The sequence below is a fragment of the Capricornis sumatraensis genome, chromosome 16 (genome assembly GCF_032405125.1).
Source record: "Capricornis sumatraensis isolate serow.1 chromosome 16, serow.2, whole genome shotgun sequence".
Classification (NCBI taxonomy): domain Eukaryota; kingdom Metazoa; phylum Chordata; class Mammalia; order Artiodactyla; family Bovidae; genus Capricornis; species Capricornis sumatraensis.
In genome coordinates this window covers 79,686,474-79,758,562 of record NC_091084.1, presented here as the reverse complement: position 1 = coordinate 79,758,562, position 72,089 = coordinate 79,686,474, and the positions used below count along the sequence as shown (strand labels likewise).

General features: G+C 38.2%; 6 protein-coding genes across 6 annotated transcripts; all 6 read right to left on the bottom strand.

The window, feature by feature from the left end:
• Window positions 1-16,624: 16,624 nt before the first annotated feature.
• On the bottom strand, window positions 16,625-17,599 carry LOC138092272 (olfactory receptor 8U1-like). Its single transcript, XM_068988077.1, has one exon. It carries the CDS (start codon window positions 17,597-17,599, stop codon window positions 16,625-16,627), a length of 975 nt encoding a protein of 324 aa, XP_068844178.1.
• A 13,479-nt stretch (window positions 17,600-31,078) lies between these two features.
• Window positions 31,079-32,027, bottom strand: LOC138092888 (olfactory receptor 8J3-like). Its single transcript, XM_068988947.1, is given in 2 exon segments — window positions 31,079-31,753; window positions 31,755-32,027. Coding segments are annotated over 2 exon segments (948 nt in total).
• Window positions 32,028-40,763: 8,736 nt separating this feature from the next.
• Window positions 40,764-41,708, bottom strand: LOC138092271 (olfactory receptor 8J3-like). Its single transcript, XM_068988076.1, has one exon. The coding sequence runs from the start codon at window positions 41,706-41,708 to the stop codon at window positions 40,764-40,766; it is 945 nt and encodes a 314-aa protein (XP_068844177.1).
• A 15,164-nt stretch (window positions 41,709-56,872) lies between these two features.
• On the bottom strand, window positions 56,873-57,820 carry LOC138092932 (olfactory receptor 8J3-like). The gene has a single exon (XM_068989005.1). It carries the CDS (start codon window positions 57,818-57,820, stop codon window positions 56,873-56,875), a length of 948 nt encoding a protein of 315 aa, XP_068845106.1.
• A 5,279-nt stretch (window positions 57,821-63,099) lies between these two features.
• LOC138092964 (olfactory receptor 8J1-like) lies at window positions 63,100-64,032 on the bottom strand. The gene has a single exon (XM_068989039.1). It carries the CDS (start codon window positions 64,030-64,032, stop codon window positions 63,100-63,102), a length of 933 nt encoding a protein of 310 aa, XP_068845140.1.
• Window positions 64,033-69,591: 5,559 nt separating this feature from the next.
• Window positions 69,592-70,515, bottom strand: LOC138092633 (olfactory receptor 8J3-like). The gene has a single exon (XM_068988694.1). The coding sequence runs from the start codon at window positions 70,513-70,515 to the stop codon at window positions 69,592-69,594; it is 924 nt and encodes a 307-aa protein (XP_068844795.1).
• Between the last annotated feature and the right edge of the window lie 1,574 nt (window positions 70,516-72,089).

The window sequence follows — 72,089 nt, the reverse complement described above, 5'->3', positions numbered from 1 at the left end:
CAATGATGATTTAATTTAACGTGCTTATCTCTCATTCTGGGTAAAATGACTAGATTTGCTAAAATAGAAAGGAGTCTTGACATAGTTTACAATCTAATCAGTTAAGTGCCTAACTTGTCTAAATGTTTGAATAGATTCTATCTCTATTCAATTTTTTTTGAATATTTCAATCACAAAATATTTGAGATTTCAAATATTATTTTATCCCAAACTATTAAATATGCATTTTATATAATACAACATGCATAACTGAAATAAGATTAGAGGAGATATTCTTTCCCTTGTTTCCAAAATGTTATCCAAAATATTTTATTCTAAAATTTATTCTATTCTAATTCATTTTAACACTGTCATTTGTATCCCAATTTTTAAATATACTCTTCTAAACTATACCTGGGCAGACTGTGTTCCTATTTCTTCTCCAAATAGGTCTAAGCAGCAGGAAACTGCAAGGTTTTGTCACTGACATATCCCAAGGGTCTTTCTTACTTAGAGTAGGAGGCAAGTAAAATAATCAGCAAGCTTAGAGCCCACACCCCAAAGGGATTCCAAGGCAGGCTGGAGATCAATTAGCATTACTATGCTGTTTTGAAGAACTTCAAGTGTACAGTTCTGCATTTGATGTCATTCCCTAAGATTTTCTAGTTTTTGAATTATTCTTATTTATTTGTTGCTTTAATTGTTATGTGGTTGTTGTTGTTCAACAGAAAAATTTAAATCTATCCTTGGAAGAAAGATAAAAATTACCTTGTGAATTTACTAACTACATCTCTTTCAAAGAAATAAATATATAACTCCTTCAAGAATCTATTTCTGAACATCATTGTCCTATTCTTTGAAATGTTCATGAAGTGCTCATTTTCTCTTTAGGTTGTCTCTCTCCATCATTACGTGATTTCCTTGGTGACCTAGTCTAAAGAACACTCTCCCAGAGAGCTTTCTTAGCTCTTCTGTGTCTACAATAAGGGTGTACAGATAGAAGATGGTTTTAAAATTCACTTGGAAACAATGTGTCTGCTGTAAACTGAATTGTATCCTCCCCAAACTCATAGATCAAGGGCCCAAACCCAATGTGATGATATTTGCAGATGGTCCTTAGGTAGTTAGGTTTAGAAGCGATAATGAGAATGGGATCCTCATGATAAATCAGTGCCTTATAAGGAGAGACACTAGTTTGTTCCCTCTCTCTTTACACATAAACACACACAAACATCACACTCTCTGATACACACACACACACACACACACACCCAGAAGAGGCCATGTGAGGTGAGCACAGTTAGATAGCAGCCACATACAATGCAGCAAGAAGGTTCATACAAAGAACCAAACTGATCAGGACCTTGACTTGGATTACCAGCCCCCCAAATTATGAGAAAATAACTTTCTATTGTTAGAAACCACTCATTTTTATAGTATTTTGTTATGATAGCTTGAATGGACAAAGACAGCATGTATATGGAAACAATAATTCTCTACATTGAAACAGTTTTTGTTGGTTCTGGGGGAGGGGGTGATGAGGGAGAAAGGAACTGTGGAATTATGTTTATTTTTCCAATATAGAGCAATTTCTGTTGCCTTCTCAATAATTTTTTTAGTATAAATTTATTTATTTTAAATGGAGGCTATTACTTTATAATACTGCATTGATTTTGCCATACATAGACATGAATCCGCCTCAGGTGTACATGTGTTCCCAATCCTGAACCCCCCCTCCCTCCTCCCACCCCGTACCATCACTCTGGGTCATCCCAGTGCACCATCCCCAAGCATCCTGTATCATGCATCGAACTTGGACTGGCAGTTTGTTTCACATATGAAAATATAAATGTTTTAATGGCATTCTCCCATATCATCCCACCCTTGCCCTCTCCAACAGAGTCCAAAAGACATTTCTATACATCTGTGTCTCTTTTGCTGTCTCGCATACAGGGTTATTGTTACCATCTTTCTAAATTCCATATATATGCATTCAGTTCAGTTCAGTTGCTCAGTCATGTCCGACTCTTTGTGGCCCCATGAATCACAACACGCCAGGCCTCCCTGTCCATCACCAACTCCCGGAGTTCACTCAGATTCATGTGCTTCGAGTCAGTGATGCCATACAGCCATCTCATCCTCTGTCGTCCCCTTCTCCTCCTGACCCCAATCCCTCCCAGCATCAGAGTCTCTTCCAATGAGTCAACTCTTCGCATGAGGTGGCCAAAGTACTAGAGTTTCAACTTTAGTATCATTCCTTCCAAAGAAATCCCGGGCTCTTCTCCTTCAGAATGGACTGGTTGGATCTCCGTACAGGCCAAGGAACTGTCAAGAGTCTTCTCCAACACCACAGTTCAAAAGCATCAATTCTTCTGTGCTCAGACTTCTTCACAGTCCAACTCTCACATCCATACATGACCACAGGAAAAACGATAGCCTTGACTAGACAGATGTTAGTCGGCAAAGTAATCTCTCTGCTTTCGAATATGCTATGTAGGTTAGTCATAATTTTTCTTCCAAGGAGTAAGCATCTTTTAATTTCATGGCTGCAGTCACCATCTGCAGTGATTTTGGAGCCCCAAAAAATAAAGTTTGACACTGTTTCCACTGTTTCCCCATCTATTTGCCATGAAGTGATGGGACCGGATGCCGTGATCTTTGTTTTCTGAATGTTGAGCTTTAAGTCAACTTTTTCACTCTCTTCTTTCACTTTCATCAAGAGGCTTTTTAGTTCCTCTTCACTTTCTGCCATAAGGGTGGTGTCGTCTGCATATCTGAGGTCATTGATGTTTCTCCCACCAATCTTGATTCCAGCTTGTGTTTCTTCCAGTCCAGCGTTTCTCATGATATACTCTGCATAAGTTAAATAAGCAGGGTGACAACATACAGCCTTGATGTACTCCTTTTCCTATTTGGAACCAGCCTATTGATTCATGTCCAGTTCTAATTGTTGCTTTCTGACCTGCATACAGATTTCTCAAGAGGCAGGTCAGGTGGTCTGGTATTCCCATATCTTTCAGAATTTTCCACAGTTTATTGTGATCCACAGAGTCAAAGGCTTTAAAATAGTTAATCAAGCAGAAATAGATGTTTTTCTGGAACTCTCTTGCTTTTTCCATGATTCAGCGGATGTTGGCAATTTGATCTCTGGTTCCTCTGCCTTTTCTAAAACCAGCTTGAACATCTGGAAGTTCACGGTTCACATATTGCTGAAGGCTGGCTTGGAGAATTTTGAGCATTATTTTACTAGCATGTGAGATGAGTGCAATTGTGTGGTAGTTTGAGCATTCTTTGGCATTGCCTTTCTTTGGGATTGGAATGAAAACTAAGATTTTCCAGTCCTGTGGCCACTGCTGAGTTTTCCAAATTTGCTGGCATATAGAGTGCAGCACTTTCACAGCATCATCTTTCAGGATTTGAAATAGCTCAACTGGAATTCCATCACCTCCACTAGCTTTGTTCATAGTGATGCTTTCTAAGGTCCTCTTGACTTCACATTCCAGGATGTCTGGCTCTAGACTAGTGATCATATCATCATGATTATCTGGGTCATGAAGATCTTTTTTGTACAGTTCTTCTGTGTATTCTTGCCACCTCTTCTTAATATCTTCTTCTTCTGTTAGGTCCATATCATTTCTGTCCTTTATCAAGACCATCTTTGCATGAAATGTTCCCTTGGTATCTCTAATTTTTTTGAAGAGATCTCTAGTCTTTCCTATTCTGTTGTTTTCCTCTATTTCTTTGCATTGATCACAGAAGAAGGCTTTCTTATCTCTTCTTGCTATTCTTTGGAACTCTGCATTCGGATGCTTATATCTTTCCTTTTCTTCTTTTCTTTTTACTTCTCTTCTTTTCACAGCTATTTGTAAGGCCTTCCTAGAAAGCCATTTTGCTTTTTTGGATTTCTTTTCCATGGGGATGGTCTTGATTTCTGTCTCCTGCACAATGTCATGAACCTCATTCCAAGTTCATCAGGCACTCTATCTCTCAGATCTAGGCCCTTAAATCTATTTCATTTCCATTGTATAGTCATAAGGGATTTGATTTAGGTCATACCTGAATGGTCTAGCAGTTTTCCCTACTTTCTTCAGTTTAAGTCTGAATTTGGCAATAAGGAGTTCATGATCTGAGCCACAGTCAGCTCCTGGTCTTGTTTTTGTTGACTGTATAGAGCTTCTCCATCTTTGGCTGCAAAGAATATAATCAATCTGATTTTACTGTTGAGCATCTGGTGATGTCCATGTGTAGAGTCTTCTCTTGTGTTGTTGGAAGAGGGTGTTTGCTATGACCAGTGCATTTTCTTGGCAAAACTCTATTAGTCTTTGCCCTGCTTCATTCCACATTCCAAGGCCAAATTCGCCTGCTACTCCAGGTGTTTCTTGACTTCCTACTTTTGCATTCCAGTCCCCTATAATGAAAAGGACATCCTTTCCAGGTGTTAGTTCTAAAAGGTCTTGTAGGTCTTCATAGAACCATTCAACTTCAGCTTCTTCAGCGTTGCTGGTTGGGGCATAGACTTAGATTACCGTGATATTGAATGGTTTGCCTTGGAGATGAACAGAGATCATTCCCACCCTAGTCAAGGAGGCCAGCATTTGGCATCCTCAGTTTTCCATGGCCGTTGGGGGGCCTGAGGATCCACTGAGTACTTGGAATACTATTTAAGTGGTCTACAGACATCAATTCCTTGCTGGAAAACACATACACATTTTCTTTAAAATAAGCAAACATTTATATAAATGAAACCTCAGAAAAAAATAAAATTTGTCATGGCTATAAGTTTTATTCTCTGGATGCTATGTTTGACTAACTGGGACAAGCAGGAATCACTCTCAAGATATAATCACTAAATACCTACATAAGAGAGGAATGATAGATGCTCTGGCCTGGTTTCCAAACCTTGGGCTGCAGAGTCTCTGTAGATGAAGAGGGACATTGTTTCCAATAAGTGTTACTGATTGAACCATTTGGGACAATATAAAATGTTGTTCCGTGATGGTCTTTCTGTTGTCTTTTTGCTTTTTGCTTTCCTTTTTGCAATGCCAATTCAGGGGAGAGTGTGTTGTTTGCAGTGGGTGTGTAAGATGAAACCATTATGAACTGAAAGTTCAATTCAAACTGACTGCTATGTTGCAATAAGTTAAGAGTGTCACAAACAAGTTGATGCTTGTAAGTGGATATACCAAAGTGTGGGAATGAATTCCTCTACAAATTAGAGTCTACTCAACACTCTCCATGAGATCACAATGAGTCAGACGTGACTGAGCAACTGACATTTTCACTTTCTTTTTCCAATGCTCTCACCCTTTCAGGGTCACTTGTTAAGCCCGTGTAGTCCAAAATGCTTTTCTAAATGGCAGAGAGAATTATAGCTAGTGAAAGAAATAACACATCCTTAATATCCAACCATGAGCCAATTCCTATCAATTAAGACAGCTACTATTAAAAATAAATAAAAACAAAGAATTAAAGAAATAAGTGTTGGCAAGGATGTGGAGAAGTTGGAATTCTTTGCGCTGTTGGAGGAAGTGTAAATGGTACAACTGCTATGGAAAATAGTATGGAAATGCCTCAAAAGTTGAATATGAAATTACCAGATGATGCAATAATTCCACTCTTTGGTATATTCAAAAGAATAGAGCACACTTTGTTAGTAGCAGCATTATTTACCATAGTTCAAGGGTAGAAGGTTACCCCTACTGTCCATTAGTCGACAGATGAATGGATAAAGAAAACATCCAATAGAATGCTATATTCAGCCTTACAAAGGAAGGGAATTCTGACACCTACTACATGAATGAACCTTGGGGACATTACGCTAAGTGAAATAAGCTAAGTGAAATAAGCCAATCACAAATACAAATAGTATATGAGAATAATTAAACTCAGAGAGATGGAAAGTAGAAGAGTGGTTGACAGGAGCTGGTGAGAGAGACGGGGAGTTGTTTAATGGGTTTCAGATTTGCAAGATGAGAATTCTGGAGATTACTTGCACACCAATGTGAATGTACTCAACACTACTGAACTGTACACTCAAGAGATAGTTAAGATGGTAAGTTTTATGTTATGAGCATTTCACCACAATTTTTTAAATTAAAAAAATTTTTATGAGATCATGGAGTATGTCGCCCATGAAACATCACCCAGCACTTGTGAAGGTGGAAAACCATTTTTCAGTATTGCAAAGCTGAGGGGTCCTCCTCAAACCATCACCCTCTCTCCTCCTCCTCCTCCATTTTCATCTTCGGTCTTGGCCCATTCACCACCAAGCCTATTACCAGCAAAATCTTGCTGATTTGCCCGTTCTTTTCTGTCTCTGCTGTTTCTGTCCTCTCATACCATCTGCATCCTAACTCATCTGCCTGACTCTAGTTTTCTCTTCCCTCCAATTCTTTCAGTGTGCCACTTCCATTCAAGTATTTCTACAAGACACCTTTGTGCATGTCACTAGTCTGCCCAACAAAAATAATTTTGCTGTTTTTGAGTTGCTTAGTTGTAACTTACTCTTTTGGAACTCCTCTGTCCATGGGATTTCCCAGGCAAGAATACTGGAGTGGGTTGCCATTTCTTTCTCCAGGGGATCTTCCTGACCCGGGAATTGAACCTGTGTTTCCTGCATTGAGGGAAGACTCTTTGTCACTGAGCCACCTGGGAAGTCCTAACAATTACTCCTGAATTTTTGCATTGTGCCTGACTTCAATGCTGTTTAGTATTAAACTACCACCCTTCTGGCAAACCAGGTTCTCTGTAGCTTTTTTACACAAGCTTTCACCTTTAGTCCAGCCAGACTCTCCATCAATCACCCCTCTGTGCCTCACACTAAATCTCCTCATCTTTAAATGCAGTAGAATCCTGATTCTATCTGAGAGCAGCCTGGAAGTTCCATGGCCTGTGCTTTTCTGTCATCCATCTGAGCCCTGCACCCCGGGGAAGACACAAGAGCCACTCAGTTAGAAGCGAGCCTGCTTTCATCTGCATCTCAACATGACCCCATATTTCTCCGCTTGTCACTGCAGAGGCAAAAAATCCTTGTGTTTGGCTGTAGCTTATGAAAGAAATGAAACATGATCATGGAACTGGTGAAACTTGGGGCTTACAGAAACCAAGGCTCTATTAGGCCTTCCTCCTCTTCTCCGCAGGTTCACTCTGAGGCTTGGGGTTCCCTGCCTTTTCTCTGTTCCGGTGACAAGAGAAGAAACTCTTTATCCCTAGACATTTGGCACAGGTTTATATTCTATCTGATATTGTTCCTTAATTTACCGATTTGTATGATCCTTTCTTGTCCATCCTTTCTTGGGGGCTTCCCTGGTGGCTCAGAGGTTAAAGGGTCTGCCTGCAATGCTGGAGACGTAGGTTCGATTCCTGGGTTGGGAAGATACTCTGGAGAAGGAAATGGCAACCCACTCCAGTATTCTTGCCTGGAGAACCCCATGGACGGAGGAGCCTGGTGGGATACAGTCCACGGGGTCACAAAGAGTCAGACACGACTGAGCTACTTAGCTTTCGCTTTCACGTCCAACAAGGTGGATGGAAAGATTAGGCACCATGACTTCTATGTCTCTCGATTTCATAACATCAGTTCAGTTCAGTCGCTCACTCGTGTCCAACTCTTTGTGACCCCATGAATCACAGCATGCCAGGCCTCACTGTCCATCACCATCTCCCAGAGTTCACTCAGACTCACGTTCATTGAGTCAGTGATGCCATCCAGCCATCTCATCCTCTGTCGTCCCCTTCTCCTCCTGCCCCCAATCCCTCCCAGCATCAGAGTCTTTTCCAGTGAGTCAACTCTTTGCATGAGGTGGCCAAAGTACTGGAGTTTCAGCTTTAGCATCATTCCTTCCAAAGAAATCCCAGGGCTGATCTCCTTCAGAATGGACTGGTTGGATCTCCTTGCAGTCCAAGGGACTCTCAAGAGTCTTCTACAACACCACAGTTTAAATGCATCAATTCTTCAGTGCTCAGCCTTCTTCACAGTCCAATTCTCACATCCATACATGACTACTGGAAAAACCATAGCCTTGACTAGACGGACCTTAGTCGACAAAGTAATGTCTCTGCTTTTGAATACGCTATCTAGGTTGCTCATAACTTTTCTTCCAAGGATTGGTGTTTTTCTTTCTGGCCTTCTCCATAATCTAGGGCATCCAGCAATTAACGGAGAATTCACCAGACACTTTAATTATATCTTGCAGAGGTTTCGGATAGGAGGTGAAAAACACAACTTCAGTTACACATAGTGAACCTAAAGACATAAATGAGAGGATCAGTAAAACTTTTGATGTAAACCGTGAGGCCCAAAGCAGGGAGGAGTTTGCATCCCTACGGATTCTGGATTATTATGGATAATCAGACTATCCTGCATATGCTTTGTGAGGATACACTGAGGGATTTGTCTGCTTTGTATAGTGATTTTGAATATAAATTTTACCATGTAGTTTTCTATGAAATAACTATGGGCTTTAATATAATGGCTGCAGGGGAGTGGCAGTGTTAGTATCTAGCACTGTTTGTACACAATGCATTAACATACGTGGTTCAGTGAACAGGAAAAGTAGCAAATCCTTGCATTTCACAGCTTGACATGATCATGATTTGTCAGCATCTATCAGGATTATATGAATTAACATGAATTATGCTTAGTAAATTACATAATTATTCTGTATTTTATTTTAAATGACAAACATGGTTAATGCAGTTGGAAAAATGTTCTGATCTCATTTATGTTTAACTGTAAAATGGCTTGACTTCTACTTGGTATAGGAATGTTGGAAAATTAACTAAGTAGAAATCTTTTGTATAAATCCCTGCATGAAATACATTGGTTGAATTCAAGTGACCATAAAGAGAAGTTATTAACCACAACTTGTTAGGATTGAGTTTTTATAAAGCTATTTCAGCATTGGTTTTATATATATATATATATATGTCATCAAGGGCTCGTCCCAGGGAAAGGTTTATCTTTCCATTTCTTAAACTTTAGGAGAAACAGTTCAGTTGAGTTGATCAAGGTTTTAGGGAGGGGAGAGTATTTGACTAGGAGATACATTAAGGGAACTTTTAAGGTGAAGGAACTGTTCTGCATGTTACCAAGGGGGTTGTTATTTAAGTCTCTGCAATTATCATAAATTCATAGAACTGCATATTGCAAAGACTAAATTATACATATATATATATATATACACACACACATATAAATAGAAAAGTTAGTGAGATTGTCAGACAATGCCAGGAAAAAATTGAATACAAATGTATTTAACTGTATTATGAATGTATGACATAATCACACTTAAGATGGGAGATTTATTGTCATGAGTAACTTTGGAAAATGGTTCTTTGATTAGTCATTGTAAAATTACAGACAAAAGGAACTGAATATAAACTCTGCATTCTGGTTTATAAATCTGTTTCTCACGGTGGCCCATGTTAGTTCTGAAAGGCTGTACATGTATATTGGTGTTGAACAAGTAATTAAATGGCTTTTAAGTAGTGGGGCCAGGTTTTTCACTGCTGAAGAAAAACTTGACAAATAAGCTTGCAAATGAGATAAGCATGCTGTTGAGGCAGGAGCTTTACAAAAAAACATGCAGTTTAGACCGTGCTCCTGGTAGCTGTTCCCTGGAAAATAGTCCTCAACAGTGGGATTTTCCCTTGTAGAGAGAGAGTTTGGGAGATTTGTGAGTTTTTTTTTTTTTTTTTTCCCCTCTCCCAAGATCTTTATTTGAAAGCCTGGGAGAACCTGAAGAAAGATTTCATGCCATCTCCATGAGAAAGTACCATTGGGACTCATTTATCTCAAATTCCTTTCTGAGTTGTCACAAGAGACGGATCTGTGAGCACTTGGGGATTGAACCTCTGTAAATAAAGCAAATGTAGTACTACAGTTATTTAAAAACTTGTGGAATAGATTATGACAAAAATTATGACAAATGATGATCATTGAAACCTTGAATCCCCAAATACATCAATAAAATTAACTTCATTTCAATAACACATTTTAAATCAGACCCACACAGCAATTTCATGTTTTCCTTAACAGCATTACTAAAGAAAAGTTATACTTAACAGTTTGAAAATCACAACTGTTTTCCAAGCAATGCTAGTTACCTAGAGCTCAAAATTTTCAAGAGATAAGCTTTCTTAGATATTCCCTGGTGATCCAGTGGTTAGGGCTCTGGCTTCTCACTGCTGAGCACCTGAGTTCAATCCTTGTTCAGGGAACTAAAATCTCACAAGCCATGTGGCCAAAAACCAACAAACAAGAGAAAAAAAAATTAAAGCTTCTTTTTCAAATTCAGGTTTTGCCATTTTCAGACAGGTCAGAAGTCCTGGTAGAATTTACACCCTCATGAATGAGACTACATTGAAAAAAATGTATAATTGGAAGAACAGCTAGACATTAATATTGTGAAGTGAAGTGAAGTCACTCAGTCGTGTCCAACTCTTTGTGACCCCATGGACTGTAGCCTACCAGGCTCCTCTCTCCATGGGATTTTCCAGGCAATAGTCCTGGAGTGGATTGCCATTTCCTTCTCCAGGGGATCTTCCCAACCCAGGGATCGAACTCGGGTGTCCTGCACTGTAGACAGATGTTTTACTTTCTGAGCCACCACTGGGGGAAATTTAGGACAGCTCAGAAATAGCACTTGTGAGAGATTTCCCTTGTCAAAATAGAATTCCTATGATGCTTATGAAAAAATTGGAACTCAAAGAACTACCAAGCAGCATGGGACCATAGACCATTTTTAGCCTCACAGCTTTCAGAGAGTGCTATGAAAGCAACTTGGTCTTGTGGCACTGACTCAAGTTGTTTCTAAGTGGCCAGAAGGAAGATAGCTGGAAAATGTGTTAAGAGGAACAATTGGTCAGAGCTTTGGTTCTACCACCCCACACCACCGGACTAATTTTAGTTATTATTGTTTATTGGAGCTTCCCAGGTGGTGCTACTGGTAGAGAACCCACCTGCCAATGCAGGAGATGTAGAGATGCAGGTTTGATCTCTGTGTGGGGAGGATCCCCTGGAGGAGGGCATGACAACCCACTCCAGTATTCTTGGCTTGAGAATCCCAAGGACAGAGGAACCTGGTGGGTTACAGTCCACAGGGTCGCAAAGGGTCAGACATGATTTAGCACCCATGCACACATTGATATTATTAATAATAACATTAATTATTATTGTTATTTATTAATATTATTATTAATGACATTAAAAAAAACTCTAACCAAAATAATTCTACAAAAAATAAAATCATGTATCTAACACAACCTAATCATCTACCAATGAGAAAGCTCACATCTTAAACAGGAAATAAAGTTAGTGGTTCTATCAGTAGTCAAATTCATGCCTCCTGATATCCACATCCATTCAATTAACTTTCTTTTTCCAGAAGAAAATAAAGAAAATGAAGGCACTCAGTCATGTCTGACTCTTTGAGAACCCATTGACTATAGCCTGTCAAGCTCCTCTATCCATGGGATTCTCCAGACAAGAATACTAAAGTGGGTTGCCATTCCCTTCTCCAGGGCATCTTCCTGACCCAGGGATTGAACCTGTGTCTCCTGTATTCCACACAAATTCTTTACCATCTGAGCTACCAGGGAAGGCCCCAGAAGAAAAAGGACCCAGAATTTCATGGCTAAGAGCAAACTAGATTTGACAACATAGCCTAAATAATTCTTCAGACTTTTACTTTTTCAAAGTTTTGTTTTTAAACTTCTGAGCCCTTTTTGTGATAAGAAGAGGGGCTAGAAGCACTTCCTATTAAGTAGGCTGAGAAAAGTTGATGAATGTTAAACAGTTTTAATGTTTCAATATGGCATCTGGTCCCATCACTTCATGGGAAATAGATGGGGAAACAGTGGAAACAGTGTCAGACTTCATTTATTGGGGGCTCCAAAATCACTGCAGATAGTGACTGCAGCCATGAAATTAAAAGACGCTTACTCCTTGGAAGAAAAGTTATGACCAACCTAGATAGCATATTCAAAAGCAGAGACGTTACTTTGCCACCAACGGTCCATCTAGTCAAGGCTATGGTTTTCCCTGTGGCCATGTATGGATGTGAGAGTTGGACTGTGAAGAAGGCTGAATGCCGAAAAATTGATGCTTTTGAACTGTGGTGTTGGAGAAGCCTCTGGAGAGTCCCTTGGACTGGAAGGAGATCCAACCAGTCCATTCTGAAGGAGATCAGTCCTGGGTGTTCTTTGGAAGGAATGATGCTAAAGCTGAAACTCCAGTACTTTGGCCACCTTATGGGAAGAGTTGACTCATTGGAAAAGACTCTGATGCTGGGAGGGATTTGGGGCAGGAGGAGAAGGGGACGACAGAGGATGAGATGGCTGGATGGCATCACTGACTCAATGAACGTGAGTCTGAGTGAACTCCGGGAGTTGGTGATGGACAGGGAGGCCTGGCGTGCTGCAATTCATGGGGTCGCAAAGAGTCGGACACGACTGAGTGACTGAATTGAACTGATATACGACTATCAAGAGGACTTTTCTTTCTGGAAAATTACACAAAAAATATATTGCAAAAAATTATAATACCATCTTAATTTGGGTTCCCCCAAAATGAGACACTGAATCAATGATTGGTGTAAATGTGATTTGTTAAGAATTTTTCCCACGAATAGCTATTGGATTGAATGGGAAGTGGCACCTAGTAAAGAAGTAAGCCAAGCAAGGATATAGTATCAAAGTCCCCATGATAGGAATTTTGGTTAGATTCCATGGAAGAGTTCTGGAGAGAGGTAGCTCAAGTTGATCTGAGTGGGCAAAGGAGCTTGAATATAAACAGCTGACACTGAACAACCCATAACCCATAAATGTATGGATTAATCTGTGTATAACTTATCATTGGCCTACTGTATCAATGATTCCTCCCCCCATCATTGGATTCAAACAATCAGAGACCTTGTAGTACTATAATATTTACTAATGGACAATTATTCATGCATAGGTAGACCTGTGCAATTCAAACTTGCAGTGTCCAAGGGCCACCTGTATACTCCTGTGCTCATATAAATCATTGCTAAGGGGTAGTCCCTGTGGGATGTAAATTTCCAACTGCTTCTGTCTTACCTGGCCCACAAGCATAACAGCTTCAGGAAACCTGATGCAGTTCTCCAATAAAGAAATGTAGATACTTCCTCTTAAGCAAGAAAAGCCACCAGAAGCTGAATATAGATACGATAAAGAGATCATTTGAGGCAATGGCTATCAAAGCGGAGCCCTGGACAAGCAACATCAAGACAACTTGATATTGGTTTGCAAGCATGAGAGTTTCCCAGGTGAGATCTGAAACTAGACAAGCATACATGAAGGGTGGGGAAACAAAAGAAAGAAGCAGATCATCCCATATTGGTCAGTGGCAACTTTAAATAGCAAGGGAATATACCTATGAGTCTTGGCTTGGGTGGCTATAAGATGAGTAAATCTCTGCAAAGGCCCCCTGGACTCCTAAAAGTTCATATAGTAGACTTACGGGTTCACTCACGCCTACCATGGAGAAGACAATGGCAACCCACTCCAGTACTCTTGCCTGGAAAATCCCATGGACAGAGGAGCCTGGTAGGCTGCAGTCCATGGGATCACTAAGAGTTGGACAACAACTGAGCAACTTCACTTTCACTTTTCACTTTCCTGCATTGGAGAAGGAAATGGCAACCCACTCCAGTGTTCTTGCCTGGAGAATCCCAGGGATGGGGGAGCCTGGTGGGCTGCCCTCTATGGGGTCACTCAGAGTCGGACAAGGCTGAAGCAACTCAGCAGCAGCAGCAGCACGCCTACCATCCAGATGGTTTCAACACCTTAGGCTGTCCAGGCTGAAGCCTTGACAATGGCTCGTGCCGTGGAAGCAACAGGCAGAAAAGTGCACTCCAAAGGCATGGAGGCAGGGATCGGTAGTGAGGACCTGCTGATTGTCCAGGTCCAGCTCAAGAGTCAGCCAAACGTCACATCCACTCAGTGACCTCATTCAACACTTGGAAACTATTAGCTGTTGAAAATGCTTTTTTTTTTTTTTTCTTCATGCTCTGTATCAGAGCTACTGACTCTTAAACTCTGGAAGTTTGATCCAGCAATACGGGTTCTAACAAGCCCTCCAGATATCATTAAGTAGAAAGGTATTAATTACACCAATCAAAAGGCATATATATTTAGTTACTTAAAAAAGGCGAAATCCAACTACTGGCTGTCTAGTTCAGTTCAGTTCAGTTCAGTTCAGTTCAGTCGCTCAGTCGTGTCCAACTCTTTGCGACCCCGTGAATCGCAGCACGCCAGGCCTCCCTGTCCATCACCAACTCCCAGATTTCCCTCAGATTCACGTTCATCGAATCAGTGATGTAAAAGAGACACAATTTTCACTCCGTTTTTGCCGCTGCCAATGCAGAGGACATGGGTTCAATCGTCGGTCCGGGAAGATTCCATTTGCCTCAAGGCAACTATGTGCATTGCAGCACTGAGACCGTGCTCAAGAGCCAGAACTCTGTACCAAGAGAACTTACCATAGTGAGATGCCTGGATACTGTAGCTAGAGAGTAGTACCACTCACCAAAGCTAGAGAAAACCAGCTCACAGCAATGAAGACCCAGTGTAGCCAAAAATAAAATTATAAATATATTTTTTAAAGTAAAATGATAGAAAATGATTCCATGCAAATAGTAACTATAAGAGAGTTGAAATTGTATATTAAAGTCATAGAAAAATAGGACTACAGTAAACAAAGATGGCACCCCACTCCAGTACTCTTGCCTGGAAAATCCCATGGACGGAGGAGCCTGGTAGTCTGCACTCCATAGGGTCCCTGAGGGTCGGACACAACAGAGCGACTTCACTTTTACTTTTCACTTTCATGCATTGGAGAAGGAAATGGCAACCCACTCCAGTGTTCTTGCCTGGAGAATCCCAGGGACAGTGGAGCCTGGTGGGCTGCCCTCTATGGGGTTGCACAGAGTCGGACACGACTGAAGTGACTTAGCAGTTAGCAAACAAAGATGGGTTTTTAATAATAATAACAGAAAAACACAGTAAATTTAGCAATTATAAATTCATGAACAAGTGACACAGTCACCTCAAGATTTATGAAATACAGAGTGACAGATGTGAACAGAAAAGCATAATTCAGCTGGGGATTTAATGGCCCTTGATGGAAAAAAAATAAAGGGAAAATCAGCGTCTATTGGAGACTTTTCAAGTGGCTAGAGGTAAAGAATCTGCCTGCTAAGGCAGAAGACACAAGAGGAGGAAATGGTAACCCACTCCAGTATTCTTGCCTGGAAAATTCCATGGACAGAGGAACATGATGGGTTACCGTCCATGGGGCCACAGGGAGTCAGACACGAGTGGCCAAGAACTTAGGAAGCTTTAGTAACACCATTCCCCAGTCTGACCAGGATGAAGTCTGCAATTCTTGGAAAACAATTTCTGAGGGCAGACTTTCTCAGCATTGAAACTTAGTGTTTAGGACTATATAACTGTTTTGTGTGTGACGAATTTTTCATGCCCACTGCAGTTTATGTAGCAGCATCTACAGCCTTGGAGAGGGAGATGGCAATCCACTCCAATATTCTTGCCTGGAGAATCCCATGGACGGAGAAGCCTGGCAGGTTATGGCCCACGGGGTCGCAAAGAGTCGGACACGACTGAGTGACTAACAAACACACCCACACCCTTGATTGTCTACATAGCAAGGATATTCGTTTACACCACCTTGTCATGGTGAAAATCAATAATATTTCCAGACATTTCCAAATAGCCCCTAGGAGAAAAATCAATTCAGATTGAAATCACTGATTTACAGTTGTCTCTTAGCATTTAATTGGGAATATACTACAAAAGCACTCTAAGATACATTATTAAAGCATTCTTATAATTTTAAACTGGGTATTAAAGGGAACTCAGTTTTGTCTACCTTTGGCTTATACCTAGTTATGTTAATATTACAAGAAATGAATTTTTATAAATATATAAATATACTTTTATGTCTAAATATATATATGCATATATAAAATTTGAGAGATGGCATGTAAGTTCCTATGATACTTTCTACATATAAATTATGATTCTAAGTCAAGTTTAATTACAAAGAATTCAGAGAATGAATTTATTTTAGTTTGAAGAAATCTTTATTATTTATTTATTTATTTATTTTTAATTTTTTTTTTTTAAATTTTAAAATCTTTAATTCTTACATGCGTTCCCAAACATGAACCCCCCTCCCACCTCCCTCCCCATAACATCTGTCTGGGTCATCCCCATGCACCAGCCCCAAGCATGCTGTATCCTGCGTCAGACATAGACTGAAGAAATCTTTATTGAACACCAAATAAGGTCAAGTCATTTGACTAGTTTTTCATAGTCAACTAAAAAAAAAAATGCACCATGAAAGTCCACATTGATTTATTTGAATCAATTTTTTTTTTTTTACTTTACAGTATTGTATTGGTTTTGCCATACATCAACATGAATCCACCACAGGTATACACTTGTTCCCCATACTGAACCCCCCTCTCTCCTCCCTCCCCATACCATCCCTCTGGGTTGTCCCAGTGCACCAGCCCCAAGCATCCAGTATCATGCATCAAACCTGGACTGGCGATTTGTTTCATATATGATATTATACATGTTTCAATGCCATTCTCCCAAATCATCCCACCATCGAATCATTTTTAAATGTTGTGAACACAGAAGCCTGGTTTTTATCGGTGATGATTTTTTTCAGGGCATTTTTAACATCCTTATTTCTGAGGCTGTAGATTAAAGGGTTCAACATGGGAATGATCACTGCATAGAAGACAGAGGCCATCTTATCTGTGTCAAGAGAATGCTGAGAACTTGGCTGTAAGTACATAAAGATGAGGGTCCCGTAGAATATGGTGACTGCCAGCATGTGGGAGCTGCATGTGGAGAAGGCTTTGCATCTTCCCTCAGCTGAGCTCATTCTCAGGATGGTAGAAATAATAAACATGTAGGAGATAAAGACAATCAGAACAGAGGGGATGAAAGTAACACCAGCACAGGCCAAAATCCACAGCTGTTTGGAACGTGTATCTGAGCAAGTGAGCCTGAGAAGAGGCATGTCATCGCAGTAGAAATGGTTGATGGTATTCGAGTGGCAATACGAGAGACGAAAAGTGAAGATGGTGTGAAACAGTGCCATCAAAAAGCCATAGCTGTAGGGGACAGCTACGAGCTGAATACAGATTCCTCGGGACATTGAGGCCATATAGAGGAGGGGGTGGCAAATAGCCACGTATCGATCATAGGCCATGGAAGCCAGTAGCAAGCACTCGGATACCATGAAGGTGAGGAAACAGCCTAACTGGGCAGCACATGAGTTGAAAGAGATAACATTTTGCTTGTACAAGAAATTTCCAAGCATTTTGGGTGTAACGACAGAAGCATAACAGAAATCAACAAAGGCCAGGTTACTAAGGAAGAAGTACATTGGCGTGTGGAGTCTTGAATCTCTTCTGATGACTAGGATCAGACCCAGGTTGCCTGCTACTGTGAAGAGGTAGATGGATAAGAACAGGACAAAGAGGGGCATCTGCAACTCCTCTTGATCCGTGAGGCCCACGAGAATAAACTCCTTTACCTGAGTGCAGTTGATCTGTGACATATCTCTTCCAGAGGTCTGCATGAGGAAGTAGAAAACAAGAGTTAAATTCAAGTTACCATTATATAAGTGGTACTTTTATGCTTTGATATCTTGTAAGGAGATTTAATGCTAACATGTAGTTAGCATACAGGGATTCTGGGAATGGGATAGAGAGTAGAAACAGATAAACATGGGAAAGGCATAGCTCTCCTGTCTCGGATTCATGATTTATACAAAGAAGGGAGCTGTGGAACAGTCTGGTTTCTGTTGAAAGTTCCTGAACATTAAGCTATCTGCAACTTTAATCTGACTTATTAAAATGTTCAGCCGTTCTTTAAAGTCTTTGGTGAATTCATTACAGTATTGCTTCTGCTTTATGTTTGTTTGCTTATTTGTCTGTTTTTTGGCCTTCAGTCAAGCGATATCTTAAATAATCTGTTCTATTTTGTTTTATCCAGTTATTGCTCAGACTCTCAGTCATGTCTGAATCTTTGTGATCCAGTGGACTGTGTGCAGCTTGCCAGTCTCCTCTATCCACGTGATTCTCCCAGCGAGAATACTGGAGGGGGTTGCTATTCCCTCCTCCAGGGGATCTTCCCAACCCAGGGACAGAACCTGCTTCTCTTGAGTCTTCTGCATTGGCAAGCAGATTCCTTACCACTAGTGCCATCTGGGGACCTGTACCCCTGCACTGAAAGGCAAAGTCTTAACCACTGGAAGTCCATAGCTATTTTTCTTTTATTGAGAAACTGTTAGCATTAATAGCATAAAGGAAATATTCTACTGTGGTACTTGTCTTTGATGTATCTGACATTGTACCTGTGCAGACAGAACTCCACATTATTCCAAGGCAGGCAGAAACATAGTTCTGCATTTTCTGTTTTCCTTTAATAATTTACCACTAAAAGGTCACTATCAATTATAGGCTATCTTCTTAGTTATGTTAATAATGCAAATACTGAAAATAGGTAAGTGTGGAAGCTACAATGAGGAGTTTATTTACTTCATTTGTTTTACCAAAACTTTAAACCTAAAATCATATCATTATGCTCACTCTGCATATGAGGAAAAGGAGATCAAAACAAGCATCCCAAGCAAAATCGGCAGGCTGGTCTGAATATGATTAGTTGTTTTTCAAATGTGTGAGTTTCTGACTTCAGTCCACATCTTATTATTATGCTATCACTATATCTTATTAGTTCCATTAAAGAAGCAAATTATTTCCAGATTTTTTTTGCTATAATATTGCACATTTCTATCTCTAAAGCAGGAATTTACATGATCAAAAGAGATGAAAATAATTTGCATTTAAAAAAAACAAATGTAATTTTTTAATAAATAAAAAAAAAAGAAAGAGAAAAAGAGACAATATTTTTGTTTATAGAACTGCCCAGACCAAGCCACTTCTCTAGACAACTAGCTTTCAGACTCAAACTTTTTGACTACAAATCACAGAAATAAATACCTTTTATGTGATGGTGTAGACTAATAAATACATCTAGAAAACTACTCTGATTACCTGACATCACTTACCTTGCATGGGCTATTGTGTTTTAATGTAATCTGTTCTATTTTATTTTGTCCAAATTATACAGGCCAAGACTCTAAAACTTGAGTTCATTATATAGGCCATTACAAGCACAATATCAAAAACTGTAATCTAGCCCATCCCCCACCATCACCATTTTCACAAACACAGATAAACAACTTATCAATAAACAGGTTTAGGCTACACCTCCCACTCTGATCTATAGCCAAGACTGTGCACCTCCTATCCTTAACATTTGTCTTGATTATGTCTAAAGGACTTCCTTGGGGGCTCAGATGGTTAAGCATCTGCCTACAATGTAGGAGACCTGGGTTCAACCCCTGGGTTGGGAAGATCTCCTGGAGAAGGGAACGGCAACCCACTCCGATATTCTGGCCTGGAAAATCCCATGGACTGAGAGGCCTGGTGGACTACAGTCCATGGAGTCGCAAAGAGTTGGGTATGACTCAGCAGCTTCACTTTCAGGGCTTTTCATGTCTAAATGCTGCTTCTTTAGGAGCCTATTTCAGTTCACTCATTCCCTCATTCAAGAATATATGTTGAGAATTATTAATTTCCAAATACTACTTAGAGTCTGAAAGAAAAGACAGCAGACTAGATCAGAAAGAAAAAAGAACAAAAAAGCTCTGTTCATATGTTCTTTATTTTTCTGGCCTCCTCCTCTCAGTCCTCTTTCTCCACTTCCAAAACACAAAACTTTGACATTTATACATAGATATCATTTTGCTGTATATCAAAAATAAGGTGTGAATTATATTTTAAAATATATGTGACCCTTCATAATTGTGTCCCTGAATAGTCTTAATATTCTGATTCCATTCAACTCTCCCAACCAATAAGGGATGCCCACTGGTCTCTTTGTCAATAAAAACATGACTTGCTTTGCTTCTTTTCCACTGTCTTTGCCATTCCTAGTACACTTCCCTACAAGAAAAATACATAAAGGGAAAACTATTTACTTTTTTTTTTAATTTTTATTTTTTAATTTTAAAATCTTTAATTCTTACATGTGTTCCCAAACATGAACCCCCCTCCCACCTCCCTCCCCATAACATCTCTGTGGGTCATCCCCATGCACCAGCCCCAAGCAAGCTGTATCCTGCGTCAGACATAGACTGGCGATTCAATTCTTACATGATAGTATACATGATAGAATGCCATTCTCCCAAATCATCCCACCCTCTCCCTCTCCCTCTGAGTCCAAAAGTCCGTTATACACCGCTGTGTCTTTTTTCCTGTCTTGCATACAGGGTCGTCATTGCCATCTTTCTAAATTCCATATATATGTGTTAGTATACTGTATTGGTGTTTTTCTTTCTGGCTTACTTCACTCTGTATAATCGGCTCCAGTTTCACCCATCTCATCAGAACTGACTCAAATGAATTCTTTTTAATGGCTGAGTAATACTCCATTGTGTATATGTACCAAAGCTTTAAGGACCATTCAATTATCACCTCTTCTTTGAAGCTGCTTCCCAAGTTTAGTTAACATAGTTCATATTTGTGTTGTAAAATCAGTTCAGACATATTCCATTTATATATTCTCTCACATTTATAAAACCAAATGTTTCCATGACTCTGTCCTTGATAGAGTTTCCATACTTTATGTTTGACAGCCTTGTTCTCAGTGCTTTTGTTTTTGTTATTTTTTAAAATTATTTTTTAGTGAAGTCTCTTCTAAATGTTAGGTAAAGTGTTAGTCTCTCAGTCGTGTACAGCTCTTTGCGACCCCGAGGACTGTAGCCTACCAGACTCCTCGTTCGTGGATTTCTCAGTCAAGGATACTGCAGTGGATTGCCGTTTCCTCCTCTAGAGGAGCTTCCTGACCAAGAGATAAATCAAACTCAGATCTCCTGCCTTGGCAGGCACATTCTTTTACCACTGAGCCACCAGGGTAATGGGAAATTAAATCTTATCTGGGTTAATTAAAGATTCATATCATGCTAATTGTATTTAACCATTTCGTCTCCTTATTCTTAAGTTATAGTCTTCATTTTGGTGGCTATCTCTAAGCATATAACGATGACATTTATCTGATATAATCCTCCCAAAGTAGAAAGCATAGTTTTGAAATAGATTGCAATGTGGTCAATCATATGCCTGCTTTTTTTCAAATCTCCTCATAGAGTCTAAACTGTAATTTTTATTTTTAAAAAAGAATACATTTGAATCAGTTCTAATGAGATGGATGAAACTGGAGCCTATTATACAGAGTGAAGCAAGCCAGAAAGAAACACACCAATACAGTATACTAACGCATATATATGGAATTTAGAAAGATGCTAACAATAACCCTGTATGCAAGATAGCAAAGGAGACACAGATGTATAGAACAGTCTTTTGGACTCTGTGGGAGAGGGAGAGGGTGGGATGATTTGGGAGAATGGCGTGGAAACATGTATAATATCATATGTGAAATGAATCACCTGTCCAAGTTCAATGCATGATACTGGATGCTTGGGGCTGGTGCACTGAGATGACTCAAAGGGATGGTACGGGGAGGGAGGAGGGAGGGGGGTTCAGGATGGGGAACTCGTGTATACCTGTGGTGGATGCATGTTGATGTATGGCAAAACCAATACAATATTATAAAGTAATTAACCTCCAATTAAAATAAATAAATTTATATTTAAAAAAATAATAAATGTATACACATATATAAGGGCAACACAAGTCATTAATTTGCAATTTGAATGCATTAAAACATCTTTACTGACTCCACATTATTGAACATCTTTCTGTGTTTTGGGGGGACATCAAATAAATGTCAGACTTCAGATATCAGGGAGTAAAAACAGGAAGAGAGCAATCAAGACTACTTGGAATAGTGAGGTGCTGTATAATAACCTATTGGAGCTCAGTGCTGTACACCAGAAACGCATATGAGATGAGCCCTGAAAACTGGAAGACTTTGAGGAGGGGACGATTAAGGGAAGATTTCCCTGGATATGCATGTCAAAATTAACATGGAAAGATTTAAGACAAGGGAAGTTTCAAGCAGAGAATATGTAAAAGAGCAACTAGACGGTTCAATTCAGTTCAGTTCAGTCACTCAGTCGTGTCCAACTCTCTGCGACCCCATGGACTGCAGCACGACAGGCCTCCCTGTCCATCATCAATACCCAGAGTTTACTCAGACTCATGTCCATCCAGTCGGTGATTCCATCCAACCAACTCATCCTCTGTTGTCCCCTTTTCCTCCTGCTGTCAATCTTTCCCAGCATCAGGGTCTTTTCTATTCTTTTCTTTTTTACTTTACAATATTGTATCTTTTTAAATGAGTCAGTTTTTTGCATCAGGTGGCCAAAGTATTGGAGTTTCAGCTTCAACATCAGTCCTTCCCATGAATATTCAGGACTGATTTCCTTTAGGATGGACTGGTTGGATCTCCGTGCAGTCCAAGGGACAAGAGTCTTCTCCAACATCACAGATCAAAAGCATCAATCCTTCAGCGCTCAGCTTAGGAGCTTAGGCACTGAGCAACTTGTTAAGTACATGCATAATTTCTATAAATTCTAGACATATGCATACATCATGCTTACTCAACTTTACTTTCTAGACTTGGTTCTGTCTTTAACTAGTTACATGAGCTTGGGAAACCCACTTGAACATTTTGGAGTTCAATTTATTCATGTGTATATGTTGAACCAATCTTAAAGAAAATCAACCCTGAATATTCATTGGAAGGACTGATGCTGAAGCTAAAGCTCTGATATTTTGGCCACCTGATGCGAAGAGCTGACTTGTTGGGAAAAGCCCTGATGCTGGGAAACATTGAAGGCAGGAGTAGAAGAGGATGACAGACGATGAGATGTTTAGATAGCATCACCAACTCAGTGGACATGAATTTGAGCAAACTCCAGGAGATAGTGAAGGATAGGGGGGACCTTGCATTGCTGTAGTCCACGGGGTCACGAAGAGTCACTCACCTCTTAGTGAGTGAACAACTAACAACAATATATATTTTAAAAGGCACTAGACTAGGTTATCAGAGAAGGCAATGGCCACCCACTCCAGTGTTCCTGCCTGGAGAATCCCGGGGACGGCAGCCTGGTGGGCTGCCGTCTATGGGGTCGCACAGAGTCGGACACGACTGAAGTGAGTTAACAGCAGCAGCAGCAGCAGACCAGGTTATCTCTCCACTTCCTTCTAATTATTTAACTGTTTACTTGAAAAACTAGATGTTTTTGATACTTTTGCTAAAACTAATATAAATACAGATAAAGCACTATCTTTAGGTTACAAAATGTATTTCAAATTGTTTTACTCTAGCCCATTGTATTAATATTATACTCTTTAATGTTAAAAATTATTATCTTGAGCTATTATAGCAATGTTATTCCACAAATGTGACTCACAGCTCACCATTTTGAAATGCATTCTTCTAACCTACCTGAGCAGAGGCCGCACAAATTTCTTTTCCTAATAGTTTGGGTAACAGATGATGCATGCTTTTGTCAGTATCTCTATCCCAAAGGACTTTCCTCGGAGCGTCATGTAAGTGAGATCATCAAAAAAAGCACAGTCTGTACTCAGTTGGGAGGTGAAGGCTGACTGAAGATATATTAACACAAGTCCATTTTTGAAGAACGGCATATGTACAGCTAAAAAAATTTCATGAAATATCTACAGGGTTGTTGTTCACTCAGTTGTATCCAACTTTTTGTTACCCCATGGACTGCAGCACACCAGGCTTCCCTGTCCTTCACCATCCCCAGGTGTTTGCTCAAACTTATGTCCACTGAGTCATTGATGCCATCCAACCATCTCATTCTCTGTTCCCGCTTCTGCTCCCGCCTTCAATTCTTTCCCAGAATCCAGGACTTTTCCAATAAGTCGGCTCTTCGCATCAGGTGGCCAAAGTATTCGAGCTTCAGCCTCAGCATCAGTCCTTTCAATGAGGCATTAAATATTCAAAAAGTAGCAGCTTGATTATATTCTATAGGTGATGATTAGGATAGGAATTGTATAGGCAGAAACAGTATATTGGAGATATTAAATATTCTGTGAATATACAATGCCTGTTTTATTTCATTAATTAAATTTATAAATGAATCTATATTTGAACAAATGTCCCATCTCTGCTTGTACCTTGATATCTCAATCCCCTTTATTTCTGAATAGTATTCCATTGCATGGTTGTATTACAATTTGTTTATGCATTCACCTATTAAAGGATAAACGGTTGTTTTCACTATCAATTATAAATATGGCTGCAATAAATAAAATTGCAGTTTGAATAAGTAAAATCTATTGGCTAACTATCTAGAAATGTCATTTTGGAGGTGTCATGAGGATCTACAGCTTTGCTGCTAGATATGGGCTAATTTAATATGATGCAGAGCTTGTAAAAATCCATTCCTAGAGATGAATTTCAAAGCAAATGTGATCTCAGTGGCTTTTCTTGGAAACACTAAAGTTGTAGATAATGTGAAGTCACAGTACTGGTTGGTAAAACCAATATACTAGCAGATCAGCTGCCTATTTAATAGCAATATCAAACTCAAAATCATCAGCCACTAAGGAAAAGCAAATTAAGACCACAACACCATTTCACTACCAATACACTAGAATGACTTTAATCAAAATGACTGTCAATACCAAGTGTAAAGACACTAAAACACTCATATGTCTGTTAGAATAAAAACTTTGGAAAACTTTTATTTGTATTTTCATAAAAGATTTAACATAAGAATCTCCAAACACCCTAGCAATTCTGCTCCAAAATATTAATCTAAGAAAAATAAAAATATGAATATAAGACTGTTACACAAATATACATACCAAAAATATTCCTAATAAGCAAATAATAGAATAATCCAAATGTCTACCATTGAATAAATGAACAAACAAAAATGGCATATGCATATAAGCAAATGCTATTCAGTAATAAAATATAATATTTCTAACACATGCTACAACATGAATGAAACACAAAATCTTTTATTAGTGTAAGAAGTCAGACATAGAAGTTTCCACATTTTAAGACTCTATTTTAATGAAAATTCCTAAAATGGCAAATATATGAGACAGAATGTAGATCACAAGCTGCCTGGAGATATGGATGGAAGTGAAAATTAACTGGAAATAGGCAGAAAGAAACTTTATGTGGTGACAACATAAATATTTACAACTGGAACATAATTGCATATGTACAACTCTATTTATAAATATATACTTTGTAAACTTGCAACTTTGGAACTGAATCTGGATAATGATATGGTTGCATAATCACTATAAACTTACTCAAATAAAAGAATACTAATTCACTTACAATTTATTTCCTCACAATAGGTGCATTTTATGTTGCATATGTATACTTTAATAAAGCTGTTAAAACATTATCAAATTCAATGTGGAGGATACTTTTTCATCTCTTGGCTAAGTCCCAATTTATCCAGTCATTATACAATTTATATGACCAATTATGTATATATACTATAAATATTTAAATTTAGTTGCATTTTTTTGTAGTGAAAATATGAACCAAACATGATTTGATGCTAGTTCTTGGGAGTGTGAGCTTTGGAGTCAAATTTCCATTTTGAATCCCAACTTTGTCATTTATTAGCTGGAAGATTTTGGCAATTTCTCTTCTCAAAGTCATAGTTACCTTATCTGAAAATCTGTTTCAAATTCAAATGTTGTTTGATTTGAGTTAAAAAAAAAACAAATGGATTTAATGTAACTATTGAATAGTAAATAATGTCGATACACTGCTTAACACACTGTCAGAAATCGCATACTTCAAAAACTTATAGCAATCAAAAATTATTCTTCCCATTTTTGTTATTTATTTAATTAAGTATTTCCACATAAATTATTTTACAAGCTGAAATGAACTTTTTGTTTCAAAGTGTGGTCATAATAGATGACCTAACATTTTAAATTATCTTTTCTTATGTATTCTTATTTTAGGGATTGCAGTGACTTTTGTTCCTTGTCTAAGAGTGGGTTCAACTTTGCTTTTTCATGGATTGTAACCTTATTATTGTTGTATGTTAAGGGTCTTTGTGGTTTGTCTCTATTATCACAAATAAGTCATATAAATATCAGAAGCTACTAGGCTGTAGGAAAGTCTTCTAAGTTGGGATATGTTAGTTTCTAACTTTTTGCTTATATCTGTTTGGTCAGGAAGCAAGAGTTAGAACTGGACATGGAACAACAGACTGGTTCCAAATAGAAAAGGAGTATGTAAGGGTGTATATTGTCACCCTGCTTATTTAACTTATATGCAGAGTACATCATGAGAAACACTGGACTGGAAGAAGCACAAGCTGGAATCAAGATTGCCGGGAGAATTATCAATAGCCTCAGATATGCAGATGACACCACCCTTATGGCAGAAAGTGAAGAGGAACTAAAAAGCCTCTTGATGAAAGTGAAAGAGAAGAGTGAAAAAGTTGTCTTAAAGCTCAACATTCAGAAAATGAAGATCATGGCAATCTGGTCCCATCACTTCATGGGAAATAGATGGGGAAACAGTGGAAACAGTGTCAGACTTTATTTTTCTTGGCTCCAAAATCACTGCAGATGGTGACTGCAGCCATGAAATTAAAAGACACTTAATTCTTGGAAGAAAAGTTATGATCAACCTAGATAGCATATTCAAAAGCAGAGACATTACTTTGCCAACTAAGTTCTATCTAGTCAAGGCTATGGTTTTTCCTGTGGTCATGTATGGATGTGAGAGTTGGTCTGTGAAAAAAGATGAGCACCGAAGAATTGATGCTTTTGAACTGTGGTGTTGGAGAAGACTCTTGAGAGTCCCTTGGACTGCAAGGAGATCCAACCAGTCCATTCTGAAGGAGATCAGTCCTGGGTGTTCTTTGGAAGGAATGATGCTAAAGCTGAAACTCCAGTAATTTGGCCACCTCATGCAAAGAGTTGACTCATTGGAAAAGACTTTGATGCTGGGAGGGATTGGGGGCAAGAGGAGAAGGGGACGACAGAGGATGAAATGGCTGGATGGCATCACTGCCTCAATGGACATGAGTGTGAGTGAACTCCAGGAGTTGGTGTTGGACAGGGAGGCCTGGCGTGCTGGGATGCATGGGGTTGCAAAGAATCGGACATGACTGAGCGACTGAACTGACTGACCGAGGGTTCATATAATAAAGACTCTGATCCTGGAAAAGACTGAAAGCAGAAGGAGAACAGAGCGACAGAGGATGAGATGCCTGGATAAGCATCACTGACTCACTGGACATGAGTTTGAGTGAAATCCGGGAGACTGTGAAGGACAGGCAAACTTGGCAGGCTGCAGTCCATGGGTCCAGAAGAGTCGGACATGACTGCACTACTGAATGACAAATGGTTAATATTCTCAAGTCACCGCCACACAGTCTCCTTGCATCATACTCCATGTCCTTGTAGTATGTTCCTCTTGCCTTACCTCTTTCTAATTATATGCGGTCCTTAAAAACATTCGTGTGTGTTAGTCGCTCAGTCTTGTCCAACTCTTTGCAACTCCATGGGCTGTAGCCCACTGGGTTCTTCTGTCCATGGGATTCTCCAGACAAGAATACTGGAGTGGGTTGCCATTCCCTTCTCCTAAGTATGTTTAGGCTTTGAGCCTATAGAATGTTTCCCCTGTAGGTTATGAATGCATATAACATCGGTTCAGCTCAGTTCAGTTGCTCAGTCGTGTCTGACTCTTTGAAACCCCATGGTCTGCAGCATGCCAGGCCTCCCCGTCTATCAGCAACTTCAAGAGTTTACTCAAACCCATGTCCATTGAGTCAGTGACACCATCCAACAGTCTCATCCTCCTCTGTTGTCCCCTTCTTCTCCTGCCTTCAATATTTCCCAGCATGAGGGTCTTTTCAAATGAGTCAGCTCTTTACATCAGGTGGCCAAAGTATTGGAGTTTCAACTTCAGCATCAGTCCTTCCAATGAATATTCAGGACTGATTTCCTTTAGGATGGACTGGTTGGATCTCTTTGCAGCTCAAGGGACTCTCAAGAGTCTTTCCAACACCATAGTTTAAAAGCATCAATTCTTTAGCGCTCAGCTTTTTTTATAGTCCAACTCTCACATCCATACATGACTACTGGAAAAACCACAGCCTTGACTAGACGGACCTGTGTTGGCAAAGTAATGTCTCTTGCTTTTTAATATCCTGTCTAGGTTGGTCATAACTTTTCTTCCAATAAGTAATTGTCTTTTAATTTCACGTCTGCAGTCACCATCTGCAGTGATTTTGGAGCTCTCCCCCAAAATAAAGCCTGCCGTTGTTTCCCGATCTATTTGCCATGAAGTGATGGGACCAGATGCCATGATCTTAGTTTTCTGAATGTTGAGGTTTAAGCCAACTCTTTCACTCTCCTCTTTCACTTTCATCAGTATAACATAGTGCACATTACACTATGCCTTCATGCATTCTGTGTTCTCCTCATTCTCTTTTGATCTCGTGTCTTACTGTATACATGTTGGTACCTGACTTATTTATCTGTGTTGCTACTTTTACCTGTCATATCACACTGTTTGACCTGAAACAATGTCAGTTCTTTTCTTTTTTTTGCTGTGTTGTGTGACATAAGGGATCTTAATTCTCAGACTAGGGATTGAACTTGCACCCCCTGCATTGTAAGTGTGGAATCTCAACCACTGAACTGCCAAGGAACTCCCAAAGTATCAATTGTGAGTGCATGGTTAGAAGCTACTCTCTTTCATTTTCTTTAACAAATAGCATTTTCCAATAAGATCACACATTTCTGTTTACAATGATAGTATCAATAGTTCAGTTCAGTTGCTCAGTTGTGTCTGACTCCCTGTGACCCCATGAACCCCAACATGCCAGGCCTCCCTGTCAGGAGGAGGAGTTGTCATCACCAACTCCCAGAGTTACCCAAACTCATGTCCATTGAGTCGGTGATGACATCTATGTCATCCTCTGTCGTCCCCTTCTCCTCCTGCCCTCAATCTTTCCCAACATGAGGGTCTTTTCAAATGAGTTAGCTCTTCATATCTGGTGGCCGAAGTATTGGAGTTTCAGCTTTAGCATCACTCCTTCCAATGAACACGCAGGGCTGATTTCCTTTAGAATGGACTGGTTGGATCTCCTTGCGGTCCAAGGGACTCTCAAGAGTCTTCTCCAACACCACAGTTCAAAAGCATCAATTCTTCGGTGCTCATCTTTTTTTAATAGTCCAGCTCTCACATCCACACATGACTACAGGCAAAACTATAGCCTTGACTAGACGGACCTTTGTTGACAGTGTAATGTCTCTGTTTTTTAATATGCCATCTAGGTTGGTCATAACTTTCCTTTAAAGGAATAAGTGTCTTTTAATTTCATGGCTACAAACACTATCTGCAGTGATTTTGGAGCCTCCCAAAATAAAGTCAGCCACTGTTTTCCCATCTATTTGCCATGAAGTAATGGGACCAGATGCCATGATCTTAGTTTTCTGAATGCTGAGCTTTAAGCCAACTTTTTCACTCTCCTCTCTCACTTTCATCAAGAGGCTCTTTAATTCTTCACTTTCTGCCATAAGGGTATTAATAGTGGTATTACACATGTACAGATACAGCAAATTCACTGTAATTTCTTTATATTTTAAACGTGACATCTTTTAAAGGCAAATGATAAATAGAAATAAGTGACAAAACAAATTTATTCTGGTCCACAGAAGAGAGGTGTAAAAGAGACACAATTGGGAAACATTTATCCAATGATGCTGAGAAGAAATTTCTGAAATTAAAAAAGGATATTCAGAGATTTCCTTCCAAATGAAGTTATACCCATAGCACTGTTAGTTTGTACAACATAATTTAAAAAATTAACCTGATACATTTTATCATGAAACACTGAGGGTTTTAATATTCTCTATTTGAGGATCCAAATGAAACTAACCTTTTTCAGGGATACTATTTGTGTACCAGGTACATGGCTAGTCTAGAAATCCAGACATTGTTAGTAAATTAGTATCAAACAAGACTTACCATTCTTCACTGGAAATGCCCAGCTTGGTTACATGAACTATATAAATAATACTCCATTAATTTACCCTCATATTGGTTAACTCCATTCTGATCTGATGAATCTGAGACAGAGTCTGGTCACCTGCATATATGTAAGTTGTCTGATAAATTTTGATACGCACTCAAAAACTATCAGAAATCAAAAAATTACAAAAACAATTGATTTTCTTCTTAATGATGCAAGGGACTTTCCCAAAACATGATTCATTGAATGCTTATTTATATCAAAACACAGTACATTTACTAAACATACTGCAGAAAACTGATACTTAGAGTAAGGAGAAGAGAAAATTCTTATAAACTCCATTTATAAGATTATCATACAGTAGTACTCAGAGTGAAAGCCATCAGCGATGATGCCTTGTGTTCTTCATTAATAAGTTGTATCAATTGTGTTCATTGCCATAAAAATAATTTCAACTGCATTTTGGTTATCATTCAAAATACAAATGTATCAGGACTGTGTAGCTTTTCCTTCAAACCATACTAAGAAAGAGTTAGGGATTGTTTTAAATAAATTTGTCAGTTTAATTTTACTACTTAGTGATGGAAAGGATTTAGGCCATCTGCAATTCCAGATGCAGGGATCTGCTACATGCACAGAAAGTAAAAGAAAGCCAAAGAATGAGAAAAACCCACTTACTTCTCTCAGCTATTATTTTCCTTCTTCTGTTTTGACTTATTTAAAACTTTCAAATTCATATCTCTCTTGACTCCTGGAAATATTTATTTCAATGTAGATGTTTGCATAATCCTTGAGAAAATAAGCAAATAATCCTTTGTTTCTGTATTAAATTCATACATCCAAGTGCTTCAGATTATTTTTGAAATCTGTCCATCCCAAATTCTAGCACCTTTTAATTCCCAGAGTAGCCTGCATACTTATTAACCCATCATCTAACCATTGCTTTTTCTGACACAATGGCAGTTTGTTTTAACTTTATTTACTTATAGATTTCTGAAATTACATCAGCTTAAAAGAACAGCATGAATTTGTCAGAAATCTCTTTAAAGCAGCCTTCACATCCTTGTTCCTCAGGCTGTAGATCATGGGGTTCAGCATGGGAATCACCAGAGTATAAAACACGGAGGCCACTTTATCAGTATCCATAGAATGGTTAGTTTGAGGCTGCACATACATGAATATCATTGTGCCATAGAAGACGGATACTGCCATCATATGTGATGCACAGGTGGAAAAGGCTTTTTTCCTTCCTTCTGATGAACGTATTTTGAGAATGGACAAAACTATGTTAAAATAAGATACAAGAACTATAATTATGGAAACCACCAGATTTGTAGCTGCAGATATAAACACAAATGTTTCTGGAAAGGAAGTATCAGAGCAAGACAATGCTAGCAGAGGGGCGATATCACAATAAAAATGATTGATGGTATTGCAAGAGCAATAAGTCACAGAGAATACAGAAGATGAGGCCACAACAGCTGTGGAAAAGCTATAGAGGTATGTGAGAGAAACTAGCAGGAGACAGACCCACCGAGACACCACCGCCATGTAGAGCAGGGGGTTACAAATGGCCACATAGCGGTCATAGGCCATCACGGCTAACATGAGCACCTCAGCTACAATGAAAACCAAGAACGCTCCCAGTTGGGCAGCACATTCATAGTAGGAGGTGGGTGTGTTTCTTTACTAAGAAGTTGACCAGCATTTTAGGGGCGATGACAGTTGAATTGCCAAGATTGATGATGGCCAAGTGCCGGAGGAAGAAATACATGGGGGTCTGAAGCCGAGAGTCCACACTGGTGAGGGTGATGATGCTTAGGTTCCCTGTCATGGTCAGTCCATAGATGACCAGGAAGACAAAGAAGAGTGGGATCTGGAGGTCTGGACGTTCTGAGACTCCTGTGAGAATAAACTCAGTGACTGGAGTGAAATTTCCATTAGCCATGTAAGAGTGTAGAAAGTCATCTGGGAAAGAAAGGAGAAGTGGTTACAGTTTTAAAAAATTTCTAGGACTGTTGTTATATGGCAAGGGCAATTTCTGAGGTAAGATTTCCTGGAATCATACTTTGAAATATATCCATTCCTTTGAGTAAGTGAAAGTCACTCAGCCGTGTCTGACTCTTTGTGACCCCATGGACCTTACAGTCCATGGAATTTGCCAGGTCAGAATACTGGAGTGGTAGCTGTTGCCTTCTCCAGGGGATCTTCCCAACCCACGGATAGAACTCAAGTCTCCTGCACTGCTGACAGATTCTTTACCATTTGACCCACCAGCGAAGTCCATCAGTTCCCTTGCTGCTAAGCTGCTAAGTCGCTTCAGTCGTGTCCGACTCTGTGCGACCCCATAGACGGTAGCCCACCAGGCTCCCATGGGATTCTCCAGGCAAGAACACTGGAGTGGGTTGCCATTTCCTTCTCCAATGCATGAAAGTGAAAAGTGAAAGTGAAGTCGCTCAGTTGTGTTCGACCCTCAGCGACCCCATGGACTGCAGCCTACCAGGCTCCTCCGCCCATGGGATTTCCCAGGCAGGAGTACTGGAGTGGGGTGCCATTGCCTTCTCCATCAGTTCCCTTACTTCTGCTAAATTCAAGCATGCTGATGGTTTATAACTTCCCAGGGGGTGCAGTAGTAGAGTCTGTCTGCCAATGCAGGAGACATGGGTTCAACCCCTGGGTCAGGAAGATCCCCTGGAGGAGGGCATGGCTACCCACTCCAGTCTTCTTGCCTGGAGAATCCCATGGACAGAGGAGCCTGGTGGGCTATAGTCCATGGAGTCGCAAAAAGTTGGGCACGAATGAGTGACCGAGCACACACAGGCTGGTTATATCTCTTCTTAAATTGCAAAAGTAAATGTTGAAAAGCAATCGGTTAAATCACAAACGTTATATTTTCCCTCTAAGTTTCTTTTAAAGCTCTGTGTTGTATTTCTCGCCAATTTCCATATTTCTTTGCCGTCTTAAGCACCCCGTCTCTTACTTCCTTAGGTCAAGCTGTCATTAACACTGTCCTGGACTGCTGTATCCTTCTCTTCTTCAGGATACCATTCTCTCAGATTTGTTGATAAGCAAATAGGAGTCATTAAAACTTTCTGATTAATCAAAGATGCAACCTGAGATATCTTTTAGAATACCTGAGAAAAGCCTCGGTCTCGCATTCAATGCATTCCACAGTCAGGTCTGCCTCACTTCTTCAGTCATATTGTCCCTCTGTTTCCCTGCTGATATTCAACGATACCAGTTGAGCGAAGACAAGCCTTCTAGAAAAAAAACATTTTTTCCCCTCAGATTTTCTTTTCTCTTTAAGATACTACAGAGGTTCTGACTTATCAAACCAGAAATCTAGTCTGATCCAAGGAGTGGAGTTGAGAAGGAAAGACAGTGCTGGAGATTGCTGAGCCAGTTCCAGTCCTTCTTTCTAGACAGTGCCTGCTCTTTCTCTGCTCTACTGAGTCCCACTCTGATTTCAGTCTCCTTCTTCATGTACAGATTAGAACCAGGGGTAACATGGCTTGCTATCACGGTTTGTTTTTTGTTTTTTGTTTTTTTACAAAAAGAGAGACACATTGGATTAAGCAATGGAATTCAGATTTCTAGAACCAGTTTTACCACTTTGAAGTCTTCATTTCTACTAAGAATCATCCTTATGTTTATTAGACATGTCTTCATTTTCAGTATCAGTTATTACATCCTTCTACATTTCCAGATCCTTGCACCTTGCCCGTTCTTTTAAATTTTTATTTTAACAATGTAGTAAGAACACATAACTTGAGATCTGCCCCGTTAAGAGATATATGGCTGAACAGAACAGTATTGCTAATTACAGACACAATGCTGAGTAGCAGATCTCTAGATCTTATTCCTCTCATGTAACTGAAACTGTATACTTGTTGATTAGCAACTCTCTATATGGTCCAGCTTACAACTTCCAGGTGTTTATCAAAAGGAATTGCTATCAGAATGTTTAAGAGAAAGTGAAACCCTACCCATTCTAATTTGGGAAATGATACCTCTGGTCATTTTCTAATATCCTGATGAAACACTTTATATTCGTTCATTTAGGGCTAACCATTAGAGGAGAATCCCATGGGGAGAGGAGCCTGGTGGGCTGCAGTCCATGGGTTTGCAAAAGTCAGACATGACTTACAAATTAAATCACAGAGTACAAAATTATGCAATGGGATGACACTTTTCAATCTTCAGACTTGGTGATAACAGTTAGGAATTATTTGAGGTTCATGGCTTTCTCCATAACTCTTAAAAATGTCATTCTATTCATTTGCCAGTCTATTTACTCAGTTTGTAAATATCTGTCTGAAAAGAAACAAACAAATGAACAAACATAAGCATAAGCAATCAGTAGGGGAAACAACTAAAATGCCTCTCAAGCATGGGAGTTTATTCACATATATAAGGAATATTATAGCAAAATTATTCAGTTCATAAAATGATTCATGAGTAACACATATCTTAAAATATTATTTTCCTAAGATTGCACTGGGTATTTGTTTTTGTTGTTGTTCAGTTGCTAAGTCACATTCAGCCCCTGGCAACCCCATGGATTGTAGGCCACAAAGCTCCTCCATTCATGGCATTTTACAGGAAAGAATACCGGAGTGGGTTGCCATTTCCTTCTCCAGGGGATCTTCCTGGACCAGGGATCGAATCTAAGTCTCCTGCATTGGCAGGGGAATTCTTTACCACTGATCCACCAAGGAAGACCTGTGTTGGGTATATTTGTAGGAAAAAGTCAAATATTACATGCTGCTGCTGCTGTCACTTCGGTCGTGTCCAACTCTGTGTGACCACACAGATGGCAGCCCACCAGGTTCCCCCGTCCCTGGGATTCTTCAGACAAGAATGCTGGAGTGGGTTGCCATTTCCTTCTCCAAATGAGCCAGATATTAAAACGTAGTTATTATTTTTCTGAAATTTAAATTCAACTGAACATCCTATATTTTATCTGGAAATGTTAACTTTACTATTTTTAACAGATTAATTTGCTGGTGATTTTCAGATACTCCTAATTGCTTCTGTACTTGCAATATCCAACTACCACTTTTCACTTTCACAAACCAAATGAATATATGACCTCTAGTCAGTTCATAGGATTTAATGTCCTAAAATGCCATGCTTTTCCAGGGAAACCAGTAAACAAAAGAGATAATGAAATTTTTGTGATGTAAAGAATAAGCTGTCAGTGACTGAAAGAGTATCCATAGTTAAGAATTAAGTGAAATTACCAAAAACTGTGGTGTTAATCAATATCTACAATTCCTATTTACTCACCTTTAATGAAGAATTTTATTTTCTGCTTTCAAATTACTCTGGCTTGTCTTTGGGTAGGGACAATTTATATGTTCCCTCTTTCCTTGTGATGGTCCCTGAGGAAGTAGTATGAAATTTATTCAGATGATTCTCCCCAAATTACATGAGAGGTTTTTTTGTTGTTGTTTTTTTTTTTAAATTGCCTGTGATGTCTTCAAATTACCTAGGATAACTTGCATATTCTCTAGTGAAAAATTGTAAGGAACAATTTAAGGAAAGGAAGAAGACGGTATAGTTTATCTATACAGTTCCTGGGAGACACTTACTTCAAGACAGCTATTACCGTAACAATGAAAAAAATGGATGTACTTTCTCATAGTAAAACTACAACTGTTCCAGAAGTTATGATAAAATTGCAAACAAATCATCATCATCATTGGATAGGATTTTTAAAAAATAACTTATAAATGGAAATAGGGATGAAATAATCTTATTGTGAGTTTAATCTTCATTTACTTAATGACTAATGATATTGGACATTTGTCAATGTATTTGCTGGTCATTCATATATATATACATTTTAAAGTGTCCTAATTTTGTCCATTTTAATCAATTTTTCATTGATTTTTTGGACTTTTTATAAGTGTGTTAGATGAAACTACTTTTGGAGATTTTTTTCTAGACGTGTTCTTAATTTATTTCATATTGAGGGAAATTCGCTCTACAGTGTTTTGGTATTATCTGCCATAGAACAAATCAGCCATAATTATACATATATCACATCCCGCTGAGGTTTCCCTCCCCTCCACCTATTCCACCCCCCTAGGTCAAGACAGAGTGCCAGTCTGGGCCCCTGTGTTACGTAGCAACTCCTCACCAGCTGTCTGCTTTGCATAGGGTGATGTATACACGTCAGTGCTACTTTCTCCATTCATCCTGTTCTCCCTTTCCTCCACTGTATCCACAAGTCCATCCTCTATATCTGAGCTTCCATTCCTCTTCTGCAAATAGATTCACCAATACCATTTTTTCTAGATTCACTCTCTCTGTATATATATGTGCGTGTGTGTCTGCGTGTTGTGTGTGTATGTTAATATGCAATATTTGTTTTTCTCTTTATGACTTACTTCACTCTATATGACAGGTTGTAATTTCATCCACCTCTCTAGAATGGAGTTAAATACATTCTTTTTGGAGGCTGAGTAATATTCCATTGTATATTTATATGACATTTTCTTTATCCATTCATCTGTCAATGGACATCTAAGTCCCTTCAATGTTGTAGCTATTGTAAATAGTGCCTCTATGAACATTGGGGTACCTGTATCTTTTCCAATTACGGTTTTCTCAGGGTATATGCCCAGTAGTGGGATCACTGGGTCACATGGTAGTTTTCTGCCTAGTGTTTTAAGGAATCTCCATAATGTTCTCCATAGTGGCTGTATCAATTTACATTCCCACCAACAGTGCAATAGGGTTCCCTTTTCTTCCACATTCTCGCCAGCATTATTGTTTGTAGATTTTTTGATGATGACCATTGTGACCTGTGTGAGGTGATACCTCATTGTGGTGATTTACATTTCTCTAGCAATAAGCAATGCTAAGCATTTTTTTTTTTCATGTGTTTATTCTGTATGTCTTCTTTGAAGAATTTTCTGCTTAGGTCTTCTGCCCATTTTTTGGGGGTTGGTACAAAAACAGAAATATAGACCAATGGAATAAGATAGAAAGTCCAGAGATAAACCTGCACACCTATGGACATCTCATTTTCAACAAAGAAAGCAATGATATACAATGGAGAAAAGACAGTTTCTTCAGTATGTGGTGCTGGGAAAATTCAACAATTATGTGTTAAAGAATGAAATTAGAACAGTTCCTACCACCATACACAAAGATAAACTCAAAGTGAATTAAAAAACAAAACAAAACTAAATGTAAGACCAGAAGCTATAAAATTCTTTTCTTTCCCTTTTTTTTTAAAAATTTATTTTATTTTACTTTACAATACTGTATTGGTTTTGCCATACATTGACATGAATCTGCCACGGGTGTACATGAGTTCCCAATCCTGAACCCCCCTCCCACCATCCTTCCCATATCATCTCTCTGGGTCATGCCAGTGCACCAGCCCCAAGCATCCTGTATCCTGACAGAACACTCTTTGACATAAGTTGCAGCAAGGTCCTCTTTGACCCACCTACTAGAGTAATGGAAATAAAAACAAAAATAGACAAATGGAATCTAATTAAACTTAAAAGTTTTTGCACAGCAAAGAAAACAATAAACAAGATTAAAAGACAATCCTCAGAATGGGACAAAATAGTTGCAAATGAAACAACTGACAAAGTATTAATCTCCAAAATATATAAGCAGCTGATATAGCTCAATATTAGGAAAACAAACAACCTAATGAAGAAAATGAGCAGAAGACCTAAACAGAGATTTGTCCAAAGAAGACATCCAGATGGCCAATAAACACACAGAGGTTTTATTATTTTGATGTGTCTGTTTAGTTCTTTGGCTCAAGATCCTGCAGTGATTCAAAGCATAAAAGGGACGGAGAAGGCAATGGCATCCCACTCCAGTACTCTTGCCTGGAAAATCCCATGGATGGAGGAGGCTGGCAGGCTGCAGTCCATGGGGTCTCAAAGAATCGAACAGGACTGAGTGACTTCACTTTCACTTTTCACTTTCATGCATTGGAGAAGGAAATGGCAACCCACTCCAGTGTTCTTGTCTGGAGAATCCCAGGGAAGGCGGAGCTTGGTGGGCTGCCGTCTATGGGGTCGCACAGAGTCAGACACAACTGGAATGACTTAGCAGCAGCAGCAGCAGGGATGGAGAAGGCAATGGCAACCCACTTCAGTGTTCTTGCCTGGAGAATCCAAGGGACGGCAGAGCCTGGTAGGCTGCCATCTATAGGGTCACGAAGAGTCGGACACGACTGAGCGGCTTCACTTTCACTTTTCACTTTCATGCATTGGAGAAGGAAATGGCAGCTCACTCCAGTGTTCCTTCCTGGAGAATCCAAGGGATGGCAGAGCCTGGTGGGCTGCCATCTATGGGGTTGCATAGAATCGGACATGAGTGAAGCGACTTAGCAGCAGCAGCAGCAGCAGCAGGGAGGGCAGAAAATCTCCCCTCTGACAGCTTCTCATGTACAGAACAGATTGGGATGCAGGAGATGGAGTGGGTAGGAGAGGCCATAAAGCTGATACAGTCCCATCTCAAGGTACACAGACTAACACTCTGAAGACTGAGAAGGGAGAAGGAAAACTTGAAACCACTCTGTTATCACTTCAAGGACTGTGCTGTGTTAGAGAACTTTGGAGTCTAATTGGAAATTGTGATAGGATGCTGTGACAATATGTAAATATTGCTATATTCTTCTTAAGAGGGCTGAGTTTACTTGTTCTTTTAGTTACTTATTTTTGCAGGAAATTAACAACGTTTGTGTCAAACTGAAAACTCTGCCTCTGGATGGTTATATAAATGTTCGTGCACATTTTTAGCTTTGTATGGGGTCTTCAACCCTTCCCCCACCCGCATGGCTCAGGTTTGAGTTGGACAGAGCGCTAGACAGTCAGTGAGTTTTCTCACTAAGTTGGACAGAATTTTGATGTGTTTCAATCCTGTGTGAAGCGGCAGTCTGCACCATTCAGACCTCCAGCCGTTTTTTCACTCCCTCGTAGCTGCTCTTGACCTGGCCGTATGGAATCTCACCTTAATAGGTTTGTTCCATTGTTCACTGGCCTCTCAAGCAGCATTCAGGCTGATGGCTAGTTACTGTGTCTGCTTAGGTGTCTCCACTCCAGTTCCAAAGCACATATCCCAGCACCTCGGCCCTGCTGGCCTGACTGTGTCTCCATCTTTACCTGAATACTGTGTTCTCCACGTGCCCACCGTCACCCCACGTGAAGGACAGCTAACTGTACCCCTTACTGACATCACAGCCCTGTGCTGCCAACTGTCAGATATCTGAAAACCCTCGTTACATATGTGTCCTCTCTGTTCACCAAATTCCCAGGAATTTTGCACACAGTGGATTGTGCCTCTTTCTCTGCCCCTATCTTATTTCTCTCCTCTTCCCTTTCCCCACTAGTCTGCTCTTTGCTCCTATGAATCTATTTCTGTTTTATTCTAGTCATTAGCGTGTTTTATTTATTTTTTAAATTTCACATATGTAGTGTTCAACTACACCTAAAACTAATATTGTAAATCAACACTTTGCGAAAACTAAAGTATATCCAAATGTCCCTTATTTTACTGATTTCATTTCCTCTCAACTGCTTTTCAGTTCTTTCAAAACATAAACTTCTGATATTTGGACATAAAACTCATTTTATATTGCATTAAAAATACAGTGTGGATTGTATTTGAAAGCTTATATGTTAATGTGAGTCTTTACAATCTTATCTCTGAATATTTTTGTAACCTCAACTCCTTTCAACTTTTTTAAAATATGGTTTTAGTAATCTTTATTTGGTGATTGACTTAATAAGTCTATGATACGGTCACCCTTATCCATTCAGAGTTGGAGAACAGATTTTAGTGTAAGCTCATCAATCAAAAACTATCAGAAAACACAACAGAATACTTTTGGAAAACAAATTGTTTTTGTAATGGTGTAAAGAACTCTGAAAAAGATTGTTCATTGAATGTCCATTGTCTCACAATAAAGTCCATATATTAAACACAATAAAGAGGACTATACTCAGTAAGGAGAAAGGAAAATCTTAATGGTATCCACTAAGCTCATGAATAAAATGAGAGCATATTAAAAAATTGACTATGTTTTTACATTGATGTATAAATTATATACATTTATAACAAATTCAAAATATATGAAGTATATTAATAGAGTAAAATAGTCATATTTTGGTTGACATTCAGAATATAAATTCACTCCTACTATATGTTTTATCAAACAAACAATATTAAGAAAGAGTAGGGAGTTTTACTTTAAAGATAACTGGCATAATTTTGCTAAAAAGAGTCAAAAGGATTTTAGCCATCTCTAATTACAATTCTTCAAGATGTAGTTATCTACTATACCCATACATATCCAGGATAAAAAGAAAAGAAACAAAATAATAAGAAAGAGCAGCTTTCCTGTTTCATTTATAAATATTGCTCTGTTCTAGTTTACTTATTTCTTAATATATCCATCCTGACTCCTGGAAACATTTCTTTCAATCTAAATAACTGAACACTTAGTAAAGTTAGTGAATATGCTTCATTTCTGTATTTATCTGAGAGTTCCAGGAGAGTCAGTATATTTTTTAAATCACCATTTCCTAGAAACAGATTCCTATTTAATTTCCAGGATTACTTGAGAACCTATAAACCAGACATCTAATCTCAGCTGTCTCTAATCAATGGCATCCTATCTTCATTTATCTACAGAGTTTCAAAACTAGAATGATTTTAAAAAACAGCATGGATTTCTAATAAATCTCTTCAATGCAGCTTTCACGTCCTTGTGCCTCAGGCTGTAGATCATGGGGTTCAGCCTGGGTATCACCAGTGTATAGAACACTGAAGCCATTTTAGCAGCACCCATAGAATGGTTAGTTTGAGGCTGCAAATACATAAAAAGTAGCGTTCCATAGAAGACTGACACTGCTGTCATATGTGAGGCACATGTGGAGAAGGCTCTTTTCTGTCCTTCTGATGAACGTATCTTTAGAATGGACAGAAAAATGTTGAAATAAGATGCTACAACAGTAATTAAGGAAAACATCAAATTTGTAGATGCAGATATATGTATTACTGCTTCTGGAACTGAAGTATCAGAGCAAGACAATGCTATCAGAGAGACAGTATCACAGTAAAAATGATTGATTACATTGGAAGAGCAATAAGTCATAGAGAATACAGAAGATGAAGTCACGATTGATGTGCAAAAGCTATAGAGGTATGTGAGGGAAACTAGCAGAAAGCAGGTCCGCCGAGACACCACCGCCATGTAGAGCAGGGGGTGACAAATGGCCACATAATGGTCATAGGCCATCACGGCTAACATGAGCACCTCAGCTACAATGAAAACTGAGAACGCTCCCAGTTGGGTGGCACATTCATAGTAGGAGGTGGTGTGTTTCTTTACTAAGAAATTGATCAGCATTTTAGGGGCAATGACAGTTGAATTGTCAAGACAGATGATAGCCAAGTGCTGGAGGAAGAAATACATGGGGGTCTGAAGCCGAGAGTCCACACTGGTGAGGGTGATGTTGCTTAGGTTCCCTGTCATGGTCAGTCCATAGATGACCAGGAAGACAAAGAAGAGTGGGATCTGGAGGTCTGGACGTTCTGAGACTCCTGTGAGAAACTCAGTGACCTGAGTGAAATTTCCATTAGCCATGTAACAGTTTGGAAAGTCATCTGTTTGAAGAAAAAAATAAGTAGTCACAAACTTTATGGAATTATTTTCCAGGACTGTTATTAGATGTCAAAAGCAATCCATTGATGAGATTTCCTATTGGTCTCAGTTATTAAACTCAAAGTTCTAGGTCTACTAAACCGACTTTGCAATCATTTACTGAAGAGATGAAACAGGTATGGCAAACTGAACAGATGATCCAGTGTAATGTATATTTTGAAAATTTATTTTCTCATAATCTTATTAAATTATGAATGTTTTAATAGCTTGAAAAGTAGAGCAGAGATTCCAATCTGATGCCTCTTGCACAGAGTGTGAGGAAGACATGAGGAATTGCAAGTTCCCTAATAAGTCAAGATTTCCCAAGTTGCTTAATGGTAAAAAATCTGCCTGCCAATGCAGGATACACAAGAGACAGAGTTTCTATCCCTGGGTTGGGAAGATCCCTGGGAATAGGAAATGGAAACCTGTTCCAATAGTCTTGCCTGGAAAATTCCATGGACAGAAGACCCTGGTGGGTGACAGTCCTGATGGGGGTCACAGAGTCGGACATGACTGAGCGACTAAGCATACAAATAATTTGGCATCTATTCTTAATTTCTTAATCTGAGATTTCTTGCTTTCTCTTTAGATAGTTTAGCCAATGCTCTACCCCTTTTTGTTTATACTATATTTCTATAGCTTTTATTCAGTGTATACTGAACTTGCAAATTTGACCCATCTATTTCTGTTAACCTCTTTGCTCATTTTTCACTTTATTACCAGAAAAAAATATGGAGACATGTTCTCAGATACATTTTTTTACATCAACTATTCTCTTTTCAATGGCACCCCACTCCGGTGCTCTTGCCTGGAAAATCCCATGGATGGAAGAGCCTGGTGGGCTGCAGTCCATGGGGTCGCTACAAGTTGGATGCAACTGAGCAACTTCACTTTCACTTTTCACTTTCATGCATTGGAGAAGGAAGTGGCAACCCACTCCAGTGTTCTTGCCAGGAGAATCCCAGGGACAGGGGAGCCTGGTGGGCTGCCGTCTATGGGGTCGCACAGAGTTGGACATGACTGAAGCGACTTAGCAGCAGCGGCAGCATTCTCTTTTCAGCTTTAAAAAATTTTTGTCTTTGAAAGTGTTTTCCTCCCTTTCATAGCTCTTTTCCTTCTTGCCCACAGGTTGATGTGATTCCTCATGTTATTTCAATATGCTTTCATTTTTAACCATTATTTTTTTATTTATACAATTTTATAATGTTATTTTTTGAATTGTGAAATACTTCTGACCTCAATTTTAGTTCATCATTTTGCTGATATTTTATCAAATTTTTTATATTTTTTCATCAATGCAATAATATTAAACATCCTTTTATAGAACTTCTATGGTAATTTCATTACATATATTTGCTAAAGGGTCTACATGAGATTATAATATAACTGAATATTCTGCTAGAGATATTTGAAAGGTGATATTTGACCTCACTAAGTTGAGCTTTTTCTCAATAACAATTGATATCTAGTTGGGGGCATCTGACACAAAAGAAGTCTCTTCATAGTCTCTAATCTGAGGACTTGGAGAGAAGTTGTAGAGGATCCAAGCTACATGATCAATTAACATAAGATTTACCCTTTAGCAATAATTAACATATATATATGAAATATATTAATAATAATTAATAAAGTGAGCAGGAAGAAACTTTTGTAGCTGGTGAATCTGCTTATGGCATAGATTGTGGTGATTATTTCACTGATACACACATATTTCCAATCTCATCAAGTTGCATACATTAAACATGTAGAGTTTTTGCATGTCAGTCATAATTCAATAAAGTGTTTTTTAAATCTATATATCATAAATATGTGACTTTTAAAAGACCAGAACTGTTGACATTTCTCTTCTAAACAAAATTAAAACAAAAATTCTACAGTAAGAAAAAAAAAGACGTGACAATGAAAAAGAATCAGAGCTATAAGACAAAAATTACTTATAATATTGTTGAATATTTTATACTAGTTTATTTCTGACACCAAACATTCTCTTTGGTTCCTAGAGTCATTTTCTTACTTAATTACCAGGTATTTGTTGATTTTCTACTTTTGTCAGAAAATAGCCAAGCTTCAGTTGAATTACTTGTCCCTTACCTTATGGACATTCTATTCCAATAATAGGGAAGAGAGAAAGGGCTGGTAACAAAATATAATCACAAGATAACTGTAGAGTATATTAATTTCAGTAATAACAAGTAACAAAGTATACATTAGGATAACCTGGGAGAACTATTTCATGCAAGATGTTAAGAGAAGACCTTTTTGAGGCATGACATTTGAACTAAAACTGAACAGTGAGGCAGAACCAACTTTTGAATGACTCACCGGAAGAACGTTCCAGGACTCCGATTTCCTGAAGATGCTGTTTTGGGGTAGAAAATAACTTTTCTTTTTCCTGTCTGTTTTGATAGCAAAACTTAATGGAGCCAGTGTGACTAAATAATAATGAGGAAATGGGGACAGTAGAATCACATGACATAGGTCACAGTAAATAGTTGGATTTTGTTTTAAGTGAATTCTAAAGAATTGATAAGATTGAAGGTAAATAGGGAACATGGCCAGTTTTAAACCTTAGAAAGATTGCTGGGTCATAAGGTAGTTCTATTTGCAATTTTTTAAGGAATCTCCACACTGTTCTCCATAGTGGCTGTACTAGTTTGCATTCCCACCAACAGTGTAGGAGGGTTCCCTTTTCTCCACACCCTCTCCAGCATTTATTGCTGGCAGATTTTTGGATTGCAGCCATTCTGACTGGTGTGAAGTGGTACCTCATTGTGGTTTTGATTTGCATTTCTCTGATAATGAGTGATGTTGAGCATCTTTTCATGTGTTTGTTAGCCATCCGTATGTCTTCTTTGGAGAAATGTCTATTTAGTTCTTTGGCCCATTTTTTGATTGGGTCATTTATTTTTCTGGAATTGAGCTGGATAAGTTGCTTGTATATTTTTGAGATTAGTTGTTTGTCAGTTGCTTCATTTACTATTATTTTCTCCCATTCAGAAGGCTGTCTTTTCACCTTGCTTATATTTTCCTTTGTTGTGCAGAAGCTTTTAATTGTAATTAGATCCCATTTGTTTATTTTTGCTTTTATTTCCAGTATTCTGGGAGGTGGATCATAGAGGATCCTGCTGTGATGTATGTCGGAGAGTGTTTTGCCTATGTTCTCCTCTAGGAGTTTTATAGTTCCTGGTCTTACATTTAGATCTTTAATCCAATTTTGAGTTTATTTTTGTGTGCGGTGTTAGAAAGTGATCTAGTTTAATTCTTTTACAAGTGGTTGACCAGTTTTCCCAGCACCACTTGTTAAAGAGATTGTCTTTACTCCATTGTATATTCTTGCCTCCTTTGTCAAAGATAAGGTGTCCATAGGTGTGTGGATTTATCTCTGGGCTTTCTATTTTATTCCATTGATCTATATGTCTGTCTTTGTGCCAGTACCATACTGTTTTGATGACTGTGGCTTTGTAGTAGAGCCTGAAGTCAGGCAAGTTGATTCCTCCAGATCCATTCTTCTTTCTCAAGATTGCTTTGGCTATTCGAGGTTTTTGGTATTTCCATACAAATCTTGAAATTATTTGTTCTAGTTCTGTGAAAAATATGGCTGGTAGCTTGATAGGGATTGCATTGAATTTGTAAATTGCTTTGGGTAGTATACTCATTTTCACTATATTGATTCTTCCAATCCATGAACATGGTATATTTCTCCATCTATTAGTGTCCTCTTTGATTTCTTTGATCAGTGTTTTATAGTTTTCTATATATAGGTCTTTAGTTTCTTTGGGTAGATATATTCCTAAGTATTTTATTCTTTTTGTTGCAATGGTGAATGGAATTGTTTCCTTAATTTCTTTTTCTACTTTCTCATTATTAGTGTATAGGAATGCAAGGGATTTCTGTGTGTTGATTTTATATCCTGCAACTTTACTATATTCATTGATGAGCTCTAGTAATTTTCTGGTGGAGTCTTTCGGGTTTTCCATGTAGAGGATCATGTCATCTGCAAACAGTGAGAGTTTTACTTCTTCTTTTCCAATCTGGATTCCTTTTATTTCTTTTTCTGCTCTGATTGCTGTGGCCAAAACTTCCAGAACTATGTTGAATAGTAGTGGTGAAAGTGGGCACCCTTGTCTTGTTCCTGACTTTAGGGGAAATGCTTTCCATTTTTCACCATTGAGGATAATGTTTGCTGTGGGTTTGTCATATATAGCTTTTATTATGTTGAGGTATGTTCCTTCTATTCCTGCTTTCTGGAGAGTTTTTATCATAAATGGATGTTGAATTTTGTCAAAGGCCTTCTCTGCATCTATTGAGATAATCATATGGCTTTTATTTTTCAATTTGTTAATGTGGTGAATTACATTGATTGATTTGCGGATATTGAAGAATCCTTGCATCCCTGGGATAAAGCCCACTTGGTCATGGTGTATGATCCTTTTAATGTGTTGTTGGATTCTGATTGCTAGAATTTTGTTAAGGATTTTTGCATCTATGTTCATCGGTGATATTGGCCTAGAGTTTTCTTTTTTTGTGGCATCTTTGTCAGGTTTTGGTATTAGGGTGATGGTGGCCTCATAGAATGAGTTTGGAAGTTTACCTTCCTCTGCAATTTTCTGGAAGAGTTTGAGTAGGATAGGTGTTATCTCTTCTCGAAATTTTTAGTAGAATTCAGCTGTGAAGCCATCTGGACCTGGGCTTTTGTTTGCTGGAAGATTTCTGATTACAGTTTCAATTTCTGTGCTTGTGATGGGTCTGTTAAGATTTTCTATTTCTTCCTGGTTCAGTTTTGGAAAATTGTACTTTTCTAAGAATATGTCCATTTCCTCCACGTTGTCCATTTTATTGGCATACAACTGCTGATAGTAGTCTCTTATGATCCTTTGTATTTCTGTGTTTTCTGCTGTGATCTCTCCATTTTCATTTCTAATTTTATTGATTTGATTTTTCTCTCTTTGCTTCTTGATCAGTCTGGCTAATGGTTTGTCAATTTTATTTATCCTTTCAAAGAACCAGCTTTTGGCCTTGTTCATTTTTGCTATGGTCTCTTTTGTTTCTTTAGCATTTATTTCTGCCCTAATTTTGACCCAGCAATCCACTGCTGGGCATACACATCGAGGAAACCAGAATTGAAAGAGACACATGTACCCCAATATTCATCGCAGCACTGTTTATAATAGCCAGGACATGGAAACAACCTAGATGTCCATCAGCAGATGAATGGATAAGGAAGCTGTGGTACATATACACAATGGAGTATTACTCAGCCGTTAAAAAGAATTCATTTGAATCAGTTCTGATGAGATGGATGAAACTGGAGCCGATTATACAGAGTGAAGTAAGCCAGAAAGAAAAACACCAATACAGTATACTAACACATATATATGGAATTTAGAAAGATGGCAATGATGACCCTGTATGCAAGACAGGAAACAAGACACAGCTGTGTATAACGGACTTTTGGACTCAGAGGGAGAGGGAGAGGGTGGGATGATTTTGGAGAATGGCATTCTATCATGTATACTATCATGTAAGAATTGAATCACCAGTCTATGTCTGATGCAGGATACAGCATGCTTGGGGCTGGTGCATGGGGATGACCCACAGAGATGTTATGGGGAGGGAGGTGGGAGGGGGTTTCATGTTTGGGAACACATGTAAGAATTAAAGATTTTAAAATTAAAAAAATAAAATAAAATAAAATAAAATAAAATAAAATAAATAAAAGCAGAAAAAAAATAAACCTTAGAAAGATAACTCTTGCTGTTATGAAGATAATAATTACATAATTGAAAAGAGGTAGAAGGCAATGGCAACCCACTCCAGTGTTCTTGCCTGGAGAATGCCATGGACGGAGGAGCCTGGTGGGCTGCAGTACATGGGGTTACACAGAATCGGACACAACTGAGCGACTTCACTTTCACTTTTCACTTTCCTGCATTGGAGAAGGAAATGGCAATCCACTCCAGTGTTCTGAGATCCCCATTCTTTGTAAAAGCTGTCCAGTTCACTTATCCTGAGCCAAGTTCATTTATCCTACTGACCCACGTAGGTTACTGGAAGATTTCACTTGCCCCAGACACCATCCCCCAAAAAAAAACACACCAAAAAATGAACTAATATTTATGAAATCACCCATGAGGCAGAGTTTGTAGTTTGCCACAAACCTTGTTAATTACCTATTCTAATTTAAAAAGAACAAACAAATCAACCCTCTTAAGAAGAAGATAACAATATTCACATGTCTTCACAGCGCAATATAACCATGTTCAAGACAGATTCTAAGTTCCTGACAGAGTAATATAGTCAATAGAAGAAAATTAAAGTAATCCTTGAAGTGACAGCAGAGAGTGGCTCTCAGTTCTCCTGCTCCCTTCTCAGCCTTCAGATCTTCAGAGCATTAGTCTGCACCTTCGTTTGAGACTTTGTTGACTTCACAGCCTCTTCTACCCACTTCATCTCCTGCATTCCAATCTGTTTTGTACTTGTGGAATTTTTCTGGTGGGAGACAACTTTTTGCTCTTCCTAGTGATTGCCTGGAAAATCCCATGGACAGAGGAGCCTGGTAGGCTGCAGTCCATGGGATCGCTAAGTCGGACACGACTGAGCAACTTCACTTTCACTTTTCACTTTCATACATTTGAGAAGGAAATGGCAACCCACTCCAGTGTTCTTGCCTGGAGAATCCCAGGGACGAGGGAGCCTGGTGGGCTGCCGTCTATGGGGTCACACAGAGTTGGACACGACTGAAGTGTCTTAGCAGCAGCAGCAGCAGTGATAGCAAAAATCTCTTTGGTAATACAGTAAGATATTGGGTCATAGAACAAAACAGAAATATCAAAATATAAAACATCAGGGAGAAAATATGCAAAAATTGTTTTATCTAGCACATGTAAAAATTCAAAAAATCAAGTAAAGATTAAATTTCAATGGGCACAATTTAGATGTAAGATGTAGATTTGAACAGAGACTGGTTCCAAATAGGGAAAGCAGTACATCAAGGCTGTACATTGTCACCCTGCTTATTTAACTTATATGCAGAGTACATCATGGGGAACGTGGGCTGGAAGAAGCACAAGCTGTAATCAAGTTTGCCAGGAGAAATATCAATAACCTCAGATATGCAGATGAAACCACCCTTATGGCAGAAAGTGAAGAAGAGCTAAAGAGCCTCTTGATGAAAATGAAAGAGGAGAGTGAAAGAGTTGACTTAAAACTCAATATTCAGAAAACTAAGGTCATGGCATCCGGTCCCATCATTTCATGGCAAATAGATGGGAAAGAATAGAAACAGAGACAGATTTTATTTTGGGGGCTCCAAAATCACTGCAAATGGTGACTGCAGCTATAAAATTAAAATATGCTTGCTCCTTGGATTGAACCCAGGTCTCCCACATTGCAGGCAGATTCTTTAGTGTCTGAGCCACCAGGGAATAGAATTATTTTATCCCAATGTTCATTTATATATGTGTGTGTGTGTATTAATTTTTACATCAAATATTGGTAAGAATATGGTGAAAATGAAATTCTCATGCACAGCTTTTGATAATGTAAAATGCTACACAGTAAGTTTGGTAATCTTGCAGTTTCTTGTAAAGTTAAATATACAGTGACCTATGTCCTAGTTATTCTAAGATCCCTAACTAGGAGAAAGTAATGTATATATATGCGCACATACACTTATATAGGACTCTTTATGCTAGACGTTTTAATAGAACAAACACAATATCCATCAATATTTGAAGAGTTGTGGTACTCAAATGCAGTGGGGTATCATATAGTTATAAAATCACACTTGGATAAATTTCAAAATGACTATTCACTTACATAAAATTTAAGAACAGAATAATAAGTTTAGGGATAGAAAACAGTAGTAGTTGCTAGAGTTGTGAGAGTGTTTGTGGAGTTAAATGAGGGAAATTTCCATTATTCCTGGAGAGGTGAGGGGTGGAGGGTTTATAAAGCATTAGAGAAGTTTCTGCGGTGCTGAAAATATTCTATATCTTGATTTAGGTATTAGGAACAAATGACAGATTTTCCAAAACTTACCCATCTATGCAATTTAGATCCATCTTTAGCTGTTTATGATTTTTCCTCAATTCTAATACATAAGGATGAGGGTATAGGTAAAATGTTATGAGAGAGCATGTACGGTCTTATATTAAATTTTACCTTCCATGGGGTTGTACTGAACATTGTCCAAGTGTGTTGGTGTCTCAGCTCAGGAAGCACTATAGTTTAAACACACACTGCATTTCAATAATTGTTATAGATTTGTCATATTAAAGGTCAGAGTATGTATACCACTCACTTAAAGATGAGGCTTTAATTTCATCATGGCTTTGGTCAAATTACATAATTTATCTGAGCTTGGTTTTCCTCTGTTTATTGTTATATCATATAGGTTAAATGGTATATATTCACACCAGTGCCAACTACATATTTTTTTTACTGGAATTATAAATTTAAAAAATTCTATACAATGATGATGATTCATTTACAATTACATCATGAGGTTTGGAACTGTTTCAGTTTTGCTGATTTAAAGCCCATACAGTAGAATTTTCATTGTTACTATAATCGTTGAGTCTGTGTAAATGAATGAACACGTAACACAGGCTGTCAGTCTCAATGGAGCTGTACAGATCATTTATGCTGTTTCTCCCTTTCCTTAAATTGCCCCTTGCACTTTTTCACTAGGGGATATGCAGAATATCTTGGATAATTAGCAGAAACTACAGGCAATTTTTCAATCTCTCAGACGATTTAAACAAAAATGTCTTAATAAATACCATACTACTTCCTCAAGGAACATCAGAAAGATAGAAGAAAAGCGTAAATTCTCGTTACTCAGAGAAAAGTCAGAGGAACTTGAGAGCAGAAAACTGCAATTATTCTTTAAATGTGAGTAGATAAACATTGCTGTTGATTTTCATGATCTCCTAATGTTGGTAATTCACCTTGATTCGTAGATTCTGACTAAAGACACTTTTATGATCACTGACAGATCATTCTTTACGTCACAGAAATTTCATTATTTCCTTTTTTAACTGGTTTCTCTGGAATAGTATGGTATTTAAGGTGTTAAAATCCCATGAATTGACGACATGTTCTATATCTGTTTCAACTTGTGAAAGTTGAGAGCTGCATTTGGATATTACAATTGCAGAAAGAGGGCACAGATAATCACCAATCTAACTATTAGAATCCAGTAAGGTTAGAATTTGCAAATAAAATACAAGACATTCAGCTGCATTTAAATTTCAGATCAATAACAAATACTTTTTAGTATCTGCCTCATGCAACATTTGGCATTTTTGTTAATGTAACCAATTCAATATTTTAAAAAGGATATTTAAAAATATTGTGTCACCCATTAAATATTTTATAAATTGAAAATAATTTAATTTAAAGATATGCATATTCTTATATATAAGATCAACTCCCATGCATAAACTTGGAGATTTTTTATTCATTTGTTTTCTCTCAGTTTAGTTCCGTTCAGTTCAGTCGCTCAGTAGTGTCCAACTCTTGTTTTCTCTACCAGTTGCTAACTTGCTAACTACATGGTCCATTTTTTTCGTTTTCCATTTTTTTTTTAAAGAAAACACTTTACAAATTGAGCAAGTAGACTGGTAAATATAGGATGATTTTTTTAAGAGTTTTGGAGAAAGACTTTAAGCCCAAATAATTCCTAACTGCCATCAGCAATTCTGAAGATTCAAAACGCAGTCATGCCTCTGCATGCATTTTGTATCTTGTCTGCTGTAATGAACACATGCATGCTCACTTGTGTCCGAGTCTTTGGGACCCCATGAACTGTAGCCCCCTATGGGATTTTCCAGGCCAGAATACTGGAGTGGATTGCTATTTCCTCATCCAAGGTATCTTTCTGACCCTACAGGAATAGAAACTGCATCTATAAACAGACATATCCTTTCCAAAAAAATAAAAACACCAACTTGGCAGGGTATCAGTTCAGTCTAGTCACTAAGTCATGTCTGACTATTTGCAACCCCATGAACTGCAGCACGCAGGCCTCCCTGTCCATAACCAGATCCCGAAGTCCACCCAAACCTATGTCCATTGAGTCAGTGATGCCATCCAACCATCTCATCCTCTGTCATCCCCTTCGCCTCCTGCCCTCAATCCCTCCCATCATCAGGGTCTTTTCAAATGAGTCAGCTCTTTGCAGCAGGTGGCAAAAGTATTGGAGTTTTAGCTTCAACATCAGTCCTTCCAATGAACACCCAGGACTGATCTCCTTTAGGATGGACTGATTGGAACTCCTTGCAGTTCAAGGGACTCTCAAGAGTCTTCTCCAACACCACAATTCGAAAGCATCAATTCTTCTGCACTCAGCTTTCTTCAGAGTCCAATTCTCACATCCATACATGACTACTGGAAAACCCATAACCTTGACTAGATGGACCTTTGTTGACAAAGTAATGTCTCTGCTTTTCAATATACTGTCTAGCTTGGTTATAACTTTCCTTCCACGGAGTAAGTGTCTTTTAATTTCATGGCTGCAATCACCATCTGCGGTGATTTTGGTGCCCCCAAAATAAAGGCTGAAACTGTTTCCACTGTTCCTCATCCATTTGCCATGAAGTAATGGGACCGGATGACATGATCTTAGTTTTTCGGATGTTAAGCTTTAAGCCAACTTTTTCACTCTCTTCTTTCACTTTCATCAACAGGCTTTTTAGCTCCTCTTCACTTTCTGCCATAAAGGTGGTGTCATCTGCATATCTGAGGTTATTGATATTTCTCCCGGCAATCTTGATTCCATCTTGTGTTTCTTTGTTCCATGTCCAGTTCTAACTGTTGCTTCCTGACCTGCATACAGATTTCTCAAGAGGCAGGTTAGGTGGTCTGGTATTCCCATCTCTTTCAGAATTTTCCGCAGTTTATTGTGATCCACACAGTCAAAGGTTTTGGCTTGGTCAATGAAGCAGAAGTAGATGTTTTGCTGGAACGCTCTTGCTTTGTTGATCATCCAGCAGATGTTGGCAATTTGATCTCTGGTTCCTCTGCCTTTTCTAAAACCAGCTTTAACGTCTGGATGTTTACAGTTCACGTATTGCTAAAGCCTGGCTTGGAGAATTTTAAGCATCACTTTACTAGCATGTGAGATGAGTGCAATTGTATGATAGTTTGAGCATTCTTTGGCATTGCCTGTCTTTGAGATTAGAATGAAAACTGACCTTTTCCAGTCCTGTGGTCACTGCTGAGTTTTCCAAATTTGCTAGCATATTGATCGCAGCTCTTTCATAGCATCATCTTTTAGGATTTGAAATAGCTCAACTGGAATTCCATCACCTCCACTACCTTTGTTCATAGTGATGTTTCCTAAGGCCCACTTGACTTCACATCCAGGATGTCTGGTTCTAGGGGAATTATCACACCATCGTGATTATCTGGGTTGTGAAGATCTGTTTCGTACAGTTCTTCCGTGTTTTCTTGCCACCTCTTCTTAATATCTTCTGCTTCTGTTAGGTCCATACCATTTCTGTCCTTTATTGAGCCCATTTTTGCATGAAATGTTCCCTTGGAATCTCTAGTGTTCTTGAAGAGATTTCTAGTCTTTCCCATTCTGTTGCTTTCCTCTATTTCTTTGCATTGATCTCTGAAAAAAGCTTTGCTATCTCTTCTTGCTAGTCTTTGGAATTCTGCATTCAAATTGGTATATCTCTCCTTTTCTCCTTTGCTTTTCACTTCCCTTCTTTTCAGAGCTATTTGTAAGGTCTCCCCATACAGCCATTTTGCTTTTTTTAATTTCTTTTTCTTGGGGATGGTCTTGATTCCTGTCTCCTGTACAATGTCACGAACCTCCATCCATAGTTCATCAGGCACTGTCTATCAGATCTAGTCCCTTAAAGCTATTTCTCACTTCCACTGTATAGTCATAAGGGATTTCATTAGGCCGTATCTGAATGGTCTAGTGGTTTTCTCCACTTTCTTCAATTTCAGTTTGAATTTGGAATTAAGGAGTTTTCATGATCTGAGCTACAGTCAGCTCCTGGTCTTGTTTTTGCTGACTGTATAGAGCTTCTCCATCTTTGGCTGCAAAGAATATAATCAATCTGATTTCAGTGTTGGCCACCTGGTGATGTCCATGTGTAGAGTATTCTCTTGTGTTGTTGGAAGAGGGTGTTTGTTATGACCAGTGCGTTCTCTTGGCAAAACTCTATTAGCCTTTGCCCTGCTTCATTCTGTACTCCAAGGCCAAATTTGCCTGTTACACCAGGTGTTTCTTGACTTCCTACTTTTGCATTCCAGTCCCCTATAATGAAAAGGACATCTTTTTTAGGTATTAGTTCTAGAAGGTCTTGTAGGTCTTCACAGAACTGTTCAACTTCAGCTTCAGCATTACTGTTCAGAGCATAGACTTGGATCACTGTGATATTGAATGGTTTGCCTTGGAAACAAACAGAGATCATTCCGTCATTTTTGAGATTGCATCCAAGTACTGCATTTCAGACTTTTGTTGACTATGATGGCTACTCCATTTCTTTAAGGGATTCCTACCCACAGTAGTAGATATATTGGTCATCTGAGTTAAATTCACCCATTTCAGTCCATCTTAGTTTGCTGATTCCTAGAATGTCAATGTTCACTCTTGCCATCTCCTGTTTGACCAATTCCAATTGCCTTGATTCATGGATCTACATTCCAGGTTCCTATGCAATATTGCTCTTTACAGCATCTAACCTTGCTTCTATCACCAGTCCCATCTGCAACTGGATAGTGTTTTTGCTTTGGCTCCATCCCTTCATTCTTTCTGGAGTTATTTCTCCACTGATCTGCAGTAGCATATTGGGCACCTACCAATCTGAGGAGTTCATCTTTCAGTATCCTATCATTTTGCCTTTTCATACTGTTCATGGGGTTCTCACGGCAAGAATAGTGAAGTTATTTGCCATTCCCTTCTCCAGTGGACCACATTCTGTCAGTCTTCTCCACCATGACCTTTCCGTCTTGGGTGGAAATCATTTTCAATAAATGCCCAGAAGTCGTATGTTGGGCCATACAGGGAGTTGCTAATCAACAGGTATAAAAAAAAGCCCGTTAAGGAAGGTGAATAAAATCTAGAGTTCTACTCTATACATTTAACTATATTGTACTGTTCACTCATAAAATTATATAATGGAGCAGATCTCATATTATGTATTTTATTCCATAAAATCAAAATTTAAAAAGTAGACAAGGTCCATGGAATTTCATAAGCAAAAATACTAGAGCAGGTTGCCATTTCCTACTCCAGGGGATCTCCTCAATCCAGACGTCAAACTCAAGTCTCCCACATTTGTAGGCAGATTCTTTACCACTGTGCTACCTGGGAAGCCCAAATCAACTATACTTCAATAAATTTTTTTTTCTTGATTAAAAAAAAGAGACATGAGAGACACAGAATCAACATCCTGTCGTGCATTGTTACAGGACAAAAGAAAAACTAGAATCTCAAAAGACAGGGTTGTCCTCAGTGGAAAAGGATACAGGTAGATTGAGAAACCTATTGGGAAGTTATGCTACAATTAAAAAAAAAAAACTGGAAGCAGATGAAAAAATCTTGAAATAGATGAAAAAATATCATAGGATCATTAGGGCTTATTTCCTAAATATCCACAAGTCTAACTTACCAAACATGCTGCAGACTTACATAGTAGCTTGCCCAAAGTAATATTTAAATGTCTCATAAACACTTAAAGTGTAATAAGTTCATAATATCACTTTCATCACTCCATCTTAAATCATAACCCCAAATGTTTGAAAAACCATAACTGATCCAGTCACCCAAAAAAAAAAAAAAAAACCCACAAAAGAATTTTTTGTTCCTAATCTCAGTGTCGTTCCCTCATCTCTTTCTCATAGAGCCCACACAAGGAATTATGTTGCTGATGCTTTCTTGTTTCTGCTCTCAGCTGTTAACATACCATCTTCTCTCTATTTCCATTTCTCTACTTTGGCTCATTATCTTCCACCAGAAATCCTATAGCAACTGCTTAACTCACTTTTAAATTTTTATTCATGATTTCTGCTGCTGCTACTGAGTTGCTTCAGTCATGTCCGACTCTGTGTGACCCCATAGAAGGCAGCCCACCAGGCTCCCCTGTCCCTGGGATTCTCCTGGCAAGAACACTGAAGTGGGTTGCCATTTCCTTCTCCAATGTATGAAAGTGAAAAGTGAAAGTGAAGTTGCTCAGTCGTGTCCGACTTAGCGATCCCATGGACTGCAGCCTACCAGGCTCCTCTGTCCATGGGATTTTCCAGGCAATCACTAGGACGAGCAAAAAGTTATCTCCCACCAGAAAAATTCCACAAGTACAAAACAGATTGGAATGCAGGAGATGAAGTGGGTAGAAGAGGCCGTGAAGTCGACAAAGTCTCAAACGAAGGTGCAGACTAATGCTCTGAAGATCTGAAGGCTGAGAAGGGAGCAGGAGAACTGAGAGCCACTCTCTGCTGTCACTTCAAGGATTACTTTAATTTTCTTCTATTGACTATATTACTCTGTCAGGAACTTAGAATCTGTCTTGAACATGGTTATATTGCGCTGTGAAGACATGTGAATATTGTTATCTTCTTCTTAAGAGGGTTGATTTGTTTGTTCTTTTTAAATTAGAATAGGTAATTAACAAGGTTTGTGGCAAACTACAAACTCTGCCTCATGGGTGATTTCATAAATATTAGTTCATTTTTTGGTGTGTTTTTTTTTTTTGGGGGGGGGGTGGTGTCTGGGGCAAGTGAAATCTTCCAGTAACCTACGTGGGTCAGTAGGATAAAAGAACTTGGCTCAGCATAAGTGAACTGGACAGCTTTTACAAAGAATGGGGATCTCATTTTCATACACTGTTTCCTTTCTGCAATTCATTGCCAAAATTTCTGAGACTATTGTCTCAAATTCTGACTTTTTTTTCTTTAGATCAGAAAAAAAAAAAAAAACTAGGTTCTTTTTAAGATTTCTATTTGTATAATGCAGACTAGAGCCTTGCCTCAAAATAAATAAAATGGGAAAAACACCCATTCCGTTAGCTTCTAATGCTGTTCAGAGTCTCCTCCACACAATGCACCTTTCTTAACCATCTCCTCATTTACCTTAGAGTTAAAAATTACATCAGTTTAAAAGAACCGCATGAATTTGTCAGAAATCTCTTCAAGGCAGCCTTCACGTCCTTGTTCCTCAGGCTGTAGATCATGGGGTTCAGCATGGGAATCACCAGCGTATAAAACACTGAAGCCATTTTATCAACACCCATAGAATGGTTAGTCTGAGGCTGCAAATACATGAAAAGCAGAGTTCCGTAGAAGACTGACACTGCTGTCATATGTGAGGCACATGTGGAGAAGGCTCTTTTTCTTCCTTCTGATGAACGTATCCTTAGAATGGACAGAACAATGTTGAAATAAGATGCTACAACGGTAATTATGGAAAACACCAAATTTGTAGATGCAGATACAAATACTACTGTTTCCGGAAAGGAAGTATCAGAGCAAGACAATGCTATCAGAGGGACAATATCACAGTAAAAATGATTGATTACATTGGAAGAGCAGTAAGACATGGAGAATACAGAAGATGAAGCCACAAGAGCTGTGGAAAGGCTGTAGAGGTATGTGAGGGAAACTAGCAGAAAGCAGGTCCTCCGAGACACCACCGCCATGTAGAGCAGGGGGTGACAAATGGCCACATAGCGGTCATAGGCCATCACAGCTAAAATGAAAATTTCAGCTACAATGAAAACCAAGAACATGCCCAGTTGGGTGGCACATTCATAGAAGGAGGTGGTGTGTTTCTTTACTAAGAAGTTGATCAGCATTTTAGGAGCAATCACAGTTGAATTGCCAAGATTGATGATGGCCAAGTGCCGGAGGAAGAAATACATGGGGGTATGAAGGTGAGAGTCCACACTGGTGAGGGTGATGATGCTTAGGTTCCCTGTCATGGTCAGTCCATAGATGACCAGGAAGACAAAGAAGAGAGGGATCTGAAGATCTGGGCGTTCTGAGACTCCTGTGAGAATAAATTCAGTGACTCGGGTGAAATTTTCATGAGCCATGGTAGAGTTTGAAGAGTCATCTGTTTGAGCAAGAAAGGAGAAATGGTTACAGTTTTTAAAAGTTGTATTTCCTAGGATTGCCATTAGATGGCACAGGCAATGCCTAGGGTGAGATTTCCTGGAATCATGCTTCTAAATTATACCAGCTCCTGTATTTCTGCTGAAATTTAGTGTGTTGCTGGCTACATACACTTTTTAAATGGAAAACATAAAAATTTTAAAGGGAGCACTTTAAATCACAAATATTGTATCCATCCTCTAAATTTCTTTTTCAAAGTTCCACATTTTATTATTTGCCAGTGCCAATAATATTTTGCCATTCTACGCACTCCTACTTCTTTAGGTCAAGCTTTAATTAATGCTGTCATTGACGACTGTATCATTTTGACTTCCATGTCATGATTCTCTCAGTTTGGCTGATAGACAAATACCAGTCTTTAATACTTTTTGAGTAGTCAAATTTGTAATCTGAGATTATTTTTAGAATAATTGAAGAATAAGCTTCAGCCTCATATTCTATGCATTTGACATTCAGCTCTGTATAGCCTTTCTACTTACATCACCTCACTCAGCATACACTCCTCCCTACATTTTTTCTCTTGTCCTCTGTGCCCCTGCTGATATTCAAAAATATCGGTTAAACTAAGAGCAACCTAGAATATAAACATTTCTTCCTAGATTTTACTTCCTTATTAAGATACTACAGAGTTTCTGTCTTGTTAAATCAAGAAACTGGTCTGATCCAAAAATGGGTTTAAGGATGGAATGTGATGCTGGGCTTGTGGAGCCAGCTCCATTGCTTTTTCTTAGATGACACTGTCTGCTGTTTCTCTATTGTGTCCCATTCGGCTTTCAGGCCCTTTCCTCTTTCACAGAGAAGAACCAAGTGTTGCCTGGCCTGCCATCATGGGTTTTCTTGTAGAATGTGAGACACACTGAATTAGGCAAAGGAATTCAGACATCTGCTACCAATCTCACCATTTTGAAGTCTTCAGTTCTGTTAAGGATTAGTCTAGCGTTTATTGACTGTATCTTCGTTTTCAGTGTCTTTTATTATTTTCTTCTAAATTTCCAGATTATTTTACCCTACCCATTCATTTTTAATTTTACTTTTCTCCTTAAGAATATATAACATAAGATCTGTTCCATTAAAAGATTTAAGATTGAATAGACTAGCATTCTTAATTATAGGCACAATGCTGCTCCTCTCTAGAACTTATTCATCTTCCATTACTGAAATTTGATATCTGTTGATTAGCAGTTCCTCATATGGTCCAACTTACAACTTCTGGGTACTTATCAAAAAGAATTGCTATAAGAATCTTAAAGAGATAGTAATACTCCGCCCATTCTTCTTATTTTGCAAAGGATATCTTTGGTCATTTTTGACCATTCTGATGCAACATTTATATGCTTCTATTTAGGGCTAACCATTAGAGCACACAGGATGAAAAAAGTATCCAAAGATACAACTGATATTTCAATCTTCAAACCTGGTGATAAGTGTTAGGAACTACTTGAGGTTCATGGCTTTCTCCTTAACTCTCTTTTTTCTTTTTTTTTTAAATTTTATTTATTTATTTGTTAATTTTAAAATATTTAATTCTTACATGCGTTCCCAAACATGAATCCCCTCCTTAACTCTTAAAAAAGTATTCTACTCATTTACTAGTTTACTCAGTTAGTAAAGTCATTCCTGAAAAAAAAAAAAAAAAAAAGTAAGCAACCGTTAGGGAAAACAAACAACTAAAAACTCTCCAAGTTCATGTGTGGGAATTGATTCTCGTATAGAAGAATATACATATCCTTATATTAAGATCATTTTCAGTTTATAAAATGTTTCATGGGTAATACATATCTTAAAGTCTTTTTCAAATATTTCATTGGATATATTTATAGAAAATTCAAATGTTATATGAGGCAGGTACTAAAAAGTATTTGCCATTGATCTGAAATTTAAATGCAACTGAACATCTTATATTTTATCTGGAAATTCTAATCTTACTGGATTTTAATAGATTAGATTGCTCATGATTTTTTCAGATATATATAACTCCCTCTGCACTTACAATATCCACATCTGACTTTCAGGTTTCATAAATAAAATAGATGTATGACATCTAGTCAATTCATAGGTGCTGCCCTGACACTACCACAGTATTCCAGGGAAACAAGTTAACAACAACAGAAAATAATAATAATGGAGTTTTTGTGGTTAAAGAATATCTGTCAGTGTCCATAAAAGTGTTCATAGTCAGAATCTAAGAAACAAGGGAAATTACCAATGTCAAGGTGATAATCAAAATCAACAATTTCTGTCTACTCACGTTAATGAAGAATTGAATTTCCTCCTCTCAAATTTCTCTGACTTTTCTTTGAGTAGGGAGAATTTGTGCTTTGTGATGTTTGTGATGTTTCCTGAGAAAGTATTAATAGCATGTGAGTTACTCAGATCATTTCTCTTAAATCTTCTGAGAGATTTAAAAATGATTGCCTGTGTGCCTACCTATCCTCTGGGATATCTGGCCTAGACTCTAGTGAACAGTTGTAGGAATAATTTAAAGAAAGGAAGAAAACAGCATAATGATCTTTACAGTTCCATGGAGACCCACATGGCATGAAAGTACTCAATCACTGACACAGAGTCAATGATCAGAACAATGAAAAAGATTAAAGTGCTTTATTGCAGCAAAATTGGAACAGTTTCAATAGTCATGATAAAATTGCAAATTAATCACCACCATTGCATATAATTTTTTATTTAAGTTTATTATTCCAGTAAAAATATGTCATAGGTGCTGCATTAAAAATATACCATTTAACCTAAATGAGGTGGATATTACTATTCCCAGATTCAGAGGACACTAAGCTCAGATAAACTATGTAATTTGACCAAAGGTGTGTAATTGATGACTAGAAGATTTGAAATTAAAGCCTTGTCTTTAAATGAGTGATATACATGCATTTTCTCTTCATATGACAGACACCTGACAATTACTGTAATGCAATGTGTTGCAATAGTAGTTGTCTGAATCATAGTGTTTCCTGAGCTGCGATCTACCGGTTTTGCATGATGTTCACATAGTCTCACAGAAGATAAAACCTAATACGAGGAGATACATTCCCTCGCATAACATTTAAGCTATGGTCTCTTCTTCTATGAATTCCTTTCACTTTAGAACTGAGGAAAATTTGCACACAGTAAAAGATGGCGTTAAATTGACAAATGGGTAAATTTGGAAAATATGCCATTTGTTCCTAATACCTGAATCAAGATAACATTTCAACACCACAGACATTTCCCTGATACTTTATAACCCCCGCTTCTTGGCTACTCCCATCATAAAGGCAATTTCTCTCAGACCTTAACTTCCTAAAGAGCTCACTCTCACCTAGAGGAAACGCTGCTCTGGTTTCTATCCCTAATCTCATTTTCCCTGTTTCTGAATTTCACATAAGTGAAACCACACAATAAATGTTCTTAGTCTGTATCTTGCACTCAGCTTAATTGTTTTGAAATTCGGCTGTGCTGAGTTTATATGGATGCATATAGCCCTCTGCCACATCTATCCCATCTTACTCATTCTCTTACCAATAGATATTTGAGTTTCGGTTTATTATAAAATATCTTGTATAAACACCCTTATAAAAGCATATGTGTGTATATATGTATTATTTTACTAGTTATAGATCTAAGATGTAATTACTGTAATATAAACATCTGCTTTTTTTTTACTTTATAAGAACCTGCTAACTTTATGAACTTATGGTAACATTTTACATTACCAAAAGCCATGTATGAGAATTCTATTTGCCCCATCTCCTTGGCAATATTTGATGTAGACATTTTAAAAATAACTTATAAATGGAATTTGGATAAAATAACCTCATTGTGCATTGAATTTTCATTTACTTGGTGGCTAGTGAAAGTGGACAGCTTTCTATGTACTTGGTTATTCATATACTCACCTCTTACAGTTCTAAAATTTGCCCATTTTAATTGTTTTTTCTTTCTATTGATTTTTTGAATACTAAAAGTTTGCTAGATAAATCTACTTTTTCAGATTTGTTTTTTTCCTAGACTCTCTTGCTTTTGATGCTTCTGTTTAGTTCTGTCTCAAATTGCTGCAGTGATACAGTGCAGAGTTGTGCGGCCAGTAGGAAGGGCAGAAAACCCTCACCCACCAAAAAGTTCCAAACAAAGCAGTTTGGGACACAGGAGATGAAGTGGGTAGGAGAGGCCATAAAACTGATAAAACTGCAAGCCAAGGCACATAGAGCAACATTCGGAAGACAGGAAAGGAAGCCGGAAACTGAGAATCTCTCTCTGTTATCACTTCAAAAGAAAGAAAGAAAAGAAAGTGAAGTCACTCAGTCGTGTCCAACTCTTTGCGATCCTGTGGACTGTAGCCTATCAGGTTCTTCTGTCCATGGGATTCTCCAGGCAAGAGGACTGGAGTGGGTTGCCATTTCCATCTCCAGGGGATCTTCCCGACCCAGAGATCGAACCCGGGTCTCCCACATTGCAGGCAGACACTTTACCCTCTGATATATCAGGAAAGCCCCAAGAATACTGGAGTGGATTGCCCTGCCCTCCTCCAAGGGATCTTCCCAACCCAGGGATCATACTCAGATCTGTCACACTGCAGGCAGATTCTTTACCATCTGAGCCACCAGGGCAGTCCTGTCACTTCTAACATTACTCTAATTTTGTTGGATTGAATATACTGGTGTGTTAGGAAATCTGCAGTCTACTTTGGACATGGTGACACTCTGCTCTGAAGATATCTGAATATTGTCATCTTCTTAAGTGAGGTGATTTTATTTGTTCTTTTTCTTTTTTAATATTAACTAAATATTAACTAAGCTACGGACTCTGCCTCATGGGTGATTTCATAAATACCAGTTCATATTTTTGCCTTGTCTGGGGTACTGGAAATGTCCCCCACAGCCACATGCGTCAGGATAAGTGAACTGGAAAATTCATACAAAGAATAAGGATCTGACTTTCACTGGCTCTTTTTTTTTTTTTTTCTTCAATTCAGCCCCCAAATTCTGTGACTATTAACTCAAACATTTTTATTCTTTAGATCAGAAAACCTGGGTTGTATTCAAGATTTCTATTTCAATGGTGCAAACTAGGACGTTTTCTCAAAACAGAAATTGCAAAATGGGAAAATAACCCATTCCTTTGGCTTCTAATGTTGTAAGAATCTCCTCCACACAACGGCAGCCTATCTTAACGATCTCTTCATTGACCTCTAGAGTTCAAAAAGACATCAACAGCACGAATTTGTCAGAAATCTCTTCAAGGCAGCCTTCACGTCCTTGTTCCTCAGGCTGTAGATCATGGGGTTCAGCATGGGAATCACCAGCGTATAAAACACTGAAGCCATTTTATCAGTTTCTAATGAATGGTTATTTCGAGGCTGTAAATACATGAAAAGCAGAGTTCCGTAGAAGACTGCCACTGCCGTCACATGTGACGTGCATGTGGAGAAGGCTCTTTTCCGTCCTTCTGATGAACGTATCCTTAGAATGGACAAAATGATGTTGAAATAAGATGCTACAACTACAGTTATGGAAAACATCAAGTTTGTAGATGCAGATATGAAGACTACTGTTTCCGGAAAGGAAGTATCGGAGCAGGACAATGCTAAGAGAGGGACAATATCGCAGTAAAAATGGTTGATTACATTGAAAGAGCAATAAGCCATTGAAAATACAGAAAAGGAAGTCACAATTGATGTGGAAAAGCTATAGAGGTATGTGAGGGAAACTAGCAGAAGGCAAGCCTGTCGAGACACCACCACCATGTAGAGCAGGGGGCTACAAATGGCCACATAGCGGTCATAGGCCATCACAGCTAAAATGAAAATTTCAGCTACAATGAAAACCAAGAACCCGCCTAGCTGAATGGCACATTCATAGAAGGAGGTGGTGTGTTTCTTTACTAAGAAGTTGATCAGCATTTTAGGGGCAATGACAGTTGAATTGCCAAGATTGATGATAGCCAAGTGCTGGAGGAAGAAATACATGGGGGTCTGAAGCCGAGAGTCCACACTGGTGAGGGTGATGATGCTTAGGTTCCCTGTCACGGTCAGTCCATAGATGACCAGGAAGACAAAGAAGAGAGGGATCTGGAGGTCTGGACGTTCTGAGACTCCTGTGAGAATAAACTCACTGACTCGGGTGAAATTTTCATGAGCCATGTAACAGTTTGGAAATTAATCTATTTGGGGAAGAAAAGAAAATATGGTTACAAACTTCCAAGTAATTATTTTCATGGACTGTCATTAGATGACAAGGGCTATTCTTGGGGTGGGGTTTCCTGAAATCATGCTTCCAAACTACATCAGGTCCTCTACTTCTGCTGAAATCTAGTGTATTCCAGCTTATATAGTTTGCCTAAATGGAAAAAAATAAATGTGAAAAAGCAACCACTGTAAAGCACATTGTATCCATCCTCTAATTTTCTCTGTCAGAGTTCCACATTGTATTTTTTTTTTTTTTGTAATTTCAATTTTCATAATATTTGCCATCCTAAGCATCCCCTCACCTACCTCCTGAGGTCAAGCTTGTATTAACACTGACATGGACTGTTGTAGCCTTCGGGTCTCCACGTCATGATTCATATTAGCTGATAGGCAGATAGCATTCATTAAAACTTTTGGATAGCATGCAATCTGAGATATTTTTAATTGAAAAAATCTTTAGCCTTGCTTTCAATGCATTCCACAATCAGAGATATATCATTTTTTCTATTCATATCACATCAGACCAGGCTTTTTGAACTCTAAATTTTCATCTCAATCTTTCTGTTTCCCTACTGACACTCAAAAGTACCAGTTGAACAAAGAGCAGACACCCTAGAATATAAAACCTTTATTCTTAGCTGTTATTTTCTCTTATGCTGCAGAAGTTCTGATTTATCAAACCAGGAATCTAGTCCAATCCAAGGAGTGGGGTTGAGAAAGAAAGGCAGTAGTAAAGATTGAGGAGCAATCTTTTCCTCTTTCCTAGATAGTATTTTCTGCTGTTTCTCTGGGCTTCCATGGTGGCCCAGGTGGTAAAGAATCTGCACGCAATGCAGGAGGCCCAGGTTCGATCCCTGGAAGATCCCCTGGAGGAGGAGATGGCTGCCTCTCTACGGAGCCCCACTCTGCTTTCAGGCTCCGTCCTCATGCACAGATAAGGACCAGGTGTTGCCTGGCCTGCTCTCACAGCTTTCACTGTGCAAAGAGAGACACACTGGATTAAGCACAGGAATTCAGATTTCTAGTATCAGTCCTGCAACTCTGAAGTCTTCAGCTGTGCTAGGATTATTCAAATGCTTACTGAGGGTACCTCCATGTTCAGTGTCAGTAATTATCTCTTTCTGAAATTCCAGATTCTTTTACCTTGCCCATTCTTTTCTTAATTTTGATTTTAATTTTCTGCTTTAAGAATATATAGCATCTGCCACATTAAATGATTTTTGGGTTAATTGTACAGTATTGTTAATTAAAGTTGCTATATTGTACAGCGGATCTCTATATCTTATTCAATCTTATGTAAATGAAACTATATTTGTTGATTAGCAATTCTCCATGTGATTCAACTTATTACTTCTGGTTATTTATCCAAAATAACTGCTTCAGTATCTTAAAAAGATAGGGATACCCTGCCGATTCTTCTTCTTTGGGAAAAGGTATCTCTGGTCATTTTTTAAAATCCCAGTGCAACATTTTATGTCGTTCCATTGAGGACTAATATTTAGAGTAGACAGAATACAGAAAGTATGCAGTGGGGAGACTGATTTTTCAATCTTCAGTCCTGGTGATAGCAATTAGGAGTTATGTGGGGCTCATGGCTTTCTTATAGCTCTTAATAAATCATTATACTTTTTTTACCAGTCTACTCACTAAGTTTGTTAAATCTTTTCTGAAAAACAAACAAGCAAGTGCTAAGAAACCAGCAAGAAAAACAAACAAGTAAAAATTATCCAAGTTTATGCATGGGAGTTATTTTCATACTGAAGAGTATGCACATCTATATATCAAAATTATTTGGGGGCTTCCCTGGTGGTTCAGCTGGTAGAGAATTCCCCTGCAATGTGGGAGACCTGGGTTCGATCCCTGGGTTGGGAAGATTCCCTGGAAATGGGAACAGCTACTCACTCCGTTATACCCTCAATATTTTGGCCTGGAGAATTCAGTCCATGGGGTCACAAAGAGTCAGACATGACTGAGCAACTTTCACTTCACTTAACTTTAGAGTCAATTTTAAAATAAATAAAATTATTTTAGGTATATACAATGTTTAATGAATAACACATGAATTATTATTTTTCAAATATTACATTGGGTATATTTACAAAAAATAAATATTATATTAAACAAATACTAAAAAATATTTGTTATGGATCTGAAATTTAAATGCCACTGAACAGCCTGTATTTTATCTGGAAATCCTAACATAAATGGATTCTCTTAGATTAAATTGGTGATGATTATTTTCAGGTACCTGTAACTTCTTCACTTGCAATATCTGAATACCACTTTTGACTTTCACAAATCAAAGGATATATTACATGTAGTCAAGTCATGTGATTAATGCCTTTAAAACTACCATCTTGTTCCAGGGAAATCAGTTAGCAAAGGAAATAATGAAATTTTTATGGTGTAAAGAATAAGCAGTTAGTGACCATGATAGTGTCCTTAGTCAGAATCTAAGAATCAAGGGAAATTACCAACACCAGAGTTGTTATCAAAATCAATATTTTTTATGTACTCACCTTTATGAAGAACTGGAATTTCTGCTCTTATGTTCACCTGATATTTCTTTGGGTAGAGAGAATATATGCTTTTCCTCTTTCTTTGTAATGTCCCTGAGGACGTAGTATGGAATTTAAATCATTTGTGAGATTTAAAAAAGAAATTACCTACGGTGCCTGCTAATTCTCCAGGATATTTTGCATATTCTCTAGTGGAAAAATTGTAAGGAATAATTTAAGGAAAGGAAGAAAGCAGCATAAATGATCTGCAGAGTTACATGGAGACCTACATGTCATAAAGGACTTACTCACAGAGTCAATGATTTAAATAACAATAAAAGCATTACTGTATGAGTTCTATTTCAGCAAAACTGGAACAGTTTGAAAAGTCATGATAAAACTGTAAATGAATCATCATCACTGCATAGAGTTTTATTTATTTATTTTTCCCCCAGTACAATAAGTAGTAGGCCCTGGGTTAAAAATATAGCATTTGACCTATATGATATAGATATTACTAACCCCACATCCAGAGGACACTGAGCTAAGACAAACTATTTCATTTGATCAAAAACATGTAACTGGTGACTAAAAGATTTGAAATTAAAACTTCATCTCTGAGTGATATACATACATTGGTCTTTAATATGACAAACACATAATTCTTGCAGTGAAATGTGTTACAATAATAACAGTCTAAATGGTAATGTTTTCAGAGCTCTCTCATCATTCTTGCATAATGTTCAGCACAACTTCATAGACACTAAAATATAACAGAGGATAATATATTCGCTCTCATAACATTTACCCATGCTCTCTTCCTCTCTTACTTCCTCATGTAGAATCGAGGGGAATTCTATATAGTTAAAAATGGATCTAAAATGTAAAAATGGGTATGTTTTAATAAATGTGCCATTTGTTCCTAATACCTAAATCAAGATATAGAACATCATCAACACCAAAAATGGCCCCTGATACTTTAAATGCCCCCAAAATATCCCTACATCCTAGGCTACTCCCATTATAGTGATGAACAACATCCTCCAACTTCCACTTACTGCTGCTATAAGCTTATTTTCCCTGTTTCTGAATTTCATGTAAGTGGAATCACACAATAAACAGTCTCAAATGAGCAGTCTTTCGCTCAGCATAGTGATATTGAAATTTGTCTGTGCTGCACTTATACAGATACATAATAACTGACTACATGCATATATCCCGTCTTTAACCATCCTCTTATTGATGGGCATTTGAATTTTTGCTTGTTGTAATAAGTCTAGTGTTAACACTCCTATATAACTGTATATGTGCACATATGTGGGGCTTCCCAGGCGGTAAAGAACCTGCCTGCCAATGAAGGAGACATAAGAGATGAGATGCAGTTTCCATCCCTGGGTTGGAAAGATCCTCTGGCAGAGGGCATGCCAACCCCTCCAGTATTCTTGCCTAGTGAATTCCATGGACAGGGGAGTCCAAAGTGTTGCAAAGAGTCGGGTGCAACTAAAGTGACTTAATATGCATGTGTATAGACGTATTAATTTCCCTAGCAATAGATCTATGAGGGAAATTACTGGAATATAGAAAACTATATATTTAACTTTATAACAAACTGCAGATTTCTAAGCTAACTGTTGCATTTTCATTACCTAAAACCATGTATGAGAATTCATATTTTCCGCACATACTTGCCAATATTTGAAGTCAAAATTTAAAAAAAAAAGACATAAATTGAAACTGGGATAAAAATAATATTGTGAGTTTGATTTTCACTTACTTGATGATTAATAATACTGAACACTTTTCTATATACTATATTCATTCATATATCTCCATCTTAAATTTCTAAATTTTTTACATTTTAATTGAGACTTTTCTTTTCATTGATTTTTAGAGTTTTTATAAGTGTGATAGATAAAATTACTTTTTCAAATTTTATTTGAGAAGTTTTATTTTTTGATTTTTCTCTTTAGCACTTTTACCCATGATCTTGCAGTTTTACAAAGAAGAGTTTTGCTACCACTGAAGAAGACAGAACAGTTTCTCCCACCAAACAGTTCCATGTGTACAAAACAGATTGGGATGAAGAAGATGAAGTGGGTAAGAGAGGACATAAAGCTGGAAAATTCCCAACATAAGGTACACAGACTGACACTGAAGGCTGGGAAGGGAGCAGGAGGACAGAGTGCCTCTCTGTTGTCACTTCGAGGATTACGCTAATTTTCTTGAAAACAGTGATGTTCAGTGGACTTGGAGTCCATGTTGGACATGGGGACTTCGTACTGTGAGGGTTTCTAAATATTGTTATAATCTTAAGAGAGTTGATTTATTTGTTCTTTTCCTTTTATTTTAGAAAAAATTAACAAGGTTGTGTCAGACTATAGGCTCTGTCTCATGAGTGGTTACATAAATATTTCTTTATATTTTTAGCCTTGTCTGGGAGTCCCAGGTAGTTCAGTGGTAAAGCACGCACCTGCAGGAGACTCAGGGGACGTGAGTTTTATCCCTGGATCAGGGAGATCTCCTGGAGGAAGAAATGGCAACCCATTTGAATATTCTTGCCTGGAAAATTCAATGGACAGAGGAGCCTGGTGGGCTACAGTCCAAGGGGTCTCAGAGTGTCAGACGTGACTGGGCACATGCACACACGCATGCACGGGCACACACACACACAACCTTTCCTGGGATACTGAAATCTCCACACCTACGAGCCTCAAGACCAGTGAACTGCACAGATTTTGTACAAAAAATATGGATCTGACTTTCACTAGCTGTTTATCCCCAAAATTTCTGTGGCTGTTGTCTCACATGTTTCACTTTTTAGATTAGAAAAAAAGGGCTTGTATTTAAGATTTCTGTTTGAAAGATGTGGACTGGGACCTTTTCTCAAAACAAAAATTGTAAAATCAGAAAATCATCCATTCCTTTAGCTTCTAATGTTGTTCAGACTGTATCCCACACAGTGGTAGCCTATCTTAACCATCTCTTTAGTGACCTATAGAGTTCTAACACTACATTACTAATTGGTCAGAAATTTCCTCAAGGCAGCCTTCACGTCCTTGTTCCTCAGGCTGTAAATCAAGGGATTCAGCATGGGAATCACCAGTGTATAAAACACAGAAGCCATTTTATCAGTATCCAGTGAATGGTTATTTCGAGGCTGCAAATACATGAAAAGCAGAGTTCCATAGAAGACTGACACAGCTGTCACATGTGAGGCGCATGCGGAGAAGGCTCTTTTCCTTCCTTCTGATGAACGTATCCTTAGAATGGACAAAATGATGTTGAAATAAGATGCTACAACTACAGTTATGGAAAACATCAAGTTTGTAGATGCAGATATGAAGACTACTGTTTCTGGAAAGGAAGTATCAGAGCAAGACAAGGCTAACAGAGGGACGGTATCACAGTAAAAATGATTGATTACATTAGAAGAGCAATAAGACACAGAAAATATACAACATGAAACCACAACAGCTGTGAAAAAGCTATAGAGGTATGTGAGGGAAACTAGCAGAAAGCAGGCCTGTCGAGACACCACCACCATGTAGAGCAGGGGGTTACAAATGGCCACATAGCGGTCATAGGCCATCACAGCTAACATGAGCACCTCAGCTACAATGAAAACCAAGAACGCTCCCAGTTGGGTGGCACATTCGTAGAAGGAGGTGGTATGCTTTTTTACTAAAAAGTTGACTAGCATTTTAGGGGCTATGACACTTGAATTGCAGAGATTGATGATAGCTAAGTGCCGAAGGAAGAAATACATGGGGGTCTGAAGCCGAGAGTCCACACTGGTGAGGGTGATGATGCTTAGGTTCCCTGTCACGGTCAGTCCATAAATGAGCAGGAAGACAAAGAAGAGAGGGATCTGGAGGCCTGGGCGTTCTGAGACTCCTGTGAGAATAAACTCAGTGACTTGGGTGAAATTTCCATTAGCCATGTATGAGTTTGGAAAGTCACCTATACGGAAGAAAAAGTTACTTGGTTAGAAATTAAGGATTTATCTTCTAAGACTGTCAATAGATGGCAAAAGCATCCCTTGGATGAGATTTCCTCAAAGAATTTATTAAACTCATGTTTCTGGTCTATTAAATCAAATTTGAAATCATCTATTAAAGAGAATATTCAAGTGTGGCAAAAAAATAGATGATCCAACATTATGAATATTTCAAAGATCCAATCCATTGAATTTTATTAAGTTATGTATATCTTATCAGCTTGAAAATATTTAAAGCCATGATTTATATCATGGCATCATATTGATATCTTCTGCACTGAGTGTGAGAAACTCTTGAGTAATTATATGCTTCCAAATAATTCAATATTCCTTGTGATCTCTAATTTGAAAATATTTTCTTCTTCTGAATAATGCATGATCTAGTCATTTTTAAATATTATTTAGTTGTGAAATCACATCCAACTCTTTTTTAGTGACCCCATGGACTCTAGATTGTCAGGCTACTCTGTCCCTGTCATTTTCCAGGCAAGAATACTAGAGTGGGTTGCTATTTCCTCCTCCAGAGGATCTTCCTGATCCACGGATCAAACCAGCGTCTCTTGCATTGGCAGGTGGATTCTTCACCACTGTACCACTGATCCAGTCACTATTCTGCCCTCTTTTCTTTATTCCATCTTTGTACTAACATTTATTCAGTGTAGACTGAAATTACAAATTCTGTCATTTTTACACTTTTGATAATTTTTATTGATATAATAATGCTAAACATTTCATTTTCATAAGGCTTTTCTGAAAATTACATTGTATATATTTGCCAAAGTATCAGCATGGATTTATAATGTTTTCCTAGAAATATCTGCTTGAAGGATGGCTTCCTGTTACTAACTAAGCCAATTATAGTCCATTCTCACTTTTAAATGATCTCAGTAATGGTCTGTGGCCTTAAATATTCTATCACAATCTCTTATATGAAAAGGCAAAATTTAGATCCAGAGAATCAACACTATTTCATCATTTAATATAAGATCTACCCTTTAATGAAAAGTTAATTATGTATATGTATAAAATAATCATAATAATAAAATCGGCAAGATGATACTTTGGGGAATGGTGGGTATGTTTACAGTATAGATTTTTGGTAACTGTATCACTAATATATACTTATCTTCAAATTCATCAAATTCTATACATTAACCACATACAGCTCTTTTATGTCAAAGATAACTCAGTAAAGTGATTTTTAAAACATATGTATCATAATTTCCTGACCAGAAAAAGTTATTGATATCTCTTCTCCTAAAGAAGAGATTTGATATCTCTTCTCCTAAAGAAGATTTAAAAAAAAAAATCTGCAATGAAATAAAAAATGAAGCAGTGATATAAAACAATTGAAGAAATAAGGTGGTAATAACACCAAACATTTTTGAGTATTTGATATTAGTTGTTTTTGACTCCAAATCATTCTTTCTCTTAACACTTTGAGTCATATTAGAAGGCTGAGTTTCCAAGAATTGACACTTTCAAACTGTGGTGCTGGAGAAGACTTGTAAGAGTCC

Excerpts from the sequence above, each read along its gene's own strand:
- LOC138092932 (XM_068989005.1), bottom strand. The coding sequence starts at position 57,820 with ATGGCTCATGAAAATTTCACCCGAGTCACTGAATTTATTCTCACAGGA.
- LOC138092272 (XM_068988077.1), bottom strand. The coding sequence starts at position 17,599 with ATGTCACAGATCAACTGCACTCAGGTAAAGGAGTTTATTCTCGTGGGC.
- LOC138092964 (XM_068989039.1), bottom strand. The coding sequence starts at position 64,032 with ATGGCTCATGAAAATTTCACCCGAGTCAGTGAGTTTATTCTCACAGGA.
- LOC138092271 (XM_068988076.1), bottom strand. The coding sequence starts at position 41,708 with ATGGCTAATGGAAATTTCACTCAGGTCACTGAGTTTCTCACAGGAGTC.
- LOC138092633 (XM_068988694.1), bottom strand. The coding sequence starts at position 70,515 with ATGGCTAATGGAAATTTCACCCAAGTCACTGAGTTTATTCTCACAGGA.